Below are 72,089 nucleotides of genomic sequence, written 5' to 3' on the forward strand. Positions count from 1 at the left end.
CAGACAGTAGTTGTTCAGTACTTAGTTGTAGAGACTTTTTAGTTGTTTAGCAGTAGTGGTTCAGGCAAGTAGTGGTTTAGACCTAGTTGTTCAGGATGTTTCCCCCCTAGGTACATTGCAGGTAGGCTCTAGAACTACATTTTCATCTGGATGCCAAAGAGAAGGAAATACTTGACCTTCAGATTTCTTGGAGCTCATTACACCCTCACAGGAATGCTTCACTCCCTAGATGCTTTGGGTGACAGAGTCTCCACTCTTAGCCATTAATCCCTCCTTAGATTTTTGGGAGAATCCACCCAGTCATTACTTATAACTCTTTTTGATCATATCCCTTTTCTTTGCACTTAGCCCTCTTGTCATTTGCTGCCTCTTGATAGAGGTAACCTGCATTTCCTGCGCCTGAACAGGTCTGAGCTTTATGACGAGAAGCCTTGATCTCACACTCCTTACCGTTCTCCCCAATCTCTCCTTTAATTGACCTATCTGCCAGCACATACCCCACCCAAGATTCCATCTCCTCACCAACATTGGCCTTTTGGATACAAAAATGGTAGGCCAACGCTGTTCCCCCTGGCACAGTGGCACCTCATTGCACACACGTTTGGAGGGTACCAGTCTTAACAATGACGGCATACAGGAATTAGTTTCTTTTAATTCTAACAAAATCTCTTTTAACACCCCAGCCTCCTTTCTCAGTGACTCCTTTGCAGCTAGAGAAGCTTCAAATGGCCCACGTAGCATTTTCTGCACTAACAGAAGCACATCCATGACCATTGAAGTACCTGATAAAAGAGAGTAACATTTGCCGCTGACTTAGGCAAAGTCCCTTGGATTCCATTCTGGAGTCCCCAGCCTGATAAAGCTGGAGCTCCACACTGCACTCCCTTCTCCTGACTGTCCACAGATTTTTCCTTACTTGAAGCAGGCCCTTCTTCAATCCCAGTCCCATTACCTGAGCTAGCAAAGCTCAGCCCTTTGGGGTGGAACATGCATGGAGAGAAGGAAAGCCAATCATGAATCACACCCGGTGTTCCAAAGAGGTCCAAAATATCCTCCTCCCTTACTTTCATCAACTCCTGGGAACCTCCCACTGAGGTAATCACGTGGCCCATGTTTGTGGCATCTAACAAAACTGGAGGTTCAAAATGCTTTCCCACAAAATCCTTTCTTGAAACCGCCAGTGATTTTAATGCAAAGTGAGCTTTGCCCACTACTTGGGAACCACCGGCTTCCATGTGATTCTCTTCTATGGGGACGGAAGTCTCAAACTACTCTGATAACAGTACATCTTCACTCCTCCCACAGGCATTACTCCCTTTCCCTGCTCCCACAGATTTTAAACCTCTCTTATTTGCAGGAGACATCTTGAGCAAACTCGAACAATTTGGAGTGAGCAACTACTATTTAACTATGAACAATGGCCAAAGGGTACTATACTTATGTGTGTTTTGACTGACAAGCACTCTTAACTGAGTCACATTTTTACACTGAAAATATTTGGGCTCTTATTTACAGAGGCAAATTTGGTTGAAATGTAGGTTTAAAGCTGAAACATCTTTTTTACACCTACCAGGAGTTCATGAAGGAATTCCTGGCAAGCAAAAATGTATTTTCTGATTTAGATTTACCAGTGGACATTGAGATGTGATAACCCATTGTGAATGGGGCATGGATATCTGGCAATAAAAAAGCAGTTTTCATTTAAAAAAAAAGGGAAAAAAAAAAAGAAGCTCCACTTTTGTAAAGTACTAATCATTCTAACGTTGCACGTGTGGCCAAGGCAAAGCAAGTGTGTTCTCTCTGCATTTCCACCTTGAAAAGTTATCTGTAATCCTTGATGGATGTGTTTGCATCCTTGCCTTTTTCAAGCACAAAATCTCATGTATTGACTGTGATGAGTGGGTACTTTCTTGACAACTTCTTCTGAGACCCAACACCGCCGCACACAGCCAATTAACTGCAGGGCCTGGCCCTGCGGCCGGCTGTGAGGGACGCTGGGTTGGGTGATTATAGGGGGTTGGCTGTAGGGCATGGCCAAAGGCCATGCATGGTGGTGGTTGAATTAACTAACATTACTTTATGTTGAAAAACCCATAGGAATTCACTGAAAAAAACAAAGCTTACAGGGACGTTATCTTCAGGAAATAGAATTTAAAAAAAATTTAAATTCACTTAAGAAGCCAAAGGTTACAGAGGAGTTATAGTTAGGCTCACATTCATCTGTCATAGTTAGAGTTATCTTAAGTAACTACAACTCATGCCTTTAATGTAACTATAACTCACATAACTATAACTCATGCCGTAGTAATACACTGCTAATTACCTTACAATTACAGCACTCATGATATCTTTGATAACATCATGGATAATATCAATGTAATTTTTGCAGTGACATTTTGGGAGAAAAGACCACTGCCTACTCTTCAACACACTTTCTTTACATTCAGAAGAAGAAGGAGCCCAAGGGGACCCCATTTCTTTTGCAAATGCAGTACTACTTCCTTTGAGGTGTTTTTTGTGGTTGTGAAACATTGATAAATTAGATACGGACTCAGTATAGAACAACTTTTCAGGCTCCTAAAATGGAATTAGTATTTAAGAAAAGCTCATTTAAAAGTCTCAAACTCTCAGTTGGAGTGTTTGTAACAGCTCAAAATGCTTAGTACAAATGACCAATGGTATTCATTACATAGGCCCTCATTTTGAGATTGACAGTAAAAAATTCCTACCGCCGTGGTGACGGGCACCAAAAGACCATTGCTGCAGCTACCAGCCATCCGCCGTATTATGACCACAGCCTGATTTCCACCAGAAGAATGGCGGAAATCCAGCTGTGGCAATGCCGGCGGATGGCGGTAAGGTGGCACTGCTGCCACCAGCAGCGCCTGCCAGCAGGACATCGCCAGGCCGTATTATTGTCATAATGCGGCTGGCGGTGGTCTCTAGTAGACCACCGCCAGCCGCATTATGACAATAATACGGCCTGGCGATGTCCTGCTGGCAGGCGCTGCTGGTGGCATCAGCACCCCATCCCATCTCCTGCTGGAGGACCCCCTGAACACAGGTAAGTCAGGTCTCCGACAGGGGGGGGTGGGAGTGTTGTGTGTGTGTGTATGTGTGTGAATGTTTGTCTGTGCGTGGATGTGGGTGTTTGTTGCTTGTTGAATGTGTGTGTGCATGTATGGATTTGTGAGTGCATGTATGTTGTGTTATGTGAATGAGTGTCTGCGTGTGGAATAGGTGTGTGTATGCGTGTGTGAAGGGGGCATGACTGTGGGAGGGACTTTGGAGAGGTAGAGGGTGTGGGTGGACTAACTGGAGGGGGGGAAGACCCTATCAGTGACGGGGAAGTAATTCCCTGTCACTGCTTGTGTCTACCGCCATGGTTTTCATGGCATTAAGAAAGCCACGAAAACCATGGCTGTAGGTGGGGTCTTAATCCCGCAGACGGAACAGTAACGGCTGCAGGGCTGGAGATGGATATCTCCAGCCCGGCGGCTGTTACCGCCATGGTGATCGGAGTGGTACATTGGCGGATTGGCTTCAGCCAACCCACCAATGTCATAATATGGCAGTAAGTACCGCCATATTATATCTGACCGTGGGGGTCCTAATGACCCCCATGGTCTTACTTAATGAAAAACAAGTTTGCTACAGCTACACCAGCATCACCTGAAGGAGGACCTTAACAAATGAGTACATTGTTCAAAATCAAGTTGCTTGTGCTTACTGCAGAACCTTTATGCCTGAATGACACAGTCAGCATTAGAATTTAAATTTCATCAGGCTGTGCAGCATTGAAAAACAAACACAGCATATGAAGGTCAAATGTACTTTGTGTTGGCAGTTGAGTGATGCTATTTTCTGACTGTTTTCATGGCTTCTAGTCGCAATGTCTTATGTTTGACTCCCTGTTCACTCTAAGGCGGCTGTTCTGTCAGGGTCTTCAACACACTAGGAGAAAACAGTAAGTATAGACTTTGTTACACCATGAGCGGTTCTCTAAATCTAAATCCTTTCACAGAGGTTTATGCATTGCTCCTGCAGAAAGACCAGCTCTTTCTTCAAGTACTTCTTATTCATAGAGTTCCTCAAGATGTGGCACTCTTTATCTAGCTCATGGATATCTTTTTTTTACCTCATCTAGTTATCTTATGAAGTGATATGATGTTTTAAGCTTTGAAAACAATTGCACCATGAAATCCTTCATATTCATGGATCGATCATTCTGATCTTCACTTTATGCTTAAATAGCAGTAGCTGTCCTAATTTGCTGCTAATAACGCTTCATAGTTGAATATTACTTTAATTGATGCTTCTTCCTTTGTCCCTTCTTAGCTGTCCACACAGTCTGGGGTTATGAGCATAAGGATGAGTGGTGCTTATCACTTTGGTTTCTTAAATATGGGCCTGAGTCAGAGTCTGCTGCAACTCTGCAACAGAATTGCACTCACTTGCCTCTTTTGACACTTACCCATTGTCCTTCTCAGTGTGCCTTTCCACTTGGGCACCCCAGGAAAGTGCCCAATCTTTCCACAGCCCACTAGAAAGGACCCCTACACCCAGGGATATCCAGTAGTGCTTGATTTTAACCCCCTTTATTGCCAAAATTGTATAGACAGGCTCTGCCCAATACATGGGTCTCCAAGGCTCCAACCATTTCTTTATCTTCCCTGCTCTCCTTGCCATGTCTTTTTTTCTTCAAAGACATCCTGCTCTAATCTCAGCCCCCTATACAGGAACAGGGCATCACCATACCACCTCATATAGGTGGGACCCATGGTCTCTCTTCACAATGTCCAGGCTACTGGGTAGGGATCCGTGTTCCCACCTTCCTCAAGGTCCATCAGCAGCACTTTCTGGAAAATAGGGCAGGCATGCTCAGGTCCTTCACATCGTAGATATTCCCAGATTCTTTTCTATCTGCTAACTTCCGCTCATCCAGATGAACCATTTGGACTGCAGTACCATCCATGTACTAAGATTCTGCACGACTAAGCTGGAGGTCTCTTACTTTCTCAGTCCAGGTATCCAGTACCCATCAGTTTTTGGTCACCACGTTGTGTAATGTGCTTTTGTCTGCTTCTCTCATTTTCTAGCTGTCCCTCAACTATTCCAAGGCCAGCTGTTGCTGGAAATAAGGCTGCTGTAGTCAGCTACTGCTCACATGCGGCTTAGGTTCTGAGGGGAGGTCCAGTTTGAATTCAGCAGATCCTGAAACTGGCATACCGAGTCTAATACGACACACCACATGTCTCACTCCATTCTGTCCTTGGCAACCATGTGTTTATATGTTTTGTAAAAAAGTTGCATTGTTCTGCACTGGCCTGACTTCCCTTTGAGGTTTTTATATATTCTCTAAATATTCTAAAACTGCTGCATTGACTTATAGGGTTCTGCCCCTGGCCCTGTCGGAACACACTTCATGAATACTTGAAAATTCAGATTGTGCAACCAAATGTTAATCAAACAAAAGCTAGGATGGCTTATTTGCAATTAATGTTCACCCTAGTTGCTTCTCCTTTGGATTCTAGATAGAATACAGCAGACAATTTTATTTTCATTTGGGAGCCACAGTAGAGGTGAATGATGTTTTTACTATAGTATGGTGTGCTCATTTTTGTTCTTTGCACACATTTTAGTTCTCTTCTATGATACATCTATGTGGGTGACATAGGTTTTATACATGGCTGCATAAAAACCTGGCTGCAGCAAGAATGTCTTATATTTCACTAGTCTCTCTCATATACTATTTTCTGCATCCAAATACAATTTTTAACATCCATGGGGGATCCTTAAGTTCTAGTTTTTTTAGGATGTCTTGTTGAAGCCCACTTGTAAATATTTTTTATATCTGGCTTCCAAGCAATTAAATATGCTTATAGTGCAAGTTTTACCAATAATGCTTGCAATTCAGAACAGAACAATTACTTTCATGTAGCATGGTTGTTGTTGTTGATCTCTTAAAAACATGTGAGTAGTGTCTGGTAGACCACTGAGTACCCCATTAGGGAAAAACTGCATCGCAAGACACTGCAAGGTTTTTCACCCTCATGACACTTAGGCCCATATTTATACTTTTTTAGTGCTGCATGTGCGTCATTTTTTTTATGCAAAAGCGGTGCAAACTTACAAAATACATTTGTTTGCGCTGCTTTTGCATCAAAAAGCGGACAAATGCAGCACAAAAAAAGTATAAATATGGGCCTTAGGCTCATAATGTTATTTCTCTACTTGTGCAGATCTCTTTAGGATGCTAGGGAAGTCAAGGAGAGTTAAGATCAACTTTTCACATCTATTTTCAGTGTACATATTTGGTCACACATTAAATCCAGGAAGCAGGGGATGAAGTGTAACGTTATTGCAAATTTGAAGCCAAACTGAGGTAAATTAATCTCAAAAACATGCTATATAAGTACAGATTTACCAAAGTTGAAGTAAAGTGTGGAAAGAGGTTAAATCATATAAGCATAAGGCATACAAGAGTCTCAGTTAAGTAATTCAAAATATGAGAAACAGAATCTAATGGTCTGTATATAAGTTGTAGTCCTCTTGTATAACCATTATTAAAATGAGTCCCTTGGTCTGACTCAAGAGAATTTCTCTTAACAATAATTTTGTTACAATGAGACTGTCATTCCTTCTGGTTGTGTAAGCTTCAACCCAATGAGAGAAGATGCACATGACCACCAGGACCTATCTCAGCCCATTTCACACAGGCATCTAGATAAAGTCCAACTGCATTCTGGTAAAGGGACCTCCTGATCTTCCTATGTGACTTAATGTTACTACAGTTCTCTTTTCAACATTGCTGTGCTGGCACCCAACACATCTATGACACAACACTTCAGCCATCAATATGAACTTGGAATTAAACCACATTTGCCTAAACAATCAGACCATGTCATGTCTACCAACATGAGCTGGACCATGGAAATGCCTAGCCATTGGGGGCAACAAACTATTTGGAAACACAGGTCTTCCATCCATTGAAACTCAAATGTAATCATCCTCTCTCTTGACTCAACCTGCTCTTACCCAACTCTGCTGTTTGTCCTTCGACACCTCTTCCTGAAGCTTCCTTACCTCTTCCCATGTTTCTGCAGTTGTTAACAGAAGGACAAAAGGTTTTAATTGGTCTCATCCATTCCCTCATTGGTATATTCTCCATTAAAGGTACAAACATTGTGAGCACAGTACTGCAACCTCATCACAATATTTATTGCCCAATTTTACAGTATCATTTCCGCTATGATGTGAGGGAACTGGACCACTGCAACCTCTTCATGCAACTGAAATGCCTCAAAATGATTCTTCCTCTGTTCACCAGTCTGGATCGGAGATCTGGAAGATGTCACAAACAACCTCTGGGGCCATTACTGTCCGAAGTCATGCACAAGGCCAAGCTGCACTGACTAACGATGAAAAGTGTCCCTTTCAGCTGGTCTGAAACACAGCAGCCTCTGGTAAGAGCAATCAATTCAGCCACTTGTGCAAAAAATATTCCCTGAAGCCAGGAAGCTTTAACAATTCCTGAAATTGTGCAGAGTGCATAGACAGCTCTTAAACTTCCATTGTCTCATGAAAACGAGCCATCCACATGTAGCACAAAACCAGGCTCAAGTAGTGGCTCATCTTGTGTATCTGGTCTCGGCTTGGTGCATAGTTCAGTGACATTGAGACAGCCATGATCCATTTCACAAACATCATTTTCATTGTCTGGTACAGGCAACAGTGTGGCGGATTTTACAACAGCACAGTGCTTGCCAATTATATTTTCAGTAGCAAGTATGGTTTGTTGATACTGAGTACGTCAGCTACTTGTCAAATGTTGGATTCTAGCCCTTGTCAACAAAAACTCAACTGAATGCGGAACATAAGCAATTAGTGGATGACCCCATGATTTTGTTCTCACACCTCTCTATGCTGACATTGATGGCTGTCATCACCTTAAGGCATCCTGGCAGCGCAGAAGCTATGGGATCAAGAGCAGCAGAGAAATACTCCACAGACCTACTGACATTTCCATGTAATTGTGTAAGCACTGAGGGAGAGCAGCTCACCCTCTCACTACAGGAAAGTGCAAATGACTTATTATAATCAGGCATTGCCAGTGCTGGGGCATGAGAGCATCTTTCTCTTTGCTCCAAGAAAGCAACCAAACCATCATTATCCTAGGGTACTGGACCAGACATCCTTGTGAGTCAGTCGCTGCAAAGGCTTGGCCACTAGGGAAAATTTGGGTACCCACCGGTTATTGTAGCCTACCATTTCCAAAAACATCCTGACTTCTGTCTAGGTACTTGGCAGATTAATTTTCACGATTGCTGAAATCCTCTCTTGTGCCACTTTCCTTACTCCTTTCTCAATAAGATGTCTGAGATACTGGTGCTCTTTCTGACAGTTTTTCAACTGGTTTGGGGACACTTTATGTCCATTCGCTGCTAAGTGGTTCCGCAACGCAACTGTATCTTGCTTACAGGCTTCTTTAGTATTCAATGCACCAGTAGGTCATCGATATATTGGACAAAGACTGAGTTTCTGGATATTACCAGGGACTACGGATTCTTCTTGTGAATCTGGTTGAAGATGAGTGGCTCTCACTATACCATTGTGGGACTCGGCATCATGCCAAAACAAAACTGCCGAACTGAAATGTGAAGACAAATTGACTGAATGCAAGGGTATAGAAAAGAAAGCCTGGCACAGATCGATAACCATGAATCACTTGGCCTTGCATGGAATCTGAAACAAAATCACAGCTGGACTGGGTACCACGGGACAAAGTCAGGTCTTGAACGATGCAATATTTACAACTTGGCTTCTGTAAGCCCATAATGGGTGAACTGCATGGACTCCCCATAAACTCTTTCAAAATACCTTGTATGTATTCAATTGCCAGACTAATCCTAGCAATCATTTCAGGTGTCAAATTATAATTGGGTGTTCTCAGATTTCTCATCATTTCTTCACTGTGATCCAAACTGGTTCAATACCTTTGATCAAAACAAAGCCCTTTCCTATAAAATCCCAAAACTCAGACCTGACTGGATCTTTAAGGTCTGACGGCAAGACATCAATGGTGATCACGGGGAACAATGTAGAGTAGGAACCATCATTCACCAATTTGAAAGCGATGTCCTTATCATGAGTTTGCCTTGCCACACATTTCGATGTGTGATAGATGACACAGTTGAGCTTGCTAAGCAGATCTCTCCTCAAGAGATCAACTGGACTTGAATCAAACACCAACAATCGGTGATTCTCCTCAAACAACAACTTTTTTCACAGGAACTTCTGTTATTTCTGGGGTTGTCATTTGTTTATTCCCATCTCCTATAACTTGTATCATTTTCCCCTGGAGGGGTAGGTTTGCGACTTCTACTGTTCTCACAGTAGTACAGATAGCACCAGTGTCAACTAAAAATTACATGTGTAGCCATTCACCTCATGATCTATGAATGGACCACTGTTGTCTACCTTCAAGACTGCACCAAGTACCCAATCTTCCTCCCCCATAGGTATCGCCAGGAAGACTGATCGGAGTCATAGCTCTCGGATGTTTTCTACATGGGGTACTGTTTGAAGGGATTATATCTTGAAATTCTCATTTGGAACTTGAGTTGAATTAAATCTGGAGCCATTTGCCTTTCACTGTTGCATTGGGGCCTTTTGTCACTAGGCTCCTCTAAGGTTCTGACTCAGGCCATTCAATGGCTATCTTACATTCTGCCCACAAGTCAGTCTGAACCACAATGTCAGAGTATTCAAATTGACCCACAAGACTTGTGAAATCTTCACAAATTGCTCAACTTGATTACACCATTCTATTGACTTTTCCCTCTGCTTCAGAAATTCATTAATGAATGATGCAAGATCACTTCTACTCCAAGGCACATGAACGCAACCTCCACCTTGAACTTCTCTCATTGGGAAACTTGATTTGCTTGATCTCCTGCTAACTGAGGAGGTGGATCCCCTGACTGTTTCTTTTGCTCTTTCTCGCTCATCGACTTTTCCATGTGTCTAACTATTCCATTTCCAAATTTTCTAAATTAGCTCTTAAATTTACATTTTCATCCCTGAAGTTCTCATGCAGGCTATGTCTTCTTCAATAAAGTATACAGGGTAACTCCTCTGCAAAGCTTTGGTCTTGTTAAAATCCACCTCATATTTTGGAGCCAACTCAGATAGTTTGTCATAAGCTTGTCCTGCATGGCTGGGAACATCCTTACACATGAACACAAGCTCATTTTATTCCAAGATTTCCACTAATAAGCTTGTACAATTCTAATTTACGTTCTGCCACATCCACCAGGTTCTCTCTCACAGATGATTGAATCATTCCCTGACTCAACTCAGAACTCCCGCTATCACTGAAAGGATTATTGGTATTAAAAACTTTGACCCACTCATCTATTTCCTTAGTACTAAGACTCCATGACACTACAGGGACCTTAAACATATTTCCATCTTCAGGAGTACCACTACTGGAATTTAAAGGCAGCTCCTATACAGGAGTACAAGAAGATGCCAATTTCTGTAAGATTCTAAGGGCCATATTTATACTCCGTTTGCGCCGGAATTGCGTCGTTTTTTTTGACGCAATTCCGACGCAAAACGAACTCCATATTTATACTTTGGCGTTAGACGCGTCTAGTGCCAAAGTCCATGGAGTTTGCGTCATTTTTTTGCGTGGACACCTACTTTGTGTTAATGATATGCAAGGTAGGCGTTCCTGTCTAAAAAATTTACTCCGAGGCATGTGCGCCGTATTTACACTCCCGGGCAAAATTCACGCCCGGGAGTGGGCGGGTCAAAAAAAATGACGTACGCCCGCTTTTGCGCCGTATGTTAGCACCTGGAAAAGGCAGGCGTTAAGGGACCTGTGGGCTCTGAAGGAGCCCAGAGGTGCCCTCCCATGCCCCCAGGGACACCCCCTGTCACCCTTGCCCACCCCAGGAGGACACCCAAGGCTAGAGGGACCCATCCCAGGGACATTAAGGTAAGTTCAGGTAAGTCATTTTTTTTTTTTTTTGTGGCATAGGGGGGCCTGATTTGTGCCCCCCTACATGCCACTATGCCCAATGACCATGCCCAGGGGACAGAAGTCCCCTGGGCATGGCCATTGGGCAAGGGGGCATGACTCCTGTCTTTGCTAAAACAGGAGTAATTTCTATGGGGGTTGGGAGTCGGAAAAAATGGCGCAAATCAGGTTGAGGCGAAAAATTTGCCTCAACCTGACTTGCCCCATTTTTTGGCTCCCAAGCTCCATATCCCCCTACGCCGGCGCTGCCTGGTGTATGTCGTTTTTTTCCACGTACACCAGGCAGCGCCAGCGGCTAACGCCGGCTAACGTCATTGATTAAATACGGCGCCCGCATGGCGCTTCAGAATGGCGTTAGCCGGCGCTAATTTTTTTGACGCAAAACTGCGTTAGCGCAGTTTTGCGTCAAAAAGTATAAATATGGCCCTAAGTCTAATCAGCACTCGCCACACATGTAGAGCTTGTGTGTATTAGACTAGAGGAACAAAGTCTTTCATATTGGGGCTTGCTGCAGCATTACCTAAAGAACCTGCTGCACTAGGAACAGACAACTTTTAAATTGTCTTTCCTGGGAAAACAGGTTTCTACATGGGGATTACATGACCAATCGTAGCCGTGACATTAAAAGCATTGGCAGTGTTTGGGATAGTAGGGTTAGCAGGAACATGAATTCCTGAACCTTCTCCCACTGTTTCACGAAGCACATTCATCTGAGTAAACGCTACTGAACCAGAATTCACACTTATTGGGGCAGTGGCTAATCCAAGATTTCTAGCACCATTAGTGCTATCTCCACCCTCCACTCAAGGCTTATTATATGGAGGTGGATGTTCTGGCAATAATTTATCTAGAGAACTATCATCAGAATCACTTTCACTTATATCATTTGCCTCCTTTTGCTTTCCATCCTTCACTTTCTTATCCTTTTTCTTTTCCTTCACGGTCCTGAATGTTTCACTCATTAAGGTTGTGTGTAATCTAACTCCCTCTATCATGTCAGTTCTCCATCTCTTTTGTTCAGAATCCCATCTAGCATTGGCATAGGTACGTGCTACTTTTCAAGCTCTTCCCTGATAATTCTCTTCCTCTCTAGTATGAGCAGCATGTTCCCAAGCGTTCAGTGCCTAATACTGTGCAGGTATAGGAGGTGATTGTAACTCATATGGTACCCTCCTCAAGTTTTCAATAATTCTCAGATTAAATGTGCCATAACCTGGAAACCTCAATGCATCTTCTTATTCTGTGATCTTGTGCCACTGACCAAGCCAAATACATGTGTGAAGCCCTACACTGAATGCCAGATAATGACCAGGAGTATCTTCAGGTGATGCCTCTTCTCCCTCTCTTTACTAGGTACAGGCACATCTCCTCTAAACAAATCTTGTATAACGGCGTGTAGCCTTGAAACAAATAATTTGTCAATCAAATATCAATAACCATGGATAAAAGTTTGTTCTGGGCCGGGAAATACCTCTTTGTCCACAGTTCTCAGACAACAGCAACAACCAATTGCAGTGCGACCCCTTGTGATGTAAACAACCAATAGCACTGCAATACTCCACCAACCAACCAATTTCAGCACAGCCCCCTGTGACATCAATCTCGCCTTACTTCACAATCAACACACATGCACTGTTTTCAGCATCAAACATAATAAAAACATATAATACAAATAACTTTTGTCTGCTCCTCTAAAGAATTGATAGTATCCAATCAACCAAGAGTCAACAAGCGCTTTGAATGGTACCTTGCCCTGTGGGGTATCATTTAGATTGTTACAGATTGATCCTGCACATTAGGATTCACTATACCAACCATATCTCACTTTCACGCAAAAATATGTCAAGGGCTCAATTGTGCCATTGACGAGGTCTCACGATAAACACCACAACACTTAGCAGACAATCACAATACAGTGTCTTCGACACTTTTTAATACTATCCTGGGATCTTTGGTCACATCAAACCCGCTAACAACTTCAGCTTCTTTTACTAAATACCACACTCACACAACATTCAAAACATCTCCACAAAACACCTTCCAAACTCCACAAAGCACCACAAGTTAAGCACCCACCACTGAAACTCAAGACCCTATTGATACTCACTCCTCTGTTGACACAACTCTCTCCTACATCTCCAGAACTCTGCAAATCTTCCAAATTCTGGTCATAGGCACCAGGACTGGGCTCTGGGGAATAACTAATCTATAAAAAAGGGTCTAGCTCTCTTTACTTCTCAATCCAAACCATCCTCACTCTGTTACCATCCAATGATGTTCAGGTCCCAGAATTGTATTTCTTTTCTTTCTACAGACCTTTTTAGGATGCTAGAGGAGTAAAGCAGAGTTAAAATTAACTTTAAAAATCTATTAACAGTGTAACTTATTTTGGTCACACACGTAATCCATGAGGTGGAGGAAAAAGTTTAAAGTATAATACAAATTTAAAGCCAAACTGATGTAAATGAATCTCAAAAACATGCTATGTAAGTACAGAATCACCAAATGAGAAGTAAAGAATTGAATGAGGTTAAATCATATACTTATAAGGCATACAAGAATTTCAGTTGAAGCAATACAAAAGATGAGAAAAAGAATATGATGATCTCGATATAAGTTGCGGTCCTCTTGTTTAATTATTGGAGAATCTAGGTTAATCTAAGTATCCTAAACTAAGCTATAGGGAAATACTAATTAAGTCTCAGAAAATATAGGAAAGTGTCAGCATAACCAAAACCTGAGTATAAATTCTGATAGAGAGGTGGTGTTTGGCATAAAGCCACACAGGGAATAAAAAGGAGAGAAGTCTGCACCTGTCCTGGTTTTAAGGGAATCTGTCAGTGTCTAACAAGGTGAATATCAATTAAACCTACAGAACCTTCGAGAAGGTTTCTTCATCCTTGGCAGTATTTTCCCACCTTCCATGCACAGTTGAAATTGGCAACTCCCATCAAACCTCACATCTCATAAATTGGACATCAGGACAGCCTCGAATGTCCCTTGGTGTCTGGTATGAAAAAAGTATTTTCTTTTCAGTTCATTAGTGCTTTTGTCCTTGCCAAAGTATCCTCCCATACCCCACTATGTTAAATAAACACACATGCCTTCCATTAACTATAGACTCACATGAGCTCACCTGAACTGAAAGGGTATTGCAATGCAAGCAAGTCTCCATGTTGAAGGTTAAACACAAAAAAATCAAATGCTAGCTTAATATGGCATTCAATACACAATTTTAAATGCATGGTTACAAGTGCATCTTGCAATTATAAATATAAAACACCATTTTTAAATGAAACATAATTATTTGAAGTTCATCATAATACTATAATCAGGGTACATGAGTATAAATGGGCATGAGTACCTAATTTCAGTCTGTTAAAATCAAACATTAGAACACACACATTAATGATTTTTTGTATTCTCTGCACCTTAAGACACACCATATATGTATTGTTGATATCAGCCTCATGGACAGCTTCTCTTCTGCTTTATTCAGACAACCCCTGTAGTACATTTATGCAGTCCCAGCTGGTGACTGGGCAAAGTAGTGGGGTGTGGGAGTGGAATAAACAAAACAAAAACAGAAAAATCACTGAACTACACCGCCGCACCGCCACTCTCCGCCTCACTCAAGACACAGGCTCAAGCCTGCATGGTGGCCAATTATGACGCTGCTCACAGCAGCTTTATGATTGGCTGGTGTGCCCTGGCAAGGTGCTCCAATAGACTAGTAGCCTGGGCCTGCTCTCTCCAACCCGGCAACACAGTGCAGTGTTGGCGAGAGCACTGTGCGCATGTGTGTTTGGCCGGCCTGAGACAGCCGGCCAAACTTACGTGCACATTGAGGGGAGTGCTCTGCGCACTACCTTCGGAGGTCGTTACCCCCATGGCCCGCACTATTAAAAATAACATTTCAATAAACATTGTTTATTATCATTTTATTTTTAAAGGTTTGCAGCTCCTGCTACTGCTCGTGACTGGAGGAGGCAACGTTCCTCTTCCACAGTGGAGAAGTCGCCCCTGCCTTTATTTGGAATTGTGAGGTGTATAGAAGAGAGAGCAGAGAAAATATGTCATTCTTAACTGTTATCCTGTGTGCTAAGTTTTGAGGCCTTTGTCTGGTTTAATTGTGCAATTTCATTCCTGAGTTTGTAGGTCTTTTCAGTTCATGATGGGTAGTTTTCAAGGTTTTTTGGCTAATGTTCCAATCTACTAAGCCACTCAGACTTTATCAGACATTTTTCAAACGGCCTCAATTTCTATATTTCATTTCACAATGAAAGAATTTAATGGTTGAGTTTGTTATTTTCATTGCACTATTGAGCATTCAATTCCTTGATAATTTAATACATTCCCGGTCATTCTCTGGTCAGGGAGGAAATCCCACAGCCACAACAGAATGGTCATTTCCTGGGTAGGAATTTAAGTCACAGGAATGAGACATAACACATGAAATCAGTGTTTTGCAACCAATTTTCACCCACATTTTTTCAGTGATATTTTCTCCTGATAATTTTTGTCAGGTTTTACACCTGAACTTCTCAATTTGTGGGCAAACTTCAGTTTGCTCACAAACTGTGAATTAGTCAACGCTCAGAATGATTACCATGAGAGTGATAACAGGAGAGGGTCTCAAAAAGGTAATTTTTTATCTGACTGTTCGCTTCTGAAGGTCCAGTTCGATTGTCAGGCCTTATTTTCATTGACCACATGCCCCAATAGATTACCCCAAAACTTTACCCCAAACATTTTTCAATAGCTCCAATCAATTGAGCGTTTAATTTCATATGTATTTCAATGTACTTACCATAGAGGTGTAAAGTAAACTTATATCCTCCCCTGCAATTACATTAGGCTTTAAAAATCGCTGCACCATATTTGCAAAGTGGCACAAAGCATGCATTGTGCCACTTTGTAACCAACTGTGCCACATTATGCATCATGTATGCAATGGGGGTGTTCCCCCGTTAGAAGAACCACACAAATGGTGCAGTGTAATCTAAGAGATTACACGGCGTCATTTTTTGTGGCGACTTTTAACAACTGCTCAGAGCAGACGTTAACAGGCGGCACACCATTGGTTACAATGGGCCCCTATGTACTGTTCAGGTTTAGGGCCAAAATTCTGGTGCTAACCCTGACCAGTACATCAATAGCTTCAAAAATGTTGCTGCTATTGCCCCCTACTCAGTGCCATGGTGTGCGGTATTTTAACTTCAACGCACACATCGTGGCAGTAGGGGGGCGCCAAGGGGCACAGGAAAAGTGGCAATGCACTTTTCTTAAATCTGCCCCTATATTTTATATTTTAGGTATTCTTCGCAAGCACTTAAAGCATACATTCTAGTTTGGAAAAGACTGAACGCCTTCTCATTTTGTCATCTGTTTTTGTACTTTGAGGTATTTCACTTTCTGGTCTTTATAGCTTTAAGCAGCTGAATATTTGAAAGAGAGCTTAATTGTACAAAAAGTACAGAATTCTTTTGATTTTGGTATTTTTATGAACTGGGACATTATGCAGCTATTTATTGACATACTCATTGTCTTGCACATGTGTACGTCTATTAAGAACTAAAACAAGCATTCATCTGTAAACTGCACACACATTTGAAATATAGGAATGATAGGACATTAAAACAGCTATACACTTGTCTTGTGGGGACAAGTTCTCACATTCTTAATTGTACCTCATGAAAAGCAAATGCTTACTTAATGGTCTTTTGTTGCATTAGCACTTCTGTCTAGATGGCATACTAGTGCCCAAGGTATTGAATCACATTACAGCATATGTTATGGATAAAGCACATGATGGTATCATACAGTGAATGTTCTGACACTTCTGACACTTTGGGGGTCATTCTAACCCTGGCGGGCCGCGACCGCCAGGGCTAAAATGACGGAAGCACCGCCAACAGGCTGGCGGTGCTTCCCTGCCCATTCTGACCGCGGCGGTAAAGCCGCGGTCAGAAAAGGGGATCCAGCGGTTTCCCGCCGGATTTCCCCTGTCTGGGCTGAATCTCCATGGCGGCGCTGCAAGCAGGACCGCCATGGAGATTCCGACCCCCTTCCCGCCATCCTGTTCCTGGCGGTTTTTACCACCAGGAACAGGATGGCAGGAACGGCTGTCGTGGGGCCCCTGGGGGCCCCTGCACTGCCCATGCCACTGGCATGGGCAGTGCAGGGGCCCCCTAACAGGGCCCCAGCATGATTTTTACTGTCTGCTTAGCAGACAGTGAAAATCGCGACGGGTGCAACTGCACCCGTCGCACCCCTGCAACACCGCCGGCTCCATTCGGAGCCGGCTTCTGGGTTGCAGGGCCTTTCCCGCTGGACCGGCGGGCGCTCCCTTGGCGGGCACCCGGCGGCCCAGCGGGAAAGTCAGAATGGCCTCCGTGGTCTTTTGACCGCGGAGCGGCCAAGTGGCGGTTCCCGCTTGGCGGGCGGCGACCGCCGCCCGCCAATGTAGGAATGACCCCCTTTGTGTGAGAGACTGAAACATAAGTGTAATTGTGACTTAAGAGTTCATTGTTCCTAGAACAGGCAAAAAAGACCCTAGATTAACCTTTTATTGATTTAAACAGACAGCAAAGTATGATTGCAGTAATAATAATGCGCTAAAAATCTTCAGCATAGGAATGGCATAATCCGGGCTGCCATCATATTCAATTTGTGTAAGATGTATGTGAATAAGTGTATTTGCTGCTTAAGAAGACTTTAGACTGCTCTCTATAGACAGTAAAGCATGATTGCACGTACATTAATTTACTTGAAAAAAGCTTCTAAATCAGCTGCCAAATACACACCCCAAGATTGGTTGTTAAGACTCAATATCCCTGAGTCTTAAATTTCATTAAAATGTTCTAAATGTTTTGACTATTTTACGTCAGGCGCCTTGGCTATACCCAATCTAAGCATCCATGTACATACTGTCATGTTTCACACTTGTTTAAATAGGTATCTCCATATTTAGAAGTTTGATTACGGAGAGTGCCTCCTCATGACATCCATGAAGCATTTTTGAACCCACATTACGGTATGTAGTGTGTCATGTAGTATGTCTGAGAGAGTGTGCACATCATTGCCATGATCTCATTTGATTTGCAGTGAGTGAGCACACTAAACAGCACCCTTGGAGTTTGCCTTATGTGTTTGTTTTTGAGCTCAATATTGGTGTATCACATTTCTAAATACTGCAACCTAAGAACCATGTTTTATCTTAAATAATAGGTGTATCACTACTCGCTAAAAATGAAGGTATGAGAGGCTCAATTGTATTAATATTATGAATACATGATGGTGTATGCCTCTAGGTTGGAATCTAGCCTGCCCTGATGAAGGCCACTGACCCACATGGACACTGAGGTTGTCCGGAACATGTTGGCATTTAAGAATGGTTGTACGAAACATTGATTTCTGAGACATCATGCATGATTTAATTTTAAAAAATACACAAGGTACCTACCTATTAAAGACATATCTTTTGGTTTTACCACAGATTAGCTTCAGTAATTCTGGATCCCTGCAATTGTCCATCCTGTGGTATCTACCTATCAGCATGGGTAAAAGACACGAATGATAAAGCATGCAACACAAATGCTGATGAGGTGTCAAAATCTGTTAGATTCTGAACCCTATAGTGCATTAGGGGTTTGATAACAATCATCTGTTTGACTAACTGTTGCATTTTGCAAGATGTGAAACTTTGATAGGATGCTGTTAGACCTGGCATCCTTGATGTGGTTTCTCCTGATATTTTGCCTTCTGATCTCCTGTTTTTCTGACTTTATTTTTATTGGCTTTAGGATTCTGGGCATTTTACCACTGATGACAACCTCTAAAGTGCTTGTGCTCTTTCCCCAACAAATGGTAAGATCCACAAATGGCATATTCCATTTACTTATAAGTCCCTCATAAATTGCAATACATGTTCTCTTGTAAATTAAATGCTACTGGTGGGCCTGCAGTATTAATTGTGCCACCCACTTCAGTAGCCCTGCACACATGGCTAAGGCCTGCCATTTCAGAGACTGTGTGTGCAGTTCAAAACTGTCATGTCGACCTGGCAAGTTAACCCTCTTGCCAGCCCCAAGCCTTTCTTTCTATGCATTCAAGTCACCTCTAAGGTAGGCCCTGGACAGCTCAAAGGGCAGGGTGCAGTGAATTTAAAAAGTTGAAAATTGACTTTTTGTTAGGTACTGTGCTGGACTTCTCACCTCTGGATACCGGGTTGGCGAATACACAAAGTCTTCTACAGGTTCTGGATACTCCCAGATAAGGGCGACCCCTTCTAGTAGCCACGGTGTCGCTTGACAATCTACGCCAAAGCAGACCGTACCTTCCAGAAGGAGTCCCAGAGGGAAAAAAAACCAACACTGGGGAAAAGACCTCAAACAGGAACTCCTGAAGAAAAACAAGAAAAAACAGGACTTGACAACAGGAAAAAAAAATAGGCGAAATCTCCCAAGGCAAAAAGCAGGAACAAAGAACAGGCAAAAATCTCCAAAGGCAAAAAGCAGGAACAAAGAACAGGCAAAAATCTCCCAAGGCAAAAAGCAGGAACAAAGAACAGGAGCGAACAGCACAACCAGAAGGAAGTGTTTGCAACGCAAGGTGGAACAACACTGACTGACTTATATACTGAGGAAAGGGAAGTGACATCACAGGAAAAGGAAAAAACACCATCTTGAATTGGGAAGAGCCCATAGACCAGTATAGGAAAAAGAAAGTAGTATAAAAGAAAAACAGAGCATGCTGTGACAAAAACACAAAGAAGACAAGATGGACACAACATGGACAAAGACAGGAAAAAAGACCAGACAAACCCACCAACAACAACAAAAAGAAGAAAAAAGGGCTACAGGTAAGTGTAGCGTGACAGGGAGCGAAATATATGCTTCCCAGAATGTGTAGTCAAAAAACGCGGGGATCGGCGCTCCGAGTATCCATAGCGCATTCCATCCACGAGGACAGAAAGAGACGGGCGTCTGAGCGCAGCATTACACTTTTAAGATTTACATGCCCAGGTAGTGAAAAACTCTTAAATTCATTTTTCACTAATGCAAGGCCCATCTCGCCTATATGTTAACACTGGGATTACCTTATTATATTTTATATGTGTAAGTTTCAATTGGGACCAGGTAGATATTTCAAGTTTGGTGTCTCTAGGCTCATAATCTAAAATCACAATGGTTGGTAAAGTTTGTTTTTAAGTTGCAAGTCTTGAAATGGCACTTTTAGAAAGTTGGAATTTTCTTACTTTAACCATTCTGTGTCTCCGAATACGTGTCTGGGTGGGTGACAGTTGGGCTTGTGTGCATTCTCTCTGGACAGCTACAGACAAAGGGGGCATAGGTGTGCCTGATGGGCCGTACGTATCCTGATGAGCCATTAACATCTTGATGGGTCATCCTGGGCAGGATGGGAGGAAGGGACTGACACTCACAACTGAATAGGTTGTGTCCTGAGCACTCACAAAAGGCTGCATATCCCTCTGCAGTGTGTTTGAAGGAAGGAAGAGCAGGGATTTTAAGCATTTCAAAAGCCTCTCTTTGAAGTCTCCCCAAATTCAAAGGCACAATTTGATGTAAGTACTGGACCGAAACCATACCAAATCAGGACATTCTGCCAGAAGGAAGGACTGCTGTGTTGCTGAAGGCACTGTCACTCTTCTTGAACTCTGCTGTACTTTGCTGGACTCCTGCTTTGCTGTGCCTGCCCAGCTGCTCTCCTTGCCTGGGAGTGAGAAGGACTGGACCTGAATCTCAACACCCTCAGAACCAAAGTGATTTCATGGGCTTGCTGGCTTGCCTCCTGTTCTGAAGCCTCAAGGACATCAAAGACTACTCTCATCTCTGCTACAACTTCTGGACTCTGCCAGCTGTGAGTCCTACCCTAGCAAGTGATGCCAATCCAGTCCAGGAGCCCTTGGAAGTGGGTTCTGCAGCTGTGTTCTGAGAAAATCTAGGCATTGCCATCACTGCATAGATCGGAAACTCTGCATCTCTCCTCAATGCTGATGCATTGTCGCAGGCACTGAGGACAAGGACTTTGTATTGCCAACTGAGCAGCTCAGGATCAACGCATCACCATCAGCCACAGCGCATGGCCTTTGCACTGCAGCTGAGCGTTCCGATGACAACACATTGCCTTTGTACTGAGGTTGAACGGCTTGATTGCAACACATTGCTTTCATCGCAAAGGGTTCGATGTCATATCCCTGCCTGAAGATCAGTGACTGCATGGCTCGATGGCAACTCATTCCCTGTCTGTGTTGATTGGAACCGACCTATTGCCTTAGCATCACCTCCTCTGCTCCTCGCATCGGATCGTCAAAATTGACACAAACCTCCACACAACTTAATATTTGGTGCAGTGCATGTATTGTGCCAATTTGTAAATGTTGCGTAGTGATTTTTGCCTTTTTGAGGCACATTAGCATAGAAAAAAAGACACTAATGTGTTGCGAGGTGGCACTAGGGCCTTGTAAATCTGGCCCTAGATGTGTTAAATTCAGGAACAGGGCTATTGGATTTTCTATTTGTTGAAATATCACACCCGGAACCATTCTACATACAAATTTAACAACAATAGTAATACTGCATGTACTTAATTAGGGTGCTGAATTAAAAATCACAGGCTGCTCTGTCAGACCAAATCCTAATGGATTTGCCAGTGATAACATCTACTTGATGTTATCTAGAGCAGCTGGTAAATGTTGTTAGTTTTAAAAATATGTGTTTAAACACATTGAAATTAATTAACAGCCAAGCTCCGTTGGTAGCGAAGATGACAGTGTTACCCCACCATATTTATATGTTACAGCTCTGCAATCGGTGGATTGGTGGTGGTTCGTGACAGAGGTAAGACATTGTTGGACCCAATGAACAACAGATAATGGCAGTGGCTGTGGAATAGAAGTATGTTACACACACACTGTACCCCTGCACTACACATGAGACAACACATCACATACACACATGTATCTATTGCCATTCCACCACAACACATACATGCTACAAACAAACATTGATGGACAACCACAACACAACATACCCTCACCATTGACACTGCACCCACATGACACAACCACAACTACACTCTCGTCCACACAAAGACTCTCACACACAAGCACAACTACACACATCACAAAAATGACAACCACACAACACCACTGACCTGAATGTTGCACACAGCAACACAACACACAAAACAACATACATAGCACCACAGCCATATGCAGATGGCACATATACTGACACAACCACAGCACCCACTCTAGCTCCGTTCCCCTCACCCAGCCAATCACAGAGCATACGCACATAGACGTACTGACACACACACACACACACACACAACTCGCAGCACAACATGACTGGTATAGGTCCCCTGGCAATGTGTACACATGGACACAGATGACAGATGTGAATGTACCATCCTTGTGGTGCCAATATATATTTGCCAATGAATACTGGCACCATATTGACAGTTGTGTATGTATTCGATAAATAGTTCTGAGTCTTTGAAACTTGCTAACCTTACACTTGTAACTAGCAGCATGGACAGAGCAGTTGCCAAGGTGTCAGGCTGAATGCAATGCTGATCCAGGTTCTACTAATAGTTATAGGACAACAGGAGGAGTAAGAAGCTCAGCACAAGCAAACAATACAACATTGCAAAAGGAGACACATCAGAATAATCAAGACATACATTAGTCATTTCAATGTGACCTCAGTCTACACCCTGACCACATATAGGCTGGCTATTCTACACTACACTTGTTGAGCCCAGTGGAAAATGCACTAGAACCGTATATAGACACAAAGACTACTATACCAACTCTTACACGATTAATGTCTGTGCTGCATCTCCAAGCAACTGGTGGTTTCCAAGCACCAGTGGGCACTCCGCATGCTATGGCACATCTTACCTTTAGTAAAGTTTTGACTCAAATACCATCACCCCTACTGCATTTGGTGCCACAATACATTGGATTTCTCAACGATCCAGATACAGCGAACAATTTAAAAGCTAATTGTATGCAAGTAGTGGATATTCCAATGTGAGAGATGCCTTGAAATACACCCAGGTAGCATTATTAGCACCACAAGCGAATAAAGAGATTATTTTGCAATAGAAGTCAGCAACTCACTATAAATACGCAAATTGTGCATGATGACAATCTAATAATGATATATTATTATGCACGTTTTTCCAAATCAACTCATAATCCTGTGATCCCTAGATATAGCAGGCTTCCAGTTAAATTACAGAGATGGCATTCATAGAGAATATGGTGTTTAGAAATGTAACATAAAGAATTTACAACCATAAATCCCATAATGCTTTATTTTCAATGTGGAAATACTACTACTTACAGGAATTTTATAGTGCATTATATAATTTCATATTATATTTTTCTATATTATTTTATGTTTTGTAATATGTTACTACATGTTGTTCGGTGAATTAAATATTAAGTTTTAATAATTAAAATAAATATTATTATATGTAAGCTCCATTGTATATGTTTGATTATAAGCATGTGTTTTTATAAATGACATATGTGACTTAAGATACCCCTTGAGGACATGGCTAGTAATTCATCCGATACAACAGATCAAATGTAATAGATCTAACCTTTGGACTTTTTATAGCATGTTCAAATGCTCATGTGGGAGTAGCAGTGCTTTTGCATATTTACCAGAAAAGTATGTCAAATTGCTATGGCTTTCTGTCTTCTACAAAATATTGTTTAAAAATAATTAACTCCCATGAATGAAGATGGATTCCATGCCATTCTGGACTCTGATAATGATGAAGAAAACAATTATATCAGTGCAGATAATGTTGCTTGATGGCAATATAGCTAGGGTAAGATATTAAATGGTTTCTAACTGCTTCAAATTCACAGTACATTTAATTAATTTATATGGTGAAAAACACTGCAGACTAATTAGGCTTTTTAAAATTCTTGGATTTATTGAAAATCTCAAATGTTTACTTTTGTTCATGTTGCAGTGTAACCTTTCCACCAAAATTCAAAATACATGGAGATCACCCCTTTCCTAAAATAAACAAGTTTTAACATTGTTTGGAAAAAGATAAGAAGCTGAATATTTAAACAGTTATTCTTTACTTTTTTCTCTGACAGTAGTAAGTTGAGTACTACATGCAAACCTCATGGCCTTATAGGTGAAACTGACCCTGAAGGCTGTGAAGTAGAGGAAGCTGACTTAGGTGTGGAAGGTGTAGAGCTGCTTTGTTAGATGTCTTGGGTTGGGTGAGCAGTCTGAGGCATTAAGTGAAATTCTAGGATTCCAATCGCACAGATGTGGGGCTCTATGGTTATTGTGTGGTCAAGCTGAGTCAAAGACCCACACAACAGAGTCTACTCGGTTGTGCAAGTTGCATCCTGCAGCCAATGAGGAGGACTCCAATACCGACGAGCAGGCCATCCATCGTCGTCTTGACAGCAGGATCCACCAGAGCCTATTTAGATCACAGAGTTGTGCTGGCAGTGTTACAGTGGCAGGCCCATGACGGCAGGAGTCCATTGCGAGACCACCCCTTCAGTATAGCACTATGGCTGTGGCTATTGTTTGTGTGATAGAAGACCACACCTGTTGTATACTGGACAATTGTGAACACCTGAAAAACACTCTATAAAACACACCACTCCATTTCAGACCATTATCCTATGCAAACACTGTAGCAAACCATTTGGATGCAGAAATTACAGACAGGAACCAGTTTGTTTCCCTGTGTTTCTCTCCCTCTGTGTTTTTTGTTAATATTATATTTGTGGTTTATCCTTCATTGTTTGGTCACTACTTTTTTCTCAATAATTCACTATGGCTGGGAGTAGAAATACCCATTTTTCAGAAGGAAAGTTGTCTGTCATGGTAGATTAAAGCATACGATTAAAGCCACAGTTGCTTCAAGCACAAGTACAAAATACAACCATATCCCAGAAGGGGAAAATGTGGTCCAGAATAGCTGACAGAGTGAATGCTGTAGCTAATAATCTGCACACAGGAGGAGATAGGGAAGAGGTGGAAAGACCAGTGGTGGAAAGTCTGTTCACTACCCTCGAAGCATCACCTGAAGACTCAGGGGACTGGTGGTGTCTCTCCACTCCCCCATTACAACTCTTTCCCTGTGAGGAGAACATCTTGCAAATCCTACATCCAGAAGGCTTGACTGGAATCTCTGGTGGAGTGGACTCTGGTTACACTTAGCAATGTATCAACAATCACAAATGGTGTCCTGCCCTTAAGTCTGATGTTTTGAATACTTCAACACCCTTAGCAAATCAGATATATCTAAACTTGACTCCGCAAAATATATTGTTTCATAGCAATTACTAGCATCATGGTTGTAGCTCTCCTTTTAGCAGTGTGCAATATGTATAGTCAGATAGTATGGTGTTCCCCATGGATCATCCCTTGCATTGCCATTGCCCCTTGCTTTCAATCAATGTATGTTGTTCTCCCTAAAACAGCCCCAAAACTACATCCATTTGCACAGGAAGGAACAGTGTTTCTAAGTTGTTTTTTTCTTCGATTCACATCATACCCAAATTTGTGTACATGTTGCAAATGTGTGTTAATATCCACAATTGTCATTGAAATTGATATGTTTGACTTACTTTTCAAATAAGTATTGTCTAAAGTGTCAACAGATGATTACAACTACAATGATTCCTTGTTTCTTGATCTGCAAAACAATAGTTCAATGTAATGTTGTTCCACCGTCCTTTACTTCCACATGTGCACACATTTAAAAAACTAGTGCATATAACAGTCACTATGTCATGCTATGGATTAAAATGTTAATTGTGTATCTCAACCATGTTGACACCTTCTCATAGCTACACTGAAGCGATGAAAATGCTTACGTAATTCATTGTCTTTTGAATCCAAGATTTCCCAAAAATTTGTTGTGGCATACTGAATAGAAGTAGTAGCCACACACAAGTTAATTTGCATTGTCCATTTGAAGACCAATTACAATTTTATTTGTAATTTGAACCACTTTGAATCCAAAGTTTTCTATTCTGCTAGGCCTTGGAATGGTCCTTTATTCCGATCTACTCACCACTGTGTTGGGTTGAATGTCTGCCACACAAAACATACAAATCTAAAATATCACTTTGCATTTCAGGACAAGGTCAGCACTGGATTTGTCATCTGTGTAAATCAGCCTACATGTTTAAATTAAGGAAAATCACACAAAGGCCTAATCAGTCTGTCATTCTCTTTCTACTTTTTTTTAGGTGGGCGCACTTTTAGACAAAGACATAAAATGCACAAATTATATATTACTAATATATTCTCTGCAACCGTCACAGGTCTAACCACTCGGCCCAGTGGCTCACCATCTGCCAGGCAAGACACCTCCACTCCAGTTCGGGAGCAACCCTTAAGTGAGCACTCCTCTGCTGCATGATCAGGAGTCTGCTGGTCCATCTGATCTGTCTGGCCAGACAGCTCCAGTGACTCAACCCACACCTCCCACTACAACTGCAACACCATCTCAGCATGAGGATACCTCCATTCCCTGTGTATCAAGGAGACAGGCACCAGTTGTGGCTGCTGTGGAGACAACAACAACACCATCCCCAGTTATGCCAGTACCCAGTGGGATGGAGCATACTGTTTTAAAGGCACTGACTAATGGGGGTATGGTTCATGGGTGGGAATCTGTGGGCCAGCAAAGTGAGGCCACTGACATCTTAGTCAGCCCGATCATCATTGATCAAGTCCTGGGAGCAGTAGAACAGTCCCAAGACTTGATGGGCAAGGTTGTAACTGACCTCTGGGAGATCAAGGCGGTGCAGAGGGAGCTTATCTTGGAACTGTGCAATCACAATGAAAAGAATGAGCTTCCTGACTGGGGTGCTTTTTGACATCCATCATCATATGGCCATTACTTTTTCTACTTCTTCTTCCCCATCTGTGGTCCCTCTACATCTGGGTCCAAGTACACCACTACCTGCCACAGATAGGGAGGCCCTGCCAAATGAGGACCTGCTCCTCATTCCCCAGTCCCTTCTCCTGTGGCCCCCTCCTGTCTGGAGGAGACAGTCATCCGGACCACTAGGAGAGGATGGCAAGATCACCACCATCTCCTAGAGATGCTGATCCTAACTTCCTCCAGTGTGTGTCTCCCATTCACTTTGTGAAAGATTTCAGGGGCACAGTTACTTTTTCAGAGGACAGTTGCATTTTGTACATTGGACTCCAAAGTGTTTTTGGCTCTATTACCATACTTCCATCCACCATGCCAGACTTATTTTTTAAGGTCAAATTTTGTGATTGACATTTGTGTTCTTTTGTGTCATGCTACTAAATGTCATGGACACAGACTACAAGACTATTATTGGATTTTTTGTGGCCTTTCATTTGTCTTATCTGCCTTCCACCATCATGCAGTCATTTTTTTCTGAACATTTATTTGCTCAAGAAAATTTGAAATGACAAAGAAGTAAAGTGTTATCCTATTTATTCAAAGAAAAATTAACTCAAATCATAATGTATTTGGAACACACATATGTTGGCAATAATTCCTTAAAGAAATCCATTCTGTGTTTCAATAACCAGGCCTAACCCCACTAGTCTGCACCATTTAGGGTTATACGCTCCACAACCTTGACACCATGAAGGAAAAATTATTTTTGATGGGATCAAATTAAATAGGCAAACTACTGGAGCCATACATCCTGCCCTCACAATAGGAATCCTAGATCAATTACACCAATAGTCTACATCATGTCTGTAATATTTGAGGCCACATGACCATTACAGGACGCTGTGGTAGTATCTGGTGCAATGCCTGATTCACCATTCAATGGTGTGCTAACAAAAAGCTCTATCAACTATGAGGAGACACATCAACAGCTGCCTCCTCTGTACACAAGTTGAAGATTTAGCCAACATGAAGGAAGAAGAATATGCTAGGGCTTGACATGCACATGTGGTTTGAGCAACGTAAGTAGCACATATTACCATCACACAAAAAACAGGTCTGATACAATCTTCTGAACTTCTATATTATCAGAATGCAAGATTTATTCATCCCAAGTGGGTGCCTGTCCTAGGATCAACACATGTTCACTTTGTACTTTCAAACAGCAACATATCACTGCAAATGTCACAACTTTGAAATGTCCAAATGAAGATGACATGGTGAAGGACCCTGAAACAGAATAACAAGAGAACATTAATGATTTCACATATTCAGTCTGACTGAAATGGCAAGTTATGAGGACACATACACTTAGCACAAGCGCAGTTAATCTCTGTCAATGACCAAAGTACTCAATGTAGGGAAACTCTGAACTTCTAACATCTTTGCTTTCAATGTTCCTATACTGACCACTCCTAACAAATTACCATTGCAAACTGATATGTTCTCTGTGTCACAAGTTGTTCTGACATTGTAGGTTACAATTTGTAAAGGTAAACTTACAGTCATGTGAAGAAGTGGTCAACACACACTTGAGATGTATAAATGCCGTAAGCAGAAAACTTGCACATTGATGGAATAGAAGTTCTTCTGATTGCAATAGACCCGTTCCCTTGCATGTGGTGGCACCATGGTAATATATATGCCATCTCTTGCTCCATCCACATGTGGTAGTCCACCCAAAGCATACAAATATTCCTTCATAGTGGCCACATCTTTTAGACATGAGAAGTGGATGTAGCTGTTGATGTGTCACATCAAGGAAGCAAGAACTTCCAGTAGCACACCACTGAAAGTTAATTGGGACATGCCCCCAGATACTGCCACAATGTATTGAAAAGAGCCAGTGCCACAAAATGCAGTACTGCCATGAGTTTCACTATTGGTGTTATGGCTGTTGGATTCATATTGTGAAACAGGAGATCAGGCTCCAAATGCTGACATAAATCCAGGATAGTTTGCCTATTTAGCCAAAATTGTTTTATGACATCCCTTTGGTGGCAAGGTCTGGAAAGGGCCGGAACACTTGAGGTCATCGTCTCCGACCCATGTCTGTGTTCAGACGTCTGTATGTATGGAAAAGAAAATATCAGATGAAATGGTCATACCTTACTTTTGATATCAACACAGATCGTAAGTCTTAATAACATTAGGAATGCCAATGTGTAATACATGAACAAAGATTCTTAACACATTTTTGGAACTTCCCCCCCAAAAAAATTTCATTTCATTTTTTTCCATTATATGCAAATAATAAAAATGCATTATTTTCACACATTTTTCTTTTTTTTCTTTTTAATACCGTCAACAGAGGTATTACTTCCCCTGTGGAACTATCAATGTCACGCACAGTCACAGTTCACATTTTCTTGCATAATATCTTGCCAAGAACAGAGTCGTTCATATCTGACATTCAGAAATACACTAGCCTCCATTTTGAGTACTGGTGATGAACTAGCAATAGAAAAATGCACAGTTTCACGCCCTAAAATTGCAGGTGTCTCACCTTGCCGTCAGGACATTAGCTAGCCCCTGGGCATCCGCAGAAATTGACTGAATAGTAGGTGGTACCCTCCATGACAGCTACTGCATAGGCTAACGTGTGTGAAGCTACACATGAAAGCCAATGACTGTGTCCATTGCCATCATGGATCACGTCTGCCATGTACTTATATTGGTGACAGGGCCCCTGCCTTCAGCATGGCGGAGCTAGAAGTCCTTGCCAGGGAGGTCTGTTCCCTGTACAGCCAGCTCTATGGGAGCCCAGAGGAAGAGGGACATGTATGCTTGGGGAATGTCTGACTGAGTAACTTTGTCCCTTTTTGTTAATGTGGGAAGTGTTGTGATTGGAGTTCACGGAATGATTTAGCTGGGACAGAATGTTTTTTGCCACTGTCTGAAAGGTCTGTGCAAGGGAGTGTTAAGTCACCTGAAATGAGAAGCTGTAATATAAGTCAATGTAACTCACAATTCCTGTTTCATCAGACAAACCGCAGGCCACTGACTACCAGTGGCCAATAGATAGTGTGCCAGTAATGTGAGTCACAAAATACAGCCACTAACAAAATGACAGTGATATGTTAAAAATAAAATTTGAGGGTCTGGAGTTGTGTGATGCGTCCTGTCAACTGAGATTCCAGCCAATACAGTGTATTAGGATGCTCTGTAAGGTTTCAATATGTAATGAGCCACAGAACTGTAAGGTTTTTCCCTGTGCTTAAAGTTCAGATAACACTGGCTCACAATTATCCATCCCAGTATGTGCCATTCCAACACATACTTGCTCATACATCCCCCAAAGCCCTGCTCTCACTTATACATATCTGCCCTTCTGTACTGTCCTCAGTTCCTGTATGAGATGCAGACCATGGGTTCTGACTCTTAGGAGCTTAGGCATGAAGCCAATGTAGTTGTGCCTGGGGTTATGTGCACAGATTACACAAGTTGTTTAGTCTTTAGTAGTTCACAAGGATTGTGAGTAATCAGGGGTAGCTCTCACAACAGGAAAGGGCTCTTAGAACTGGCCTTGATGATAGTCTAGTCCAGATTTTGTAACATAAGGAGCTAGAAAGTGTAAAGGGTGCTCATAAGATTCCTGTAACTCAGTATTTCCAAGCTACATCTAAAGTTGTTAGGTTAAAATTAAGTTACTGTTTTGTGAATGCATGTGTGCAATGTCTGATGTCTAATGCTGTGTGTTGTGTATTTGTTTGTGCAGACGTTTGCCAGTAGCTTCCTCATCACAAGTCAAGTACTGTTGTGAGCAGACATATGGCTGCATGTAAAAAAATGAGGTACCACCAATCCCTCAACGTCATGAGGGACAGTTGCACCAAGCATGCTCCATGTCATGATTGGGTCAGGTGGGATACACTTTATCACAATTCTGAGAAGGTAAAGTAGTTTACTGATGGTTATGGCAAATTGCGCAATTATGGTGCAAATGATAGATCAGATTTTACAATGGTAAGTTTGTGCTATGACAATATGAAAATGTGCATCTGCACCAAATAAACTAGGAGTCTGTGTACAGAGGTATCATTGATAATCTGAAACATGTTTGAAATCAGATTGTCCAGCAAAGTTCTAGTTCATTCATGTGGACAGTAACATTTCAACTTGAGACATCCATCCTTTACAAATGTGCATGTAAGTCAGTCTGTGTCAAACAACATGAATTTTTGTGCCATACTATACTGATTGCAACAGACAGAAATGTGTCCACATTGGTGAGAGAGTCACATGTCCCCACAAACAAAACGTTAGTGTCATTAGGTCTGTCCATTGGAGAAATACATGATGGGGAGTAATGTGATAGTTAACAGGACAGTTGCAGATGGAAGGTTACATCACAAAAATGTTGTAGTGTCCCATCTTGAGAATTCAATTTCCAGCCAAAACATGGGCCTTTGGAAAATGTAATAAACTTTAGCTCTGTACTGCAGTGGTTCAGAGATGACTTAAGGCCTACTTGTTTACTCATGCTATCAATACCCTTTTCCATGGATGGACCTGAAAGTATATAAGTGACAAAGGCACACATCATATGGGAGCTGGAATGGGGGATTACTTAACTTGGCACATATGTCGTGTTTTGAACATGTATGTATAATTGAATTTGCACAGATACACTCAAACTGCTTTCTGTATTTACAGCATCATCTGGGTAAGGAAAAGGTGACATTGGCCACGTGGGCGGGGAGGAAGCAGGCCACTGGGAATTTGGTGTGGACACCACTGACACCAAGGGACCCAATGGCATGGAAGCCATGACTGACTCAACATCTTCTTTGGAGGCCTCCAATGAGCAACAGTCCCTAGTGGTGGTGATCCTGGTGCAACCGTAACACCTGCATCATTGTCCTCCACCCACATTCCAGCTCCACCCTCTCTCTTGCTACCACCCCATTTGATCGTAGTCTTTGCTGTAGGCACCTCCACCCCTGTCTCAGTGCCCCGAGATGCACTCACTCAGAAGGCTGTTGACCTATTACAGACTATCGCTGTAAACCTGACTGCACTTCTGAATGCCATCCAAAGACTTGCTGGCCAGAACACCCAGATGCTGGGTTACCTGGATGGCATTCATGGTGCCCTGTCTGGCCTAGAGCAGTCATTTCAGGGTCTGGCCTTCTTTTGTGAACAGCCTCCACACACCCCAACCTCCTGCCCAGACTCCCATACCTTCCCCATCCAAAATCCCTCAACCCAGCCCTATCCCAATCACACTCAAATATTTGCATACATCCATGATAACACCCACAAGCAGCACATCCTCACACCAAGGCAGCAAAAAACACAGACACATACATGCAGACACCCCAACACCACAAGCATACCCACAGGCATCACACCTACCATGACATAAACAGGCCCACTCACCACCAGCACACCCACAGACACAATACCCACTACTACATCAACACCCACACACACCACAAGCACACCCCAGTCACAGCACCCACCACCACATATGCATGTACCAACACACACACAGACACCACATCAACACACACCACATCCACTACACACACATCCACATACACTCATGCTGAACTCAAATGCCCACACTCACCCACTCAACAGACAATCAGTTAGAGACACACATCTAAATATACAGTAAATACAATAGACCCTCAGGCACTTGCATCTTTAACACACACACACACACACACAAAACAGACACTGACACCCTCTACCCCAACCCAAACTCGTTGAAGACCACCCTACCCTTTTTCCCAAGGAGGTCCTGCTTTTTTGACAGTCCCTAAGCCCTTCCAAATCTAAAAGTACCACTCTCAAAAATTGTGCCAGCCATTCTACCTCCAAAACTACCCCTTCCACCTCCAAAACCACCCATTCCACTTCCCAAAACCACTGCTTCCACATCCCATCAAACCATTTCCAGATGAAAATCCACCCCTTCCCAAATGCAAAACTGCCCCTCCAAACCCAAAGACCCCCCGTCTGAGTGAGATCATTGAGGTGCCTGCTCTCTGCCCCATAGAGGCCCCTTCCAGAGGAGGTTTATTTTGGCAGTGACTTTGAGAGGCAAGTTGTGGACATACACCCACACTATGGACAACATGCCTAGTGCCTTTTTATTGTGTACTGTTTACTTACATTTGTTATGAGAAAATTATCAAATATTTATAATATAAAAATATGTGTTCCTGTTTTTGTGACTGAAACATGCATGCATGTGTGTTTATTTTGACATGATGGGTCAGTGATATCCACATATGCATTACACAGAGTAACTGGCACTTGACAGGTAAGTTACATCTAATGTTTGTGATATATTGCGCACACCAAGGAGACATGTGACCATCATAATCATCTCTCATGTTTGCAGTACGTTTGGTAGTGCATTCTGTGTACACCCACCTGTAGCAAGTTGTAGTGTAGTGTCCATTTCCATGAAGGCAGTCCGTACCAGATTTATGGGTACTACTCATATATTGAGGTCTGTTCTGGTACATTTCCTAACTACAACACTACATACTTAAGCTTTGCATATCATTTGGTGTTGTTTGCACACAATATTTACCCATGCACGAGTCCAGTACAACTGTGCAGCAACAACTCTGAGGATGATAGTAATAACCATGACTTACCTTCTGTTCCGGCGACAACAGTTTTGATTTCCATCTTGGAACTGGCCCAGGAGCTATGGCAGGACTGGCAGGAGCGGGGTCATGGTGGCAGGAATTGTGGAAAGCATTATAAAGGTGAACTTCAAGCTTATATAGCTCCCAATCCGCCAATTCAGGTGTGGAGGTTTGGCTGCCACAGTTGCATCAGCAGAAATGCACATTGTGATTGGCTAAGCAGGAAAAGGTGCTGGAGTCCCACCACCAGCCACTTCAGCCTATTGCACCGCAGATGCAGGTGGTGATTCTGGGTAGTGATGGAGAATCATCAGTGGTCTTTTGCCTATGCTCCTGCTAACATCTAAATAGGATAGGAAGACCACCATGGCAGCGAATGAGTTTTCAGTCAAAAACTGGACTGCAGGTCCGTTACCGCCAACATTTAAATCTGTCCCTGACTTAGTAAGAGAGTGCTTGGACTCTTAATGTTTGTTATAAATTGGCTTTCTGGTTGGCAGAGGTATGCACCCTGTACAAGCAGGAACCATAATATTAGTCAGTGTAAGTCAGATACACACCATAAATTAGCCTGTGCTCACCCTCTGGTAGCTTGCCACAGAGCAGACAGGCTTAACTTAAGAGGCAATGGATAAAGTATTTTTGCAACACTTAAAACAGTGAAAACTCCACGCAAATATAATCCACACCAGGTTAGAAAAATAGAGCTTAATTTAATGAAGAAAACAAGATCAAAAGGACAAAAATACAACAAGTAGAAGTTGAGATATGATTTTTTTACAAACATATCTGCAAATATAGTGCTTAAAAGCATAAATCACCAACCAGAGCTATCTGATCTTACTAGACTGGGTGAAATCTGAAAAATCAGGTCAGCAGTGATGGCCTGCAGGTCGGATACAGGGACCAAACTTGTCCTGATGGAAAAACACCCAGGATGGAGGGCTACAATTAAAAAGCACATGTCAAACCTTTTGAATACACTGCTTCCTTCCCTTGGGGCTCTTCGCCGCCTACCTTAAGGGTGACTTATATGTATTAGAAAGGAAGATTTGGGCCTGGCAATAGGGATAACTTGCCAGATCTACATGTCAGTTTAAAACTGCACACACAGGCTCTGCAATGGCAGGACTAAGCCATGTTTGAAGGGCTACTGCAGTGGATGGCACAATCAGTGCTGCAAGCCCACTAGCAACATTTAATTTACAGGCTCTGGACGCAGGTAGTACACATTACTATGGACTTATCAGTAAATTAAACTTGACCACTGTTGAAAAGCCAATGTTATCATGTTTTAGGGAAAGAGCACATGCAAGGTAACACTGGTCAGCAGTGGTAAAATGCCCAGAGTCTTACAGCCAGTAACAGTGAAGCCAGCAAGGCAGGATTTCAGAAGGCAAAAAGTCAGGGGAACCAAACCAAGGATGCCAGGTTTAACAATGTTCTTCCTGATGATTGCCACAATCATCCTCAAAATCTCCCACAGGTCATGTTAGGGAAAAAGATGCTCAAATATTTCCTGGAACATCTGCACCTCTGTCATTGTTCTGGTGGTAGTTGCAGCTGATGTGGCAGTAGGGGCTGTAGAGATGGTGGAAGTTTTTGTGGCAGAACTTCATCAATACCCTTCAAGTGAGGAGGTGGTATCAATTGGAGTAGTTGCCTTTGTAGTAATTGTAATCACTGACGTTTTCCTTTATAAGTTGTTTGCTTTACCGTCCTAACTTGCCTGGCAGAAGACTGATTTTCCTCATCTCTCTCCTGGCCAACATCACCAGTAAAATAAAAAATCTGTGATTGGATTTCATACACATTAACTACCATTTCATACATTTGACTTATAGTGTATATAGGCGGTTGCCTCTGCCAAACATTACAAATGAACCAGCACAAGCCTCGTGTCTCTTTTGTCTAAAAAGGCAGTGTGAAGAATGCCATACTTCTCAACCCCTTAAATTATCTGAACCTTCCCACGTTAATACTAAAAACATCTTCCATCCACCAAACCACACACAGAAGCTTGTACATACTTTTAACAAATGCTTGGAGCATGTGGTTAATGTTTAAATACAACCCCATATATTTTATACCATGTGTTTTTTCAACTGGTAAATCTGTTATAAATGGTAACGTTCAATTTACTGGGTTTTATCTTTGAATTAAAAGTTATTAGTGGTATATAACTGTGCGATTCTCGAAATTATTGGTGTAGTTCACATTTCACAACTGCCCGGTAACTAATAATCAGGCTCTTAACATTTTATTGAATAAATACAATTAAGCTTACCAGATTCAATGTTCTTCCTGCCTTAACACCACCAGCTTTTCTTCCAGGCTTGAGGACTAAAGCTAGTCCTACAGTTTCCTCCCAGGGCTCCAGTTTTAATTCAGGTGCAGGACCTTCAACAGTGGTGAGGGTGGCTCTCTGGTTGTTAATAAATCATTTTTTATAGTGTTCTGATGTATGTGGAAAAGACGAGATGCAATAACTTTATTGGTCACATTTTGCCATAATGGGGCCCTCACACTTCCTCTAGTCTTCATCATTTTGTGTCCTATTAGTCTTCACTCATCTTGGCCCACCTAGTGTGCAAGAACCTGAAGCTCTTTCTCCGAAAATTTCAGTTTAAGCACCCATCCAGGTGTCATCCAGAAAAAAACAATCAGATCAATTTAGGTGGAAAGGGTTTAGCAGGATTGAAATGGATTGAAGTCCAAAAACATTGGACTGGGTACAATGCAGCAGAAAAAGTGTTCTGGAAAGAGTTCTCCCTATGTACAATCTGCAGGTGCTAAAATGGTTCTGTTTATACAGAAATGTACATATTTTATTAGCACGTAAAATTAATGTTCTTTTTGTATTTTGTTGTACACTTTTGGTTGTAATAAATCTAGAAAAAAACTTAATTATGTGAAACTCATATGGACTGTGTCCCATTTACCAGACTCGATAATCCACAACTTTTAATGAGGAACTCCAAATGGGACGTTAGAAGAGTGCTGATGATAGCGGTGTAGGCCTGTTTAAAGTTGATGCTTTGCTCTGGAGATAGGGATTTTGAGTTTTTTTAAACTGTTTTTTTTCTTTGCTCTCTAGGTCAATCTGGCAGCTGCACAGGATTTAATTGTCAAACTGTTGGAATGGAGTCCGGTTAAAGATCAATATGTGCAGACATTACGAGGCATGACTGTTTTATGTGCTACTGCTTTGAAGTTTGCAGATGGCATTATTTCCTCAACCTTGTTAAGGAGGTGTAATTTTAAACTGACAGTTTGACGATTTAGTGTTCTTTTTTGTAGTAGCTAGAATGAATGGTACAGCTATTGGATGTGATTCAAATGATAATCTTGGTGTTATTTTTAGATCGCACTGACCAATTGCTGTTTTTATGGCAGATGGGGTAGGAGGTATATTTCTCTGGTACATTTTGCTGGATTTCACCTTAAGGAAATGCTTGTTCACTTTAAGGAAATGTTTGGCTAGGCAGACGTCAGCCTTATAAAAGACAGACTTCACATTACAGGCTAGTAGCCACTATTAATATTTATATATGGGCATCTCAACTGTTGTAGGAAATGTAAAAACTAAATGCACTGCAGTAAATATGAAACATGAAACTATCGGGGAGCATGAGTCCAAGTAGAAAACCACACAGACGTTTGCAGTTAGAAACCAGTATAGGCCTATCCCCCACACTGACAGACGCACGGTGAAAGTTTCATTTAAGGATATAATGGAATAAGAAACATAAAAGGGGTTTCAGTTAAAGGACAACTCATCTCTATAAGACCCAAAAGCATTTACAACATCTGCACATGACTCCCCCGCACACTCTCTATGCCTACAAACAGATTGAGGACTGATAAGACAATGGGTACATAATTGATTCAGCCCAGAGCACACAAGTGCACAATTAAACAATGGGTGCAGGGAAGAGATCAAATGCTGAGCACAAGGAGGTCTGAGACACACAATGCCTTGAGCATGCACTTCACGTAAATTACATTTGGCTTGAAGCATGCATACATTCATCGGGCAAAGAATACCCTGTCATAAGGCATTGTCAAATGTATAGTGAATAATGTGCAATGTATTAGCTCAGGAATTTGGGGTCACATGTTTTCAAGTGTTTTTCTATTTTAAATCTCCAACTTGCAAGTTAACTATTATTTACTATACGAAATAAAGGATTGTATCGAATTGTATAAAAAGGCTTGTCTGTGAACAGGCATTTGAGAAAAACCAGAGAGGCAGGGTGTGCTGGGCTGAGGTGCAGTCTGCAGTGTTTTTCTCCCTGTCACAACAGTTAGTAAATACTGTCTTTGGATTGTCAAGAAGAGTCTGCTTGGTTATTTGAGTATTGGAAGCATTTTTTTTCACCCTGCAACAAAACTCATTCAAGTGAAGAATGGTGCATTCCCGTTGGATGACAACAGAGACATCTGTTGCATAAACAAAAGGAGCCCTTGTTCTGAATCACATTCTTTGCGGTGTGAAGGATCATAGACCCATCCCATACATTCACTGGCAAAGAAGCAAGCGTTACCTATGAAAAAACTAAAAGACTGGATTGGAAAACCCACCACATTCATAATAAAGAGGTTCTTAGTACTGAACAAAGGCACTTGAGGAGTGAACGAGTGTGGTGGCATAAAGACATTGCACCTGATGTCTAAATGAAGACAGAAAGTGAACTTCTTAATTTCAACTGCATTTTCTTTTCTTTGAACACGGAAACTAGGAATGAGGAGGTCTACAGGCAGGTTACATATGTTGGCCTAGGAGGAACAATAATAAAATAATAGTGCTAATTTTGACAATACTACAGCTATTATTATTACTACTACAACTACTACTACTACTACTACTACTACTACTAATAATAATAATAATAGCTTGCAGTATATGGTGCGTCACACCCCACTGCTCCTGGTAGTAAAAGCTGTAAATAATGGATACTACTCTTCCTCAATTTAAAGAGCACTTGTTTCACTGTCTTCCAGTGGATGGAATGTTGAGCTGACTTGCAGATCACTGAGGGCCTGATGCACAAAGATAAATTTACACTTTTGTGTAATTTTACAGTTGTTTGCTATTCACAAAGGGATTTTCGAGAAGTATGTTTATGAGTGCAGAGTCTCTGCACTTAAACAGATAGTTTTTTATGTGTGGCAACTTCACACTCATAAAGATACTATTCGCAAATCCCTTTGTGAACACCAAACAAACCTAAACTGACAAGAAAGCGTAAGTTAGGTAAGATCGGTCTTTTTATGTGCAGCAACTCAGTACTTGTAAAGATACTCCACGTAAATCCCTTTGTGAGTAGAAAACAATTGTAATTTTGCACAAAAGTGTAAGTGTACTGTTGTGAATCAGGCCCTGTCCATTTAACTCATTTAGCCATGCTGTTGGCAAAGATACAGAGGGTGAAATTTATGACCCAGTTTGCGTTGCTCTTGCACCACGCAACTTGGCGTAAGAGAACCACAAACCTTAATTCAGATGTTTGAAGTCATGCAAAGCCACTTTGCATGGCTTTGAATGGCTTAAAAAATCAGGAGTATTGCAAAGCAGCAGAAATTGGTGCATTGCATTGCTATGCGCAAAGGAGGCATTCCATAGATGTTGGGTGGGTGTTATATACTGCTATAGTATTTGGTGCATTTCCACATTTACCAAACCTTGTAAACCTGAGAATAGGCCAAAAAGATACACCTCCTCAGGAGAGGCGTAACAAGGATAAATATATTTATTTCTCCTAATTTTTCCTCTTTGTATGTGTGCTGCATTCTGTGGCATAAGTAGAAAGAGGAAAAAGCCTCTCAGGCTTGTTTTTGTGCAGGCAGCTGCTCCTTCCTCCACAAAAACAACCCTGCTTACAACGCAGGCAACACTGCACGGTGCCTGCGTTGCATGATTTGTATATAAATATGTTCTAAATTGTGTAAAAAAATCAACACCCCCCCACCTTAACATTTTCGAAGGTTGATCAAAAGTAATGAGTTTAATCCCACCGTGCTGTATCACACGATTATACACCTTCAATATATTCCGAGTACCAGATGACACTGGAACCCACTTGTCTTCAAGTCTATTGCATACAATAATGACATCTTGCTGCAGATATACAGTCAATCTTTCCTCAATATGATCATCCATTTACCACATCTACACATCAGAATGTCCATCACAATGTTCCCATTGATGCTATCTCTATTGTTAATTCTGCATGGTTATGTGGTAAAGAAAGCTAACAAAAATCCCGTTCTTTGTCTTCGGCACTCCATTTTAAGAACAGTCCGCACACAGCTATGTTCGTATTTTGATTAGGGAAGCACACATTCAGCCAAATAATGTTAATTTTTAAAGCTGCAAGTCAACCGCTCCCCACGTAGCTGGTAAGTAAATCAGGGGTTTGATTGCGTGTGTGACCATAGACAATAGAGTTCGGTGATAATTGAAAGCAGTCACTTACAGTCCAGACAAAAGACAGTCTACGTACTGACATACAGACACATAGCCCTCAAAATGATTGAATGCATTTGTTTGTAAAATGGAATCCGTTTTACTTTGAGACATCTTTGCGCACTACATAGCTGCCCTGTAAGCAACATATGCTTGTGTGATGTGTCACTTATATCTTAAGCAACATAATATGTAAACTATACGTTTACTTTAATACTGATCACTTGATGAACACAAATAGTCTAGGTTCGAGTTCGGTGAAAAACACTTTGGGTTTTTAGTTTGAAGAGCTAAGGAGGAGGATGGAATAAAGGGGGAATAGGAACGTGTGCATTGCTAATCAGATCAAACAGCTCCCCTCTGAGTGCTCGTGAATGAGTATGCCTCACTGCACGAGCGCTTCATATACTTTGCACAAGCCCAGCACGATTACAGTGTTCTATCTCCATACCACAAGGTTCAGTGTTCAGCACATTTATGTAAAAAACATTATCCTGTAATCGGAACCACTGACTATGAATGATATACTCTATAAAAGACCCATCCCTGCCCTAATGCCTATATTTCCTACATTCTTTCTGTTACCACAGTTTTTAGAAGGCGGTTTGCATGTTATACACTATATAAAACTCCACGTAAGTGTAGGAAATATAATTGGCATAATGATTGTCCATGTCTTTTCTTACTTTGAGCTTTTGAAATCGGAACCTCTTGTGCAGAATGAGACCTACTAAACTGGCAACGCCACGTTTCCTCATAAAGCAACATGATGTTGTTCTCTTAGGGCAGCTTCTGCTAACGTGGCGCTGAACTGATTCCATTTTAGGGTTCCACGCTGATTGCATATGGATTATGTATGAAAATGGTGGCAGGAAGCTTTCACTCACCTTTGAAAATTACTGTGATGCAGCTTAGAAAGCTCCATTGACTATTGACAGCACCACTGTAAATGCTGTGTAGCACATAGATAAAAATTAATGTTTGAGATGGACTTAATGCATGCGGCAATTGATAATATGAGAATCGGATCAATAGTGTAAATTAGACTAGAAATCTCAAACCTACAATCAAGTTAGAGTTACCTATTTAATGGTTGTTCTTGTGAGATGTGGAATATTGTGAGCCTCAACTTAGTTCAATGAAGTAATAATACTGACGCTGGAAACTGAGTGAATAGGCCCACTTGTTCAGCCTAGAACTCTGCCATTCCAAACACTTAAAAAGTTTCAAAAGGAGCACACACAATACCCAGAAAGAACCGAAAGGTTACACTGGGCACATTGTTGTGCCTGTTCCAATATCCCCATGTCTACCACTGGCATTCATGTCCCTGTGTATGTAGTCACTGGTGGAGGCAGTGAGAGACAGAAAGGTGTATTTCTCTCATAGGATCCAAAAAATAAGGTTAGTGCCAAATCAGAGAATAAGGCGATATACTTAGAATAACACCAATAAAAGAAAAGGCGGGTAATGTGTAAAAGTCAAATTAAAGAGTTTCAAGTAAAGTACCCTTGTCCACAGATTCCAAGAATGCTGATTCTTGTCACTACCATCTATTTTGAGAACAACTAAGCTTATCCAAAAGTCCTGTTTTGTTGTGATTTCAATCATATCATTAGCATCTTCAGAATGACCTGATAGAGTTGGTGCTGCAAGTGGATCATCGTTTATCTTAACGTTACTCCTCCGAAAAGCTCAAAGTATTAATAGCTTGGCATATGTCCAAAGAGAATTGGGTTAATGAGTCCATGCATTTAGGCAGTATAAAAAGGCCCATGGCTAAAAAGGAGACAGAATGAATGGTAGACTTGACATCATTGGCATGGTCTCCCCTAACTTTTTGCCTCTGTTTCCCAGGTTGCTGATGTGTTCTGGACTCTGTTTTTGCTGTCTTTGATAGTCTGGGCACCTTATAAATGTTATCCAGTGCAAAAGTGTGAGTGCTCCTATGTAAAATGTATGTGTAATTGGCTATCCATGATTGGCATTTTTGATTTACTAGTAAGTCCCTATTACAGTGCACTAGAGGTGCCTGGGGCCTGTAAATCAAATGCTACTAGTGGGTCTGGAGCACTGGTTGTGCCTCCCACCTGAGTATCCCTGTAAACATGGCTCAGACCTGCCACTGCGGTGTCTGTGTGTGCAATTTTGAACTGCCAATTCGACTTGCCAAGTGTACCCACTTGCCAGGCCTAAACCTTCCCTTTTATTACATGTAAGACACCTCTAAGGTAGGCCCTAGGTAGCCCCATGTGCAGGGTGCAGTGTATGTTTAAGGTACGACATATACTGATGTGTTTTATATATCCTGATAGTGAAATACTGCAAAATTCGGTTTTCACTGTGCAATGCCTACCTCTCTCAGAGCTTAACATGGGGGCTGCCTTTAAATATGATTAAAGTGCAGATTCCATAGAAATATGGAGTTTAAGGTCTCTGAACTCGCCATTTAAAAATACATCCATCGCTTAGTAAAGTTGTTTTTTAGATTGTGTGTTTGAAAATGGCACTTTTAGAAAGTAGGCATTCTCTTGCTTAAACCATTCTGTGACTCTGCCTGTTTGTGGATTCCCTGTCTGGGTCAGTTTGACATTTGGGCTGTTTGCACCGGGTGGGAGCTGGGGTGTAGCCTGCATATACTGATGAGCCATCTGTGCTGGGAGGGGAGGAGTGGTCACTCACACATGAAAAGGTTGTGTCTGCCCTCACACAATACAGTCTCCAACCTCCTGGTGTGTGTCTGGGGCCTGGCCTGGGCAAGGCATCATCGAGATGCTTTCCTTTGAACTTTGCCTACTTCAAAGGCAGAAAGGAGTACAAGTAGTCACCCAAAACCCCTGAAGATTAGATCACTTCTGGAATCAAGAGGAACCTCTGCCAAGGTGAAGAGCTGAGGAGGAGTGCTGCCCCTGCCTGTGACTGTGATTTGTTGGGCTATCCTGCAGTTGCTGCTTCTGCCTGTGAAAGGGGACAAAGACTGGACGTTGTTGTGCCTTCCAGCTTGAGAAGAATCTCCAAGGTCTTGAACTGAGCTTGCCCCCCATTGTTGAAGTCTCGGGGTCATCAAATACTTCCCCTGCCAGCATCTGGACTCTCTGCTGAGACTCCTGCCCTGCCAAGTGGTGCCCTATCCAATCCTTTGACCCTTGAAAAGTGAAGCTGGCAGACAAGAGCTGAAAATCCACGCACAGACCGCAGTGCAGGGAAATTTTCGATGCACCTTCAGCAACGCGGCTGCTAAACAACATCCCCCCAGCTTCGCGGCTGAAATCAATGGTCCACCTACATCGCGGCTGGGGGATTGACGCAACACAGCTGGTGAAACAACGCACAACACCGCTTACAGAGGCTGAGAATGATGCAAACCCCACGCAGCGCGGTTTTCTGATACCGTGCGACGGGATTTTCCACGCATTGTGTCCCTGGGCATCAAAGTCAACCTGACTCTGTGCAGATCCAAGGTGCCCCGCCTGGAAATCGATGCATCGCTCTCTTGTGAGGGAGAAAAACAACGCATATTCGACCCAACCGGAGAAGGAAACGATGCACTGACTCAATTGCGAGTAAGGAATCTACGCATCGCTGACTTTTCCAACGCACGCTCGCCTGTGTAGCTTTATTTTTTAGGCTAAACAGGTACTTTATGTGACAACACCATTCTCACTGTTTTGTAAGGATTAATGCAATTATTCTTTAGAAAATTCATATCTTGACTTGTGTATGTTGGATTTTTGTCATTTTGTTCTTGTGTTGTGTAGAGAACTATTACCTATTTGTCTAAAACTGATGTGGTGTCCATTTTCTAATGTTTTCACTGTTTACTGGGTGTGTTGGTACAAATACTTTACACATTGCTTCTGAAGTTAAGCCTGCCTGCTCGTTCCAAGCTACCAAAGGGGTGAGCAGGTGTTAACTGAGTGTGATTCTCCTTTACCCTAACTAGAGTGAGGGTCCTTGCTTGGACAGGGGGTAACTTTACTGCCAACCAAAGACCCCATTTCTAACATTGGTATTCAGTGGTGTTAGAAATGGGGTCGTTGCTTGGCAGTCAGATTACCCCCTGTCCAAGCAAGGACCCTCATTCAAGTCAGGGTAAGTCGCACACAATCCAAATTATCCTGTGCCCACCCTCTGGTAGCTTGGCACTGAGCAGTCAGGCTTGGCTTAGAAGGCAATGTGTAAAGTATGTGTGAAATAAATAATGCAGTAACACAGTATAACACCAAAAAAATACACCACACAGTGTTTAGAAAAATATATAATATTTATCTGTATAAACGCAGGTCAAAACTATCAAGAATCAATAAGTATATGTTGAAATATCACTGTAAAAATGATATAAAGTGTGCGTCCATTTTTCCGGTGCACACAGACGATGCGTCATCAAGTTTTCATGCAGGGCAGGCTTTGCGTTGAATTCTGGCACATAGACTGGGATCCTCTTCCAGTTATGGGGTTTTTGGACGCCCCGTGGACAAGGCGTTGAAATCCTGGGCGTGCAGGACGAAGTCACGGGGGCTGCGTCGATCTGGTAGGCGATTTGTGGAAACTTCTGCTGCACTGCAGGTGCTGTGTCGATTCCTCTCAGGAAGTCAAGCTGCATCATTCCGCCTCGGCTTTGCGCCGATCCAGTGGGCAGTGCTTCAAATTTCTGGTCGCCACACTGGGGCTGCATCGTTCTCTTCTTTGGGAAATCGGGCTGCATCGATCCGTTTTGCGTGCAGTGATTTTCTCACTGCGATGCAGGCTGTGCATCGTTTCTTGCAGGCTGTACATAGATCTTAGCTGTACAAGGTGTTCTTTTGCAGGAATTAAGTCTTTTTGGTCCCTAGACTCAAGGGAACAGGAGGCAAGCTCTATCCCAGCCCTTGGAGAGCACTTTTCAGCAGAGCCAGAGGACAGCAAGGCAGCAGGGCAACAGCAGGACAGCAGTCCTTTACAGAAAAGCCATCAGCTGAGTTATTTGGGCAGCCAGGCAGTGCCTCTTGGCAGGTTGCAGGTTCTGGTTCAGGGATTCCTCACCAGTGGTATCTTGTCTAGAAGTGTCTGAGTTGGTAGGGTCAGAGACCCTGCTTAAATACCCAAATGTGCCTTTGAAGTGAGTGAGACTTCAAAGAGTGACTTAGAAGTGCACAAAGTCCCCTTTCAGTTCCATCCTGTCTGCCAGGGTCCCAGTAGGGGGTGTGGCAGTCTTTTGTGTGAGGGCAGGCTACTGTCCTTTGACATGTAAGTATCAGGCCCGCCACTCTCCCAGCCCAGGGAGACCCATTCAATTTGCAGATGTGTGCAATTGTGACTGAGCATCCTGTGTTTGGCGTTTGGCTGATTGGAATGCACAAGGGAGCTGTTAACTAACCCAGCCAGATGTAGATTGTAAGGCACAGAAGGATTTAAGTGCAGAGAAATGCTCACTTTCTAAAAGTGCCATTTTGTAAAATAGTAATATTAAATCCAACTTCACCAGTCAGCAGGATTTTGTATTACCATTCTGGTCATACTAAATATGACCTTGTTGCTCCTTTCAGATCAGAATCTACCACTCAATCAGTATATTAGGGTAGCCCTAATGTTAGCCTATGAAAGGAGCAGGCCTCACAGTAGTGTAAAAACAAATGTAGGAGTTTTACACTACCAGGACATGTAATCTGCACAGGTACATGTCCTGCCTTTAGTCTACATAGCACCCTGCCCTATCCTATGGGTTACCTAGGACCTACCTTAGGGGTGACTTAAATGTAGAAAAAAGGGGAGTTTAAGGCTTGGCAATTACCTTTAAATGCCAGGTTGAACTGGCAGTCAAACTGTACACACAGACCTTGCAATGGCAGGCTTGAGGCATGGTTAAGAGGCTACTTATATGGGTGGCATAATCAGTGCTGCAGGCCCACTAGTAGCATTTAATCTCCAGGCCCTGGGCACATGTACTGCACTTTACTGGGGGTCTTACAAGCGGATTAAATAAGCCAATGGGGTATTAACCAATGTTACCATGTTTCAAAGGAGAGAGCATATGCAATTTAGCACTGGTTAACAGTGGTAAAGTGCGCAGAGTCCTAAAAACAGCGTAAACAGAGTCCAAAAATTGGAGGGAGGCAGGCAAAACGTTAGGGGGGACCACCCAAAGGCTGTCAGGTCTAACAAGCAGTGAGGATTGGATGTGTATTTGTACTTGACATGCAGTGATTGAGTGTACACTACTGTTTTCAGTGCAGACCATTACGTGAGCATATACAGCTTGTTTTTCCTTTTTCTCTTTTTGGATTTTTCCCTACCTCAATATTTTGCTGATCCATTCTTGACTTTTTGAATTTGATTGGAAACTCCTTTTTCTGTCTTTGCACTTTTGTTGATTCTTCATCATATCTCAATCTGGAGATGCATCAGCTGGAGCTGGTTTGATTTAGGGAAACTGGAGAGCTATACAGTTGCTCAGTTGAGGCAGTTCTGCAAAACTCTTGCCTGCCCGATTATGGGCTCCACCAGGAAGGATGAGCTGCAGAAGACACTGAAAGCCTGGATGACAGCCAAGAAAGCTGATTGGCACACAGAGGAGGAAGAATAGAATGAGGAGGTACAATCCATACACAATGGTACAGTGGGTGGGCTTGTTATGTCCAGGGAGAGAGTCTGCAGGGCAGGTAGCAGTGTGTCATCCAAGGGTCTGAGTCCTGAAGAGTTACAGGACAGACAGGCAGAGAGGAGTGACCAGCTGGAGTTGGAAAAGTTTAGGATGCAAAGGGAGATAGAAAAAAGGAGGATGGCCAGAGAGGAAAAGAAGATACTGCTGGCTCATGAGCTCAGCTTGAAAGAGCTGGGCAGAGAAGCCAGTCCAGTAGGGATGATGGCAGCAATATCACAGTGCAGCCTGATAGGAGGGTACACATTCCTAAGGACATTGTGAAGGATTACAAAAGGGAGAATGACATATTCTTGGGGTTCAAGGGGTATGAGTCTGCTCTCCATATGAATCTGGTCCCTGAAGCTTATTGGGGGCGGGTCTGTGGAAGCACTTTGGGGTAGAGGGGAAGGATACTCTGACATCCTTAGGGGATCCTCAGGGGCTCAGTTACTCTATTATGATGGATGCCCTCCTCACAAGGTGTGGTCTCACCCCTGAGCAGTATAAGGACAAGTGTAGGTCCTAGAAGAAGAAGGAATCCCAAACATGGTTGGAATGTGTTGATTCTTTTTGCAGGTCACTGGATGGTTGGGTGAAGGGCAGTAAGGTGACAAAGTATGAGGGGCTTTACAATTTCCATGCTTGGGAGCACTTGTACAGTTTGTGTTTTCCAGAGCTGCTCCAGCACCTAATTGACAGCAAGCTGACTGATCCCAGGATTCTTGCACAGGAAGCGGACTGTTGGGAGAGCACCAAGGTCCAGAAGAGGTATGGGGAGACCATACCAAGGGTGGGCAGGGTCCCTCTCAGAGGAAAGGGGGGGTAAGGGTAATTTGGGGAAGTTCTCAAAAGGGCCCCAACCTAGTTCCCAGGGTGATGATTCCAAGCCTCCCCAGTGAAAAGAAATCATGGTTTCCCAAATGGAAACCTGTGGAAGGGGGTCCCAATCATAAGTGTTATGCATGTGAACAATGGGTCATGTGATTGGGGATCCCAAATGTCCCAAGGGTACACTAGCACCCACTGGTGCTCAGTCTCAGGGTTTGGCTAGTGAAGCTCTTGGGGAGGAGTTAGTTCCAGGTGGGTGGGAGCCAGCTGAAATGACCCTTGTCTCACTAGGGGACCGTGAGATGGTCCAGAGAATCCTAGTGCATGAGAACACTAAAAAGTACAGGCAGTGGGTGACCATTAATGGACTGAGAGTGGAGGCTCTGAGAAACACAGGGGCCTGTGTGACTACAGTACGGAGTCACCTGGTTTCTGACGAGTAGAAGATCCCATGCACTTCACCAAGTAATTGCAGTGGACAACTCAGAGTGCCTGTGCAGAGCGGTGCAGGTCTGAGGGGGGTCTCAGGTTCCTTGAGGGTAGCCGTGAGTCCGACCATGCCTGTGGATTGTTTGCTTGGCAATGACCTGAAGGATTCCCCTTGGAAGGAGGTGGAACACAGGTCACACTTGGAGATGTTTGGTCTACCTAGGTGGTTATGCCTATCCACCAGGTAAATGCAGCCTATCAGGTTGGTGAAGAGCCCCTGAAGCCTGAGACAGTGGCTGAGGGACCACAAAAAGAGGAAGGGCAAGGGGTACGGGGTACGGGAAATGGGCCCCAGAAGTTCCCACGGTCCGGGAGGAGGCAGAACCTGATGGTGACACCCCGGATCCTACAGGGGAACAAGTGGCTGAGCTGGGGGAGGTCCCTGAGCTGTCACAGTGGCAGTAGGAAGGAGGGTCCACCAGGGAGGCATTCTGTGAGGCACAGAAAACATGCCCTACTCTAGTGGATTTGCAGCAGCAGGCTGCAGACCAGGCCGCTGGCAAGTAGCCAGGATCTCACCTGATTTATTGGGAGGAAGTATAGCGAGCCTAAGGTTGCTGAGCCTGGTCAGCCTGTGTGCTGGTGGTACCCCAGTGCTTCAGAGCCTTCCTACCGGGTCTGGCTCATGAGGGGCCTTTATCTGGACATTTGGGGCAGGACAAGACCTTTGAATGGCTTGTCACCCAATTTTACTGGCCCCTAATACGCAGGCAGTCAGATGCTCATTGCAGTTCTTGCCAGACTTGTCAGTCAAGTGGCAAGAGTGGGGGGAAATGTAAGGCTCCCCTCCAACCATTACAAGTGGCTAGGAGCCCCTTTGAAAGGGTCAGTATTGACATTGTAGGGCCTCTGGATCCCAAGCCAGCCATGGGCAACATGTTAATCCTGGTCTTGGTGGACCATGCCACCCAGTACCCAGAAGCCATTCCTCTGAGGTCAATCACTTCCCCTGTGGTGGGTTGTGCATTGATGGGGTTTTTAGCCACATGGGGTTCCCCAAGGATGTGGTATCTTATAGGGGTATGAACTTCATATCTACGTATATAAAGTCTCTGTGGCAGGAGTGTGGGGTAACGTATAAGTTCACCACTCCTTACCAGCCCCAAAGCAGTGGTCTGTTTGAGGGATTCAACCGCACCTTGAAAACCATGATCATGGGCCTGTCAGAGCCCTTAAGGAGGAAGTGGGACATCCTCTTGCTATGCCTTCTGTTCCTATGCCTTCTGTTCGCCCATAGGGAGGTGCCTCCAAAAAGTCTTGGACTTATTCCTTTTGAGATACTGTATGGCCACCTTGTTAGGGGACCCTTGAGTCTGGTGAAGCACCGCTTAAAGAAAGACCCCAGTAAACTCCCCCAGGATGTATTTAGCTACATGTTGTCTTTCAGAAACCAGACTGCCCGCTTTAGAGCTCTCGCACAAGAGAACCTGGAAGCAAGCCAGGCAGACATGAGACGGTGGTATGATCAGAATGCTACTATGGTTGAGTTTCAGCCTGGGCAGAAAGTGTGGGTGATGGTGCCAGTGGAACCTAGGGTGCTCCAGGACAAGGGGTCTGGGCCATTTGAAGTAGTACAGCGCAAGAGCGAAGTCACCTAACTGGTGGACTTGTGGACTCACAGGAACCCTTTAAGGGTCCTGCATGTAAACGGTCTTAAGCCACACCTTAAGCGGACTGAATTGTCCATGGCCCTAGCGACAGATGATAGGGTGAAGGAAGAGAGTGAGTCTCTTCCTGACCTCCAGTCTGCTAGAGAAAAAGATGGGTCGGTGGAGGGAGTGAACCTCTCCCCCTCCCTGACTTCAGAACAACAGAGGGACTGTCGCCAGGTATTGGGTCAGTTCACCTCCATGTTCTCCTTGATCCCATGGGTCACACACTTCTCCACACATGATGTGGACACTGGGGACAGAACACCCATTAACCAGAAGGTTTACAGGGTGACTGATAAGGTCAGGGCAAGCATCAAAAATGCCCTAGGGGTAATTGGGTTTTCTAGCAGTTCTTGGGCCAGCCCTGTGGTCTTGATCCCAAATGCTGCTGCTCCTGGTGCCACCCCAGAACTCCGGTTCTGTGTGGACTACTGGGGTTTTAATGCAGTCACTAAAACTGATGCACACCCCATCCCCAGAGCAGATGAGCTCATCGATTGGTTGGGAGCTGCCAGATACCTCAGCACATTTGATTTGACATCTGGGTATTGGCAGATTGCCCTAACTGAGGAGGCCAAGGAGAGGTCAGAATTTCCCACCCCAGATGGACACGATTCAAAGTGATGCCATTTGGGATGAAAAATGCCCCAGCCACATTCCAGGGGTTGGTCAACCAGGTGTTGACTGTGCTGGATGACTTCAGTGCAGCATACCTGGATGACATTGCAGTGTTCAGTCCCACTTGGGAGGAACACTTGCAGCACCTCTGAGGATTGTAGAAGGCCTTGAAAAAGGCAGGCCTCACTATTAAGGCAAGCAAGTACCACATAATATGGGGCTCAGTAGTCTATTTGGGACACCAGGTAGGGAGTGGCTAGGTGGCACCCCTACTGCCATAAATTGGCACCATCCGGGCTTGTGAGCCTCCCAAGACCAAGATTGAGGTGAGGTCCTTTTTAGGCCTCACTGGCTATTACAGGACGTTTGTCAAGGGATATGGTACCATAGTTGCCCCCTTGAATGAGTTGACTTCCAAGAAGTAACCAAAGAAGGTGATCTGGACATAGGCTTGCCAGGCCGCTTTTGATGCCCTGAAGGCTGCCATGCGCAGTGCATCTGTACTGAAGGCACCTGACTACTCCAAGGAGTTTTTTGTGCATACAGACTCCGCAGAGCATGGTATAGGAGCAGTACTGTCACAGCTTAACCCCTTAGCTGCTGGGCCTTTCCCCCCCAGTGCTGAGCCCTTTTTTGGCTATTTGGGGTAGTTCGCGCTTAGGGCTTCATAACTTTTTGTCCACATAAGCTAACCACGCCAAATTTGCGTCTTTTTTTTCCAACATCCTAGGGATTCTAATGGTACCCAGAGTTGGTGGTTTCCCCTGGAGGAGACCAAGAAAATAGCCAAAATACAGTGAAAATGTTGTTTTTTCCAAAAAAATTGGAAAAAAGGGCTGCCGAAGAAGGCTTGTGGTTTTTTCCCTGAAAATGCCATCAACCAAGGGTTTCTGGTGCTGAAATCACTATCTTCCCACCTTTCAGGAACGGGCAGACTTGAATCAGAAAACCGAATTTTTCAACACAAATTTGGCATTTTACTGGGACATACCCCATTTCTACTATATTTGGTGCTTTCAGCCTCCTTCCAGTTAGTGACAGGAATGGGTGTGAAACCAATGCTGGATCCCGGAATGCTAAACATTTCTGAAAACTAGACAAAATTCTGAATTCAGCAAGGGGTCATTTGTGTAGATCCTACAAGGTTTTCCTACAGAAAATAACAGCTGAAATAAAAAAATATTGAAATTGAGCTGAAAACAACAGCCATTTTTCTTTATGTTTTACTCTGTAACTTTTTCCTGCGATGTCAGATTTCTGAAAGCAATATACCGTTTTGTCTGCTGGACTCTTCTGGTTGCGGGGATATAAAGGGCTTGTAGGTTCATCAAGAACCCTAGGTACCCAGAGCCAATAAATAAGCTGCACCCTGCAGTTGGTTTTCATTCTATACTGGGTATACAGCAATTCATTTGCTGAAATATGAAGAGTGAAAAAGAGGTATCAAGAAAACCTTTGCATTTCCAAAATGGGATCAAGATAAGGTTTTGAGGAGCAGTGGTTATTTGCACATCGCTGAATTCCGAGGTGCCCATATAAGCATGTGAATTGCAGGGCATTTCTCAAATAGACGTCTTTTTTACACACTCTCTTATATTTGGAAGGAAAAAATGTAGAGAAAGATAAGGGGCAATAACACTTGTTTTGCTATTCTGTGTTCCCCCAAGTCTCCCGATAAAAATGATACCTCACTTGTGTGGGTAGGCCTAGTGCCCGCGACAGGAAATGCCCCAAAACACAACATGGACACATCCTATTTTTTTTATAGAAAACACAGCTGTTTTTTCCAAAGTGCCTACCTGTAGATTTTGGCCTCTAGCTCAGCCGGCACATAGGGAAACCTACCAAACCTGTGCATTTCTGAAAACTAGAGACCTAGGGGAATCCAAGGAGGGGTGACTTGCGGGGCTCGGACCACGTTCTGTTACCCAGAATCCTTTGCAAACCTCAAAAAGTGGCTAAAAAAACAAGTTTTCCTCACATTTCGGTGACAGAAAGTTCTGGAATCTGAGAGGAGCCACAAATTTCCTTCCACCCGGTGTTCCCCCAAGTCTCCCGATAAAAATGATACCTCACTTGTGTGGGTAGGCCTAGCGCCCGCGACAGGAAACGCCCCAAAGCGCAACGTGGACACATCAAAATTTTTGGAAGAAAACAGAGGTGTTTTTTGAGAAGTGCCTACCTGTAGATTTTGGCCTCTAGCTCAGCCGGCACCTAGGGAAACCTACCAAACCTGTGCATTTCTGAAAACTAGAGACCTAGGGCAATCCAAGGAGGGGTGACTCGCGGGGCTCGGACCAGGTTCTGTTACCCAGAATCCTTTGCAAACCTCAAAAAGTGGCTAAAAAAACAAGTTTTCCTCAGATTTCGGTGACAGAAAGTTCTGGAATCTGAGAGGAGCCACAAATTTCCTTCCACCCGGCGTTCCCCCAAGTCTCCCGATAAAAATGATACCTCACTTGTGTGGGTAGGCCTAGCGCCCGCGACAGGAAATGCCCCAAAGCGCAACGTCGACACATCAACATTTTTGGAAGAAAACAGAGGTGTTTTTTGAGAAGTGCCTACCTGTAGATTTTGGCCTCTAGCTCAGCCGGCACCTAGGGAAACCTACCAAACCTGTGCATTTCTGAAAACTAGAGACCTAGGGCAATCCAAGGAGGGGTGACTCGCGGGGCTCGGACCAGGTTCTGTTACCCAGAATCCTTTGCAAACCTCAAAAAGTGGCTAAAAAAACAAGTTTTCCTCAGATTTCGGTGACAGAAAGTTCTGGAATCTGAGAGGAGCCACAAATTTCCTTCCACCCGGCGTTCCCCCAAGTCTCCCGATAAAAATGATACCTCACTTGTGTGGGTAGGCCTAGCGCCCGCGACAGGAAACGCCCCAAAGCGCAACGTGGACACATCAAAATTTTTGGAAGAAAACAGAGGTGTTTTTTGAGAAGTGCCTACCTGTAGATTTTGGCCTCTAGCTCAGCCAGCACCTAGGGAAACCTACCAAACCTGTGCATTTCTGAAAACTAGAGACCTAGGGCAATCCAAGGAGGGGTGACTCGCGGGGCTCGGACCAGGTTCTGTTACCCAGAATCCTTTGCAAACCTCAAAAAGTGGCTAAAAAAACAAGTTTTCCTCAGATTTCGGTGACAGAAAGTTCTGGAATCTGAGAGGAGCCACAAATTTCCTTCCACCCGGCGTTCCCCCAAGTCTCCCGATAAAAATGATACCTCACTTGTGTGGGTAGGCCTAGCGCCCGCGACAGGAAACGCCCCAAAGCGCAACGTGGACACATCAAAATTTTTGGAAGAAAACAGAGGTGTTTTTTGAGAAGTGCCTACCTGTAGATTTTGGCCTCTAGCTCAGCCGGCACCTAGGGAAACCTACCAAACCTGTGCATTTCTGAAAACTAGAGACCTAGGGGAATCCAAGGAGGGGTGACTTGCGGGGCTCGGACCAGGTTCTGTTACCCAGAATCCTTTGCAAACCTCAAAAAGTGGCCAAAAAAACAAGTTTTCCTCACATTTCGGTGACAGAAAGTTCTGGAATCTGAGAGGAGCCACAAATTTCCTTCCACCCGGCGTTCCCCTAAGTCTCCCGATAAAAATGATACCTCACTTGTGTGGGTAGGCCTAGCGCCCGCGACAGGAAATGCCCCAAAACAGAACTTGGACACATCACATTTTTTCATAGAAAACAGTGCCTACCTGTGGATTTTGGCCTCTAGCTCAGCCGGCACCTGGGGAAACCTAGCAAACCAGCACATTTTTGTAAACTAGAAACCCAGGGGAATCCAAGATGAGGTGACTTGTGGGGCTCGGACCAGGTTCTGTTACCCAGAATCCTTTGCAAACCTCAAAATGTGGCTAAAATACCACGTTTTCCACACATTTCGGTGACAGAAAGTTCTGGAATCTGAGGGGAGCCACAAATTTCCTTCCACCCAGCGTTCCCCCAAGTCTCCCGATAAATATGATACCTCACTTGTGTGGTTAGGCCTGGTGCCTGCGACAGGAATAGATCACACAACGGTCAATGTTGGTCCTTACGTGAGGCAGCTGTTGACCCTGGGGTGATCCATTCCTGACACAGGCACTAGGTGTAGGCACTCAAGTGGGGTAGTGTTTTTATCAGGACAGGTGAGGAGTCACTGGGTGGTAGGAATGTTGTGGATCCCAGCATATTCCTGTAGTTTGTGTGACAGAAATGCGAGAAAAATAGAGTTTTTTCTCAACATTTCAGCTTTGCAGGGTATTCTGGGTAAGAAAACTTTGGGGAATCCACACAAGTCACACCTCTGTGGACTCCCCCGAATGTCTAGTTTCCAGAAATGTTTGGGTTTAGTGTGTTTCTCTATATGGCCGCCGAATCCAGGACCAAAAACACAGGTGCCTGCCTTACAAAACCAGTTTGTTTTGCCATAGACAATTTTGATGTCTCCACAATATGATTTGGGTGGTGGAATTTGGGGCTGAACTAAATTGGTGAGCTCCCAAGAGAGCACTCTCTCTCTGCTTGCCGCCGCATTCACCTGCTCTCTGGGTTGGCCTAACCCACTATTACCCAGTTGCACGAACAGCTTGCGAAGGGACAGCAGGACTGTCCTCATCACCTCCCTCATAATGTACTGGAAGAGGAGTTTTCGAATGGGACTCCTCTGACTGAAAAATCACTCCCAGAGTCTGCGCCATTGTCCTATCCCTCAGATGCTGTCTCAGTATCTGATGTCTCAGTCTCTGATCCTATGTCAGAGCGGTCCTCTATAACCCGAGTGCAGGCAGCAGTCATCCATCAAGATGCCATCTCTGCTATTGGCTAAACTGTTGCTCTAAAACACTAGCCTACGTAGACAGTCACAAAATCGATGGTGTGTGTGAGATACGTGCAACAGTAGAGGCCACCTTACCTGCGCTTCTTCCCTCAATCAGCACGTACTTTCAAGACACTCAAAAAACACCTTGTCACATACCATTCGTCACAGTCTTTAGCACCTCCTGCGCCCAGTCCAACAATCATTATTGGTGCTCCCACTCCCTCCTCCTCGGATTCCCTCATTACCACCCAGCAAAAGTGCCCTTCATCTCTCCATAGACTTTACTAATGTACTCAGCTATTTACATAAAATACAGATGTGCTCTTTGCAGTAGGCATATAAACCTTCTGCGCTTCTTTATGGCACTAAAACTGCCACTAGACAAGTCGGACCCTTTTCCCCCCAGGGAAACCACACACATATTGACAAAAGTGATGTATATATGACAGCCAACCACCTGAAACTCAACTCAAGCAAAACCGAAATAATCCTCTTTGGCCCTCACCAAAAAAACCTGGGACCCCCCATGGTGGCCCACCACGCTAGGCCCTGCACCCACCCCCGCCAACTACGCACGCAACCTCAGCATCATCCTAGACTCCTCCCTCTCTATGACCCAACAAATCAACGCTCTTACCTCCTCATGCTTCAACAAACTCCGTATACTGAAAAACATTAAAATGGATCCCCACAGAGACCAGAAAAACTGTCACTCACGCACTCATCAGCAGCAGGCTTGATTACAGAAACGCCCTCTACGCCGGCACCACTCTAAAACTCAAGTGCAAACTACACGCATCCAGAACTCAGCAGCACGACTCATCCTCGACCTCCACCGACACGAACACATCTCTCCACACCTCAAATCCCTCCACTGGCTCCCCATTGACAAAAGGATCACCTTCAAGATCCTCATCCTCACACACAAATCACTCCACAACACAGGCCCTGCCTACCTCAACGAGAGTCACCTTCCACACCCCCACACGAAACGTCCGTTCAACTGACCTCTCTCTCGCCTCTGACCCCTGCATCAAACACACCACCACCGGGGGCAGATCCTTCTCCTACATTGCACCCAGAACATGGAACGCACTCACAACTCACATTCGCAAGACCCAAAACCTACTTTTTTTCAGGAAGGGCCTCAAAACCTGGCTTTTTGAACAGTGAACCTCCTAGCCCCTTTCCCTCCCCCCCGTCCCCCCCCCAGCGCCTTGAGACCCTCACAGGTGAGTAGCGCGCTTTATAAATCTCTTTGATACAGATCTACCTATATATATATATATAAATATATATCTACATAGATATATCTATAGATATATCCATGTACCTAGATATATCTATCTACATAGATATATATATATAGATATATACATATATTTTTTTTTAGTTGTTGTATGGTTTCCTTGGGGGCCAAAATGGCCCCCAGGGAAACCCTACAACATCTAAAAAAAAAATTGCCCCCACAGGGGGTCACCCTGGCCACGGGCGACCCCCTGTCATTTCATTTTTTTTTTTTTTGAAAAAAAAAAAAATCCCCTGGGAGGGGGGGGGGGGGGCGCGATCGCGCCCCCCCCCCCTCCCCAGGGGGCACCTACCTTTTAATTTTTTTAGGAAAATTATGCCGGGGGGGGGGCCCGTTTTCCGGGGGGGGGCTGCCCCCCAAAAGTGAAATCCCTGGTGTCTAGTGGGGTTTCCTGGCCCCCGATCGCAGCTGTGCTGCGATCGGGGGCCAGGAAACCGTTTCAGAAGGCCTCATAAGAAAGGGGAGACTCTCCCCTTTCTTACGAGGCCTTCTGAAACTGTTTCTGGCCCCCGATCGCAGCACAGCTGCGATCGGGGGCCAGAAACAGTTTCAGAAGGCCTCGTAAGAAAGGGGAGAGTCTCCCCTTTCTTACGAGGCCTTTTCAAAATGTTTCCTGACCCCCCCGATCGCAGCTGTGCTGCGATCGGGGGAGCCAGGAAACCTGAAAGTGTTTCCTGGCCCCCGATCGCAGCACAGCTGCGACCGGGGGCCAGGAAACACTTTCAGGAAGGCCTCGTAAGAAAGGGGAGTGTCTCCCCTTTCTTACGAGGCCTTCCCGAACGTGAAAAAGGCCGTTTTCCCCATGAAAGCAGGAAGCGGCCGCAAGGCTGCTTCCTGCTTTCATGGGGAAAACACCTTTGCAACGTCAGCGCGCCTCGCGGCGCGCTGACGTCACAAAGGGGCGGGGGGAGACACAGCAGCTTCCGTGTCTCCCGGGGGGGGAAAAAAAAAAAAAAAAAAAATCCTCGGGTGCGACGCACCCGAGGATTTATTAATGCCCTTCCTGGTGTCGGCCACTGGTCGTGACCCGCACCAGGGAGGGTGTGTGGGCGTCGGCCAGTGGCCGACGCCCGCATTTAAGAGGTTAATGAAAAGGGCCTAGATCTACCTGTAGCCGTCATTAGCAGGAAGTTAATTCCCAGGGATCGTAGGGGGGTGTGCAGTAGAGCATGAAGCTTTTTCTGTGGTCTGGGCACTGAAGAAGCTAAGACCCTACTTGTTTAGGACTCACTTCCGGGTTCAGACCAACCACAGACCCCTTAAATGGTCAATGCAGATGAGGGGTGAGAATCCAAAACTGTTGAGGTGGTCCATTTCCCTACAGGAGATGGACTTTACGGTGGAACACCGCCCTGGCACAGAACAGGCCAATGCTGATGGTCTGTCCAGATTCTTCCACCTTAGTGAGGAGAACTCCCATGAGGCTGGGTACTTGCACCCCACTTTCAGCTAGGGGGACATGTGTTAGACTTGGTATCCTTGACGTGGTCTCCCCTAACTTTTTGCCTCTGTTTCCCAGGTTGTTGATGTGTGCTGGAATCTTTTTTTTGCTGTTTTCGATACTCTGGGCACTTTCCCAATGCTGTCCAGTGCTAAAGTGCAAGTGCTCCTATGAAAAATATATGTGTAATTTGGCTTTTCATGATTGGCATTTTTGACTTATTAGTAAGTCCCTAGTACAGTGCACAACAGGTGTCCAGGGCCTGTGAATCATATGCTACTAGTGGGTCTGCAGCACTGGTTGTGCCTCCCACCTGAGTAGCCCTGTAAACATTGCTCAGGCCTGTCACTGCAGTGTCTGTGTGTGCATTTTTAAACTGCCAATTCGACTTGGCAAGTGTACCCACTTGCTAGGCCTAATCCTTTCCTTTTCCTACATGTAGGGCACCCCTAACTTAGGCCCTAGGTAGCCCCATGGGCAGTTTGCAGTATAAGTTTAAGGTAGGACATATACTAATATGTTTTATATGTCCTGGAAGTGAAATACTGCCAAATTCAACTTTCACTGTGCAAGGCCTATCTCTCTCAGAGATTAACATGGGGGCTGCCTTTAATATGATTAAAGTGCAATTCCCCTTGAGAGCAGATAGAAATATGGAGTTTAGGGTCTCTGAACTCACCATTTAAGAATGCATATTATAGTAAAGTTTGTTTTTAGATTGTATGTTTGAAAAAAGTAGGCGTTTTCTTGCATAAACCATTCTGTGACTCTGCCTGTTTGTATATTCCCTGTCTGGGTCAGTTTTACAGTTGAGATGTTTGCACCTCTCTCTAGACAGTGACACAAAGGGAGCTGAGCTGTAGCCTGCATATCCTGATGAGGCATCCGTGCTGGGAGGGAGGGGAGAAGTGGTCACTCACACCTGAAAGGGCTGTGCCTGCCCTCATGCAATGCAGTCTCCAATCCCCTAGTGCGTGTCTGGGGCCTGGCCTAGGCAAGGCAGGACCTTACAAACAAGAGAAACGTTCCTTTGAAGTTTGCCCACTTCAAAGACAGAAAGGAGTATAAGTAGTGGACCCAAAACCCCTGAAGATTAGATCACTTCTGGAATCAAGAGGAACCTCTGCCAAGGAGAAGAGCTGAGGAGAAGTGCTGCCCCTGCCCGTGGCTGTGCTTTTTAGGCTATCCTACAGTTGCTGCTTCTGCCTGTTAAAGGGGACAAAGTCAGGACTTTGATGTGCCTTCCTGCTTGAGAAGAATCTCCAAGGGATTGAACTGAGCTTGCCTCCTATTGTTGAAGTCTCAGGGCCATCAAATACTTGCCCTGCCAGCACCTGAACTCTCTGCTGAGACTCCTGCCCTGCCAAATGGTGCCCTATCCAGTCCCTGGACCCTTGAGAGGTGAAGCTGGCAGACAAGAACTGAAAATCCAATCACAGACCGTCGTGCGGGGAAAGTCTTGATGCACCCTTTGCAACGCACCTGATGTCGGCACTCCGCCTGCATCACGTCTGGGAGATCAAAGCAACGTGGCTGGAGAAACGATGTGCAACACCCGCTTATGGAGGCTGATAATGATGCAAACCCTACTCAGCGAAGTTTTCTGTTACAGCGCAACTGAATTTTCCATGCATTGTCCCTGGGCATCAAAGTCAACCTGACTCTGCGAGGATCCTAGTGCTCCGTCCGGGAACCGACCCATCACTCTCTTGCGAGGGAGAAAATACAACACATCGGCAACCCAACCTGAGAAGTAAACGATGCACAGCCTCACCTGCGAGTAAGGAATCAACGCATTGCTGACTTTTCTGATTCACGCTCGCCCGTGCAGCTTTATTTTTTATGCTAACCAGGTACTTTGTGTAACTACAGCATTCTCATTGTTTTCTAACTTCCAAGACTCCTATTTTTTTGAAAATTCATATCTTGACTTGTGTATGTTGGAGTCTTGTCATTTTGGTCTTGATTTGTTTAGATACATTTTACCCATTTTCTAAGCTGGTGTCTGTTTTGAAGTTTTTTCACTCTATTATTGTGTGTGTTGGTACAAACACTTTACAGATTGCCTCTGAAGTTAAACCTGCCTTCTCGTGTCAAGCTACCAAGGGGGTGAGCAGAGGTTAACTGAGTGCAATTCTCCTTTACCCTGACTAGAGTCCTGGCTTGAACAGGGGGTAACTTGGCTGGCAACCAAAGACCCCATTTCTAACAATGAAGTTGTACAAAAAGTTCATGATTGTATTGTTGAAGGTCTGATCATGTTATATAAGACTGTACAAGAAAACCTCAGGTTTTTAAAAGTACACAGCCAGTGGAAAATCTAGATCACTACATAAAGTAAGTAGCGGCCTCTTTTTAGTAAACAATTCATGTTGGTTCTCAGAAAGCTAGTTAATTTTATGCAGTCAGCGGTAGCTCATATGAAAATTGCTGAAAAGGTGATTTTGTCAGAAGGTTTAGATGAGGTGATTACAGGGCTTTTTATGTCCTACAGCCTCAGGAATTAGTCTCAGAGACATTAACCTTGCTTGAGTCCTTGCAAATTCCTGTAAATAAAAATAAGATAGCTATTGAGGCAATGGATGGTTCTATGCTAGTCTCATGGGTTTCTCTATACGTATGATACCTTTGGTCTGTGTCATGGTCTCAGCTGGTGGGTCTAGGATTTCAGGGTTGTACCACCCACTGAGTACCTTCCACAGACTGTGTCCCCATAAACTATGTGGCAAAATTCATGGATTGCTTGCATTGGCCAAGTATTGGTTACAGTGCCCTTTACTGTCATTGTGTAGCAACGCGGAGAGAATGTTTTGTTTAGTCTTATCTTACATTTAGTTTCATGGGGTTCATGTGGTATTTCCAATATCATGCATTTAGTATCATGCTTTTAATTGTGCACTTACAACAGTTTGTTGCATACATAGCCAGACACGATACCAATAATTTGAAAACAAAAGCTTCAATTCCCAGCTGTGCTAGAGCCTTTGGCATGTTGGGAGGGGACCGTGTATAAAATGAGGCACGCTCAAGACTGCGTGCTCACTATTCCTCCATTTGGCTCAGAGAGCAGTTGTTTCCTCCCACACCCGTTTGGGGATTTTGTTTAGTCGTTTCTGGCACCCAAGCATTGGAGAGCTTCAGTTTTCCCCGATGGAGGATGAATTAATCACTGGTAGAGTAAGGGTGGTTTGGAGAACTGGCTGAGACGCAGAGCCCTGTTCAAGGATTCATATGGTAACAATAGCGGGCCAATCTCGGGGGTAAGAGCGCATCACACTATTGGAATAACATCACACTTATACGCATGATTTTTTGGGAAAAAAACCTATAAATGCTGTATATATGTGGGGAGACAGGTCTGCATATTGTTTCTGAGAGTTTGGGGAAATTCCTTCTTATATCATACATGATGATTTTCAACCAGCCTAACTGGAACTGTTCCCTATTTTGAACAGTAATTTCCAAGGTCAGCTCAATTCATCTAAAGAATGAGACCTGGTAGGTGTTGAAGTAGGTTTTGTGTAGTCATTTAACTCTATTGTGAAATTACTTGTTTCAATAACCATTGTGTATGAAGAAATTCATAGTCAATATCCTGTTGGTTCATAGAATACTTTCTCATGAGTATCCCCACTCTCCAGGGGAAAAATAGGGTAGGGGTCTGCTCATTATTCTTAGGAAAGAATACAAAAGGTACTGGAGTAGAAGAGGGGTTTTAGAGGATTTAGGGCCAGATGTAGCAAAAAATATTTTGCAACTTGCAAATTGCGAGTCATAGCGACTCGCAATTTGCAACTCACAAAATATTATGCAGAACGGTGTCTCAGACACCTTCTGCGACTCGCTATGGGGTCGCAAAGACCCACCTCATGAATATTAATGAGGTGGGTCGCAAATTGCGACCCCATAGTGAGTCCCTGCACTCACAGGGATGGTGGCCTGCTGGAGACAGCAGACCTCCATGTCTGTGACTGCTTTTTTTAATAAAGCAGTTTTTTGTTATTTTTTAAAAATTTTTATTGCAGCCCGTTTTCCTTAAAGGAAAACGAGTTGCAATTCAAAAAAAGAATGAAACCATTTGGTTTCATTTTTTCAGAGTAGGCAGTGGTCCATTGGACCACTGCCTGCTCTGAAAAAATATTTTCAGTGACATTCTCAAAGGGGAAGAGGTCCCCTGTGGACCCCTTCCCGTTTGTGAATGCGTTACCACCCACTTCAAGTGGATGGTAACTGTGAGTTGGTTTGTGACCGCGAACTCAGCATCGCAATGTGGTCGCAATTAGGAAGGGAACACCCCTTCCTATTTGCGAGTCGGAATCACATTTTGCGAGTCGGTACCGACTCGCAAAATGTGACTCTGCATCGCGTAAGGCCTTTTGCACGTTGCAAGCTGCGTTTTTCGCAGTTTGCGACGTGCAAAAGGCTTCCTACATCTGGCCCTTAGTCATCACAGTTGCTTTTACCTTTACAGGTCTCCATTCCCACAGTTCCTTCCCCAACAACCTTTATCTCACCTGGCCACTCCAATAGTTTGTGTCAAGATGACATTCAGACTTGGTGCTAACTGGAGGTAGACCATGCTGGCAGCATGCAAGCCCTGAGGAATTACACTCTGATAATCTGTTTTAGAAATCATAATGAAAAGTTTGCTTCAATTTGATAGAAGCACCTCAGTTCAAAGTAATCTTGAGATTTCCTTGATTGGCCTTGCATTAGCCTCGTACTGATAAGAGTGAAAGGATAGTTAACTTGAATTCAGTTTGCTGTCAGGCCTGTTGTATGATTCCGTGCAAAACCAGAGAGAGTCATCCTTTAAAAGTTCCTATAGAAATGAGTATTTCACCAGCTATTGGTTATGCTGTCTCTCTATACCCTTGTTATAAAGAATGTTGTGATGTATTCGGAATGAAAAAGGCAAATATGTTGCCTCCACACAGACGTTATGACTGTGAGATTCATTTGAAACTTGGTGCAGAAATACTTTATATTCATGTATGCATACTGCTGACTCTGCACGTGGGAGACCCGGAACCACTGTTTGACATGAACCTGGAGGCACGGTCAAAGGGGAAGATGCCTAAACCCCCCGGTGTACTTAAACTTCGTCTTTCCTATGTGGCGCGGGACGCGCTGCTGACTCTGCACCTAGGAGACCCTGAACCACTGTTTGACACGCGCCTTGAGGCGCGGTCATAGGGGAGGAGCCTAAACCCCCGGCACATTTAAACTTTGTCTTTCCTACGCGGCATGGGATGCGCGCGGGCTGTGCCAGGCCTTCACCCGTACAAGGGCGGGCCTATCCATGCCCGTCAGCAACAGGAAGACGCAGGGCGCGGCCATCCCCTTTGGCCCTGTCTCTCGCCTTTTAGATTCTTTCTTCTATTACAGTTGCCGCCCAAGAAACCTTCATCCCTGGAGACTTGTTTATTAACATTCTTGGGTGTTTGAGTGTACCTTTTTGTGAATCATGCCTTTCAGGGTTGCGTGTGGCTGACCGAGGCTGGGTTCTCTCTCTGCAAGCCCCCACCAACTCGAGATAGGGTTCCGATTTTTTCACTTTTCTGTTCTGAACCATGGAGATGGGGAAACATAAGGCAAAGGGGAGTCCAGCTGTGGGTGCAGTCTCATCCAAAATGCCTAAATTGCATAAAACCTCTCGCCTCTAATTCTGTCACCAACGATAATGATTAATTGATTGAAGAAGTTGAATCTTTGTTCAAGGGGAATAGCATGCGATCCTCTAAGGAATCAAATACTGGTCCTCTATCATCCTGTTTTAAACCTAAAGTTCCTACTAAGGATGATTTGGACTGCGCAAGAGCCTCTGCGGATCTCTCCCCTACACAAGGGGAACCTGTTGATCCTAATTTAGCATTTTCAAATTCTAATGCTTTATCCACTAATGTTGAGAAAGTTGTATTATCCAATGCTATTATCCATGAAATCCCCTGTTCTAATCGCTTCCTGCCATTGGAAGGTCGGGAACATCTGATTGAACCTATGAACTATGACCCAACCTCCAGAATATCTACTTCTGAGCTTGTCAGATCCTCCCCATCGGAGGAAATGTTTACTGCCATTTCTAACCTGAGGGAGGAGGTAAAAGTCCTGAAACAAATGTTGATGGAGACTCTCAACCTCCTTCGACCTATAGGAGTAAACTGGAATAGTGATGATTCCCACAGAGAAAGCACTAATTCTATGCCTCCTATTTGTACCAACCAGAAAACCTTGGCAAACCAGGATCTTCTTAGGCACAACAATAGGTACAGACTACCCTCGGCTAGTCCAAAAAACGAGGGAGCCAATGTACTGAACTGCCCGCTATCCACAATCAGTTCTCATGGATGCTTGGTATGTGGTTCTATCTATGCCTTGCGAGGTCCAAAACATAATACAAATGGTTATCCAATTTATACGTGCAAAGTACCTGTAGTTTCTTCCACCAGTAGAGAAGATAGCCTTTTATTAAAGATTAAAGTTGTTCATTGGATAAGGCATGTTACACAATGTCGATCTCTCACTTACTCAGACATAACTTCTGTTAAGCGCTATCCAGAGAACCCAGGGAACTGGGGGACTGTAGAACTTAAGCTTGTTTGCCCCAAGTTGGTTGAAGGGCTACTGTTACTGGAGATGCGTAATCCACTCAAAAGTGGTTCACTTATTGTATTCCAGAATTCTCGGCCGGAAAAAGGAATACTGGTCCAGGGGGTACCCTCTAATATAAGTACTAGGCAAGTTAAATTGAGACCTACGATCCCAGTGGCTTTGATCACTAGGAATGAACGCCCAGTCTTGTCAGGAATACAGAATCTGCAGGGAGGCCAGCAAGCCCTACAGAGCAAGGGGGCTCCTATTGCTGTGATTAAACGGGCTAAAATATATGGGTTACAATACTCCACCCCCTACTGTAAATAATATACCAGCTACTATGGATCCTTTGATCGATTCCCATGACATGAAAGAGCATCCTGAGATGCCTGGTACAGAACGCACAGTTTTGGCAAGCCCACAGAACTCCTTAAGAACCTCTCACTTTTTTCTGACACTTACTGACTGTGCCCTTTTCCAATCTCTTCCCCAAAAAATATATATTCCAATGGGGGCATAGCCTCAAAGGAATCACAAATGCACATCAAACAGCTCCCTCCAATGATTTTTTTTCCCTTGGAAAAGATCGAAATTTGGTTGGTAGCCACGAGCACCCAAATTTACTTTTGAATTCAAAGACGCCTTTGATAGAGTCTGGGGGTTTAAGGACTATGAACTCTGCATTCATTTCATGGAACGTAGCTGGAATACGTAACAAGATCATTGATGAGGAGTGGGGGCAGTTCACAGATATTTTTAACATCTGTCTATTTCGGGAAACTTGGGTCACCTCAAATGTCTACAGACAGGGGTTTACCTCATTTTGTAAGAAGGCTAGCCCATCTCCATCAGGGCGAGCAGGTGGGGGCCTTTTCACCTGGATAAAAATTTCACTAGTGGGTGAAGTGAAAGAAATATTTGTTGAGTCATCTGATATATTGGCAATTGCGATTAAATAGACCTGGTGTCCCGAGCCAATCGTCCAATACTATTCGTGTGTTGAATGCCTTGGATTCAGAATTTTCTCCCTCACATTTTATCATCGTAGCAGCGGATCTAAATGTGTCTCTGGAGCCCAATTCCCTCTTGTTTGAGTTAACCCAGATAGAAGATCTTGCGTGGGGAAGTCAAATTTTCTATCGCCATGCAATCGACCCAAAGCCAGTAACAGGGCCCTCCAAGTCATCAACTTTATGATAATGCATGGTCTTCGGCCAGGTAATGGCCGTTTCCCTCCGGATTCCCCGGCAAAACCAATGTTTTTTAGAGGGTCTCACAGTAGCTTTCAAGATTATGTGCTTATTGATGTAAGTATCTGGTACAAATTTAAAGATCTTATAGTGGGTGAAGAACGTAATTCAGGAGTTATATTCTGATAGTTTTGCTAGAGTAAGGTGGGGTATGAATGGTGAATTGACGGGGGAATCCCATTACAACAAAGGGTAAGACAGGGTTGTCTGCTGGCTCCTACACTTTATTTACTCTTTATAAATGCTTGCATTCCCTATCTCTATGACTGTGAAAACGATGCCCCAAAACTGAGTGGTGTCAAGACCCCATGTCTCCTGTTTGCGGATGACACCCTCCTCCTTTCCCAAACTGTTTCAGGTCTTAATTGACTCCTCGTGAGATTCTTAGGTTTCTGTAGGGATTTCGATATAAAAATCAATGCCACTAAAACCAAATATGGTCTTCGGTGACCCTAAATGTAGAGTGAAGAAAAGGATATCACTGGATGGAAATATTTTAGAAAGAGTATCTGTCTTCGATTATTTGGGAATAAGGATGGAGGACTCACACAAGTGGGAGGCCCAATCTTTAAAAAGATTTTTGTCCCTAAAACATAAAGCAGGGGGTATTCTGAGATTTGCCAGTAGATCCACCAGTTTTTCCATCACCTCAGCAATAGAGATATATAAAAGTCAAGCCAGAGGAGGAGTACCTTATGGTGCCGAGTTGTGGGGCCACAGCAATTTACTAGCCTTAGAGAGAGAGGAGAATTATTTTCTCAAGGCCTTGTTAAAAATACATTTAACCTTCCCCACACTTCCTATTCGAATGGACTTGAACTTATACTCGATTGCAGATATAGCCGCTATGAGACCACTACAGTACTGGATAAGATTATGGTCAACAGATACTTTAGACCCGTACAAAGTATGGCTTCGAGCGGTGCTAGCTGTCCCTCATAATGAAAATATTCCTTGGTGCAGATATGTGAAAAAAGCCTTTTATGCATTGGGGTTAGGATCTTTTTGGACAGACCCCCTGCACCTTCCAAACGATGCTATTCAAACTTTGAGGGATGCGTATTGGATGAAACGGATAGGTGTTCAGCTGGCCGCAACCTCCTCCTTAAGTTTAGCTTTTTATTAACTAAATGCCATTATGAATTTGAGCCCTATCTTGATATGATGTTGGTACCTCATGCACGTGCACTTAAGATTAGGTTTAGAATTGGCTCTTTACCACTCTGGGCTTTTACTTCTAGATGGAAGCAGTCCGAGTGTCGAGTAGAATTATGCCCGATGAGATGTATGACTACAGAGAACATATCCCATGTTTTATTCTACTGTCCGGCGTATAATAGGCAGAGAGTGCGCTGGATCAGGCCTCTCTGTAAATCGATGGGTATCAGAGATTGGCACATGGCCCTCAGAATGTGCAGAACAAACCTGCATGGGATTGTGGCATGTGCGGTGGCAACATTTTTAGAGGCAATATGGCATATCAGAGCTACATTTTTAATTACCAAAGCATACATTTTTTGTAAGGAGTTTATATTGTTGTTTTTATATTATTATATTTTATCTTTTGAACAAATATATATATATATATATATATATATATATATATATATATATACTTTTCCTATGTAGGAAATTTTAATTTTAATTTCCAGGCCATGTGTAGACTGAATTCATAAGCTGTGAGCCTCTCTTATTGGTAAAATAATCTTAGGTTTACATATACTGTTCCTGGCAGTATGGGACCTAGTGTGGTGGCTCAACCTCAAGCCTCTCTTCTTTGCGAACAATTGTATATGTCAATTCTATTTAATCTGCCTCTGTTCTAGCTTTTTCTGTTCTGAGTGCAATTATTGTGAAACAATTTATATTTTATATTTTGTCAGTTATTATCAATGCCTGTAGATCGAAACTTTCATAATTTCTTTTAAGAAAGTAACGGTTTTCAATTACAATGAGCTTTTATTGAATATTGTGTTTTGACTGGGCTTTGAGTGCATGTTTTTGCTGAAATAAAGATGAATTGAATTGGATGTATGCAAACTCACTGTATCAAAAAAAGAATATTGTGCATAGTTCTTAGAGAAAGATTTGGCTTATGGATTGATTACTCCATCAGAGTTCCCTGCTTCTTCACTGTACTTTTTGTTACCTAAACTTGGGTGAGCTAACAACATATATAGACTACAGAGCTTTATTGCAAAAAATCCTTATTACTTGGCATTAATAGCTGATCTGCAAGATCAAGGTTTTTGGGTTTGCCAATCTTTATAAAAGTTTTATATATCAGGTTTCTGAAATCATAAAACCCATTAACAAGTTACTATGAAGGACAGCAGTTTTTCTTGGTCAAGAGAAGCACATCAAGATTTTTATTTTATCAAGGAATGGTTTTCTAGTGCTCCAATTTTGCAACATCCTAACGTAGAATATTGCTTTATTGTTGTCATGAATGCTTTTTTTCACACTTCAGGAGCTATTTTATCTCAGATAAATCCCAAAACTAGACAGGATCACACAGTAACTTATTTTTTCCCCAAAATAATCAGCACACTTAAATTACTCAAATAATGATAACCAACTCTTGGCTACTAACAGGTCTTTGAAGAGTGGAGTTATTTGTTCATGTGCAAACGCATTACAAAAGTGAATACTGATCACAGACATTTGAAGCTCCTGAAAACAGCCTATGTACTTATTAGCAAAACAGATGGACCTTTTTCTTGAGATTACTTGTGTTCCTTTTCAGAAGAAACAAGACTTGGATTTCAGGCTTGACTATTCCAGGAATAGCATAACAAAGTTTGATTTCTGTTTAGCTGGTTCTTGTCTGATGTGGAATGGTGAATAAAAGCAATGAGATTGGGTTGCTGCCCAGGGCAATTACCAGTGGCTGATACTAATCAATGCAATCCACTCTTAACGTTAATGTTTTTCTCAGTGTGATGCCGTAAGTGCAATGGCTATGCCCAAATATGAGTCCCCTGGTCACTGTGCAATAGGAGCAAAGCTGCTATCTACTGACAGGGGCCTAATATCTTGAATTTGGTCTGGGATTGCTTGTATTTCAGTGCCAAAGGAACATGGCCTGGATGTTCAAGCCTCACTGTTGATATTACATGTCGGGATAGCATGAGGGAAAGAAAAATGAAGGACCTAATTGCTGTCCACAGTTGTTACCAGTAGTGAAAATTAATTCAATAAATTCACTTTTGCACTCTTTGAAATGTATTGGCCTGAATCTGTGAAAGCCTGTGCTTTAGCTGTCTGTGGATTTTGAGTTCCATTAAAATAAAAAATAACACATGAATAAATACGTACATAAAAAACTACACATAAATAACTACATCGATTTAACAAAGGAGTGGCTGCGAAATAAAATAAACAAACGTGTGATGGTAGCAATTATACAAAATATAGATCTGCTCATAACTAGAAAAATATACGTCACTAAAAATGAGAACAAATAATTGAAGAATGTCTGAGGATCAGATGAGACTGGTATTGACTGAAATCTCGAGAGCACTTTGGGGCATATTTATACTCTGGTTGTGCCATTTTAGCTTCATTTTTTTAATGCTAAAACTGTGCAAACTTAACTCCATATTTATATTTTGATGCTAGACACCTCTACTGTCAAAATATTGGAGTTAACACCATTATTTGGATGCATGAACCCACCTTGTGTCAATGTTCCTATCTAAAAATTGACTGTGAGCCTGTAGAGCCACATTTATCCCCGTGCACAAATGGCACATGGGTGGGAGGCTGCTTAGCACCATTATTCAAAGTCTCGGTTAGACCAGGCGTCAGGTACCTGTGGACCCCTTTACATGGCCAAACACCATGGAATGGGCCCACAGCTGCCCATCTCAACCCCAAGGAACACCCCACCCCACCCACACCAGGTGGACACCAGAGGACGGGGGACCCCATCCTGAGTAAGTATTTGTAAGGAAAGGTAAGTATTAATTTATTTTTTTTCTGTGCCATTAGGGGCCTTTTACATGGGGCCCCCTGCATGACACTGGTCACTTGGACACATCCCCTGTGGTGGTGTACATGACTCCTGTCTTTACTAACACAGGAGTCATTTTTCGGTGCTATTCCATCAAGATATGATGCTAGCCTGGTTAATGCCAAATATATTGGTGTTAATCAGCCTAGCATAATTTTCTGGTGCCCTAACACCATATTTCCCTACCGCCAACCCCCGGTTAGCATCTTTTCTTTTGATGCTAGCTGATCCTTAGCGTCGACTTGCACCATTCCATAAATATGGCACCCGGCTGGCGCTCAGAAATGATGCAAACCAGCGGTAAACATTTTGACACAAAACTGCGTTTGCGCAGTTTTCTGTTGTAGGAAAGTCCTTTTTTTTTGCCTGATCACCCCCACTCTTTCTGGATAGGTACTGGTGGTTACTGACTCTTGGCTGTGCCCTGGGTACTGCTTACCAGTCCCAGGGCCAGTGCTCTGTGTAAAATGGATATGCAAATTAGGCTAATTATAATTGGCTAAGTTAACCTACCTATAAGTCCCTAGTATATGGTAGGGCATGTAGGTTTAGGGACCACAGCATAGGTGGTGCACACCTAGGTGCATTGCTGAGGTGCCCAGTGTCATTTTAAAAGCAAGCCTGCCTTGCTGGCTGCTTTTAAATTAAAGTTATATGCAAATTCGACTTTGGAATTAAAGGTACTTCCAAAGTCTTAAACTACCTTATTTTTACATATAAGTCACCCCTAAGGTGTGCCCTATGTGCCCCTAGGGCTGGGTGCCATGTAACTATAAGCAGGGACTTTATAAAAATAGATTTATAAGCCCTGGTGAGGTAAAAACAGCCAAATTCGTTTTTCCCTCATTGAAGTAAATGGCCTTCATAGGCTAGAATGGGCAGACTTTATTTTAAATTTTAAAGTCTCCTTAAATGTTACATACCAAGAATTTGGTATCAAATTGATTGTTATAATAAATCCCACAACTTCCAGTTGTTGGATTTAATATAACTAGTTCAGGTAAAAAGTTTAGACTTTACCTAAAAAGTTGCCAATTTCAGCTCTGCATTGTTTTTGCTGCTGTGCTCTGATTGGCCAGCCTGCAGCAGCTTCTGCCAGGCTACTTTAATGAGGTGTGAAGTGGCCTGGCTTCACACAAAGGAATGTGCTTGGGGGAGAGAATCTCCCCTCAGCAGATGGTGAGGCAGGAAGGGGGAGGGCTGCCAAACTGGTCTTCAAGGGCAGAGAAGGACATCTGGAGCACCCAGCAACACCCCCACATCCTGCAACCCCAGACAGCTAGGTGCCCCCTTGATTAGATTAGGAGAGGGCAGGAGAGGGGTGTGTTTATGATTTTTAGCCACACCAGTGGGTGGGCTCAGCCAGATCTCTCCTCCAAAAATCAGATTCATCCATTTTGGATTTTTAGAGACTGTTGCCTTCTGGGATGGATTTTTGCCACACTTCCCAGGAAGTGGTCATCACAGGGGGACGACCCTGTCCCTGATTGGAGAACCAGGGCCCCCCTGCTTTTCACCCAGGAGCAAGGATAAAACTGGCAGACCTGCACCCACGCCTCAGATCCCCACCAAATTTCAAGAAGAAGGAACTACAAGGAGAAGAAGGACTGCCCTGCTGGACCCCTGGCCTGCACCTGTACCCTGCACTCAGAAAGACTGCACCAGCTGCACACTTGGGCTTCACCACAAGAAGGACTTTGCCTGGCTTCCACTGGTTCAAGGAGGGACTCCCTGTTTGCTACAGGTGAAAAATTGCTATCCAGAGTCCCCTGCACCAACTCCTGAAAAAGTGACCAGCTGACCACTGTCCAGTGGCCAAAAAGGAGTTTGCGCCAGGTGTATTCTGGGAGTTGAAGTCCGCACTTCCCAAGGACCATCACAGAACTTCTGGACCCTTGGGGTGAGCTGTGGACCCCAAAAGAACCTTAAAAGGACATCTGGGTGAAGCCCCAGAAGTTTGGAAAAGATTGGAGAATTTTTTTTAAAAAGCTCCATAAAGTGACCGACCCGACGCGGAAATTCTAGCCGGCTTGCCTCAACCGCGACCCGGCCTGACTTCGTGGTTCGTCCCGGTAAAGAAAAACATCCAAAAAAGAGACTAAGTCCGAACGTAAAAAGTTGACCGGGACCTTCCAGCCATCGTATCCGAGAAGGGCTCCACGGACGTCGGATGAAGATCCAGGTTTACCCCGGTCGAAGGATTTTCATCTCGAAAAAACGACTAAGTCCGAAGGTAAAAATCACCACCGAGGAAACCGACTTCGCGTATCCGGACAAGGGCTCCAGGAGGTCGGATCCAACTGGCAGGTTCGTCCCGGGGAAGAAAAACATCAAAAAAGAGACTAAGTCAGAAGGTAACTTTTTAACCGAGGCCT

Source organism: Pleurodeles waltl, chromosome 4_1 (genome assembly GCF_031143425.1).
Source record: "Pleurodeles waltl isolate 20211129_DDA chromosome 4_1, aPleWal1.hap1.20221129, whole genome shotgun sequence".
Classification (NCBI taxonomy): Eukaryota; Metazoa; Chordata; class Amphibia; order Caudata; family Salamandridae; genus Pleurodeles; species Pleurodeles waltl.